The 72089-nt window shown below is 40.0% G+C and overlaps 1 protein-coding gene and 1 long non-coding RNA gene across 4 annotated transcripts; both read left to right on the top strand.

Annotated features, from left to right (window-relative positions):
* The first annotated feature begins 15170 nt into the window (after nt 1-15170).
* Nucleotides 15171-47030, top strand: LOC132043042 (uncharacterized). 3 transcript variants are annotated; one of them, XR_009411650.1, is made up of 15 exons: nt 15171-15412; nt 15740-15882; nt 15991-16154; nt 16242-16388; nt 16483-16534; nt 16959-17133; nt 17969-18051; nt 18273-18485; nt 26678-26794; nt 32635-32791; nt 45369-45476; nt 45713-45778; nt 45863-46074; nt 46171-46312; nt 46640-47030. XR_009411650.1 is itself a non-coding variant. In XM_059433530.1 (14 exons), exons 1-14 carry the CDS (start codon nt 15358-15360, stop codon nt 46724-46726), a joined length of 1698 nt encoding a protein of 565 aa, XP_059289513.1. In that variant the 5' UTR covers nt 15171-15357; the 3' UTR covers nt 46727-47030. The 3 variants fall into 3 exon arrangements, 2 of the variants coding, with proteins under 2 accessions (XP_059289513.1, XP_059289512.1); XM_059433530.1 differs by lacking the exon at nt 46171-46312 and having other exon boundaries at nt 16323-16388; XM_059433529.1 differs by lacking the exon at nt 46171-46312 and having other exon boundaries at nt 15172-15412.
* LOC132043043 (uncharacterized) lies at nt 32798-34840 on the top strand. The gene is made up of 2 exons (XR_009411651.1): nt 32798-33909; nt 33990-34840. It is a non-coding gene; the product is annotated as an uncharacterized LOC132043043 (long non-coding RNA).
* Nucleotides 47031-72089: the final 25059 nt, after the last annotated feature.

Below are 72089 nucleotides of genomic sequence, written 5' to 3'. Positions count from 1 at the left end.
TGTTTTGGGCACGAGGGGGTCTTGTCCCGTTCAGATGTCTAGTACTCTAGTAGAGGCTCATAGATACGTATGTGTGGGTAGTATGGTCTCACGATTTCCTCATTGTATATATATTATTTTGAAAGCCGAAGGGCTTATGTATATAAAGGTGAATATGTTTCAAAGTAAAAATGGTTTTCCCTATGATTAGAAGCATGAGAATAATGAATGAACGCTCAATGAGTATGGTGAGTAGTAGTACGAGTGGTGCTCGGTGGTCAGATTCGGGTACCCGTCATGGCCCCAGTCGGGTCGTGACAAAGAAAAGTCTATAAGTGGCATCAACATTATTGCTATCATCGTTTTCATTACATCTATCCTTAGAGGATCAACTTTCATATACAGGAGGTACTAGTATCGTGAAAGTATCGAGAATCATGAGCTTTGGTAATCTTAGAGATAGAGTCATTTAGAAGACATTATGGAACTCATGAAAGGATATGTATAGCAAAGGAACCATGCCTTAATGAAAGAAGGGTTAGCCTTACATACCTCTTTGTCTCCGCAACTACTTAACGTTCACCGTCGTAGCTTGAACAATCTACATTTAGAAGGATCTATACCATGGTTAAGCCTTAATGATACTCTTAAATTCAAACTAGAATAATTCATGATCTAATGAAAATTGGGCAGCATTTTGTCACGACCCAACCCCGTGGGCCGTGGGATCGGTGTCCTACTTGGACACCCGAGCATTTTACCTAACGGATCCGACGTACCGGATAGCTAATTCCTCGTACATACATAAATCCATACGTACATAACATACATTGCACGAACATACATATATACATACATAAACCTGTACAAAGGCCGTTAGGGCTATTATGTCAGACAGAGTTGCATATCACACATACCTACCCAGACAGTGACAACCCACACCTCACAGATATGTCTGCAGACCTCTAATATACAGAACAGAATCAGAAGACGGGACAGGGCCCCGCCGTACCCAAATAGTCATATATATACAGAACATATGAACAACAGAAAAATATATACCAAAAATATCAGCTCCGGATCAAAGGGAGCTCCCCAACAACGGACCAATATCCTACACCGGCGTGCGGGTGCGGGCGCGTGCGCGCATGGGCATGTAACACGGCCCCCGAGAAGCAAGGGGTCGGTGAAGATGTACCGAGTATGTAAAGCGGAAACATAACATACATAAATATAATAACCGAGAATCGAGATACGTAAAATCGTAACGGACGAATAATACGGAAGTAGAGCGGACGGGGAGAATCGGATTCATACGTCGACGTACGTAGCGTACGGACGGAATCTCGAGACGTAACCGGATCTCAAATGGTGGCGACGGAATCGAGGAATCGATCGGACGTACGTAAATGTGTCGACGGAGAATCGAGTTCAAATCGGATTTTCGGAAAGTGACGAACGCAGTCATAATCCATACCGGACATACGATCGTAACGTACGAGAATTATGCATGCGAGTCATAATCATATGCGACGGACATATCGAAATATCGGATCCCGATTACATACGAACGAGATCCCGCCCTTTAATAAGGGACGCGGTAACGAAACCCGGCCTCGTAGTACGGGACGCGGTGGACGAACGAGAATCGAGATCAAATGCCATCCCGGCCGCCATCCCCATAATATCACATAATCGAGATCATAATCATAATCGGATCCGATCGGATACGGACGGATCCCGGCCCGCACAATCCGAGGGACGCGGTGAACAATGCAGCAGGTGCACGAATCACGTAACTCCGGCCCGGCGCGCAAGGAAGGAAGCATTGAGACATCCACGAACGGACAAATGAGAAACCATACACACTACGAGACCGACATACGTACGTAATAAATCCGAGATAGCTCGGAAGATAAATCAAATCGAGTAATGGGCGGATCATATCGGAACGGGGAATATCCGAATCGTAACCGAGAGGTCGGATAATAGTCGGACTCGAGAGAGACGGTCATAATGCTTATTAGTTAACGGACGGAACATAATCAAGAGTTAGCTATGAAAAACGGACAAAAACGAGATCGTTTTGAACCATACGGGAGTATCGGGGTATCGTGGGCCCACCTCGGACCCAACCATAATAAAGGCGTAAATTATAGATAATAAACCTTAGGGAGTCGTCCAAAATCATTTTAGAGTGTTTCGACTCCATTTATGGAAGTTAGGCACATATAGGCAACTTTGGCGACAAAAGGTAAAGTAACGATTCAATCTTACTGAATGGTTTTGCGCGATTTTCAATCTCGAAGTGTGAGAAGCAGAAATATGATTGAGGCTCGTTTTCAAGCCTATTATACTCAGAACATGCCAAAGAAGGAAAGGCAAGGCTTTACATACCTGAGCTGGGCCTTACGCTCCTCAAATCTCAATTCCCGTTTCGTCCAAAAACTGCAAATGGTCATTCTTACCAATTACTATTCATGCAAACTAATATTTTAACTTGGGGTTATACTTGGCTACCGAAATTTCGGCAGCACTTCCCTATAAATATGACATCCCGAGACTTAGCTCAGCTCGTAATAACCAACAACCACACCAACAAACCAACAACAACAACAAGTATTACCAAAATACACTATATGGCATAATTGGCCATTTTTCCAACATAACACAATAATTTCAATTCTAACTTCACACTTTCAATCCAACTTTGACATTTTCATATTCATCAACCCAACAAGATCACTTCGGAAACATTCCATATCATTTTACGAAATATTCACAAAACATACAAAATATACAAGTTTTCCATCAAGGCCATAATGCCTCTAAACGTCCATAATTGCAACAAAACTACAAAATTACATGGCTTCCTTCCAACTTCATTAGCCACACACTAATTCACATTCTAAAATCTTACTTCCATTATTATATAAAGTTACATGAAAAATCACACAAATTTCTCATAACACATACAACCAACTTGATTCATTAACCTTTCTTTACATCATCAAAAGTCTCAACAACATAATTAACATACTAAATGAATTTAATTCATCTTCCCTCACTAACACAACACCACACGGCCACATGCCATCTTTCCAACTTCAACCAATTTTTGTTCGTCTTTCATTTCCAACACAATTTCCACCATAACCACAACTAGATTATAACATAAATTCAAGTCATCATAAACATAATATATATACATGCACACGGCCTCCTTCCTATAATACACCCACTTTGCAATTTTCCATATTTTCATAAGTTCTTCTCATTTCTACACACTACATCACAAACCAAACTTCATAACATAAGAGAATAAATTAATTCTTACCTTTTCTCAACTCTTCCACTTGCCACAAATGATAGTTTCTTGCCCAACTAATTACACCATCTTAGAGAGGAACTTGAGCTTAGTAATAATCCCACAAGGGTTGAATTTTGAATCAAAGGATTTGGCTCCAAGAATTTTTCTTTTTTTTTCTCTTCTTTTCCTCCTTAGCCGAATTGCTCTCTTTCTTTCTCCTCTCAATTTTTCTTGATTTTTCCTTTGTCTCTCTTGAAGTTTCTTGAACCTTATCTCCTTATATACATATTAATCACATGCAAAAATTAATTAAGTTGCATGGACTTGGCCTTCATGGCCGGTTGGGCCTATGACTTTGGGCCTCACTTCCTTATTTTTTTTTCAAGCCCAATTCATCATAATTCTTATCTTGTGATTCCCGAAACAAATTTTCAAAATTCCAATTTTGCCTTTAGGCCTTCGCCGGTGTTTTCACGCTCAAATTTCCATAACCGACATACACATACCAAGAAAATTTCAAACATAGCCTTCTTTCTCATAATTCACAATTATTTCGAATTTCCGATTATGCAAAAAGGCGGGATATAACATCCTCCCCCCCTTTAAAACATTCGTCCTCGAATGTTGATTCAACATCATGGTAGATCAAAATCAATCGGGGAGGTCTACTTGCCAATTGCGTACTTACACTTGATCAAAGAACTTATAACGGCTTTCATTTTCCGACTTCACCCACCTTTCTTCAATATCACCGCATTAAGGCTGTTCGTACCGTCTTAACTCGAATATACAGAATGGACGGAATCTTAACCAATCGAAGATCAAACGGACGTCGACGGAGTCATATCCGAGTCAGAAGCACGAAAGTGCGGCAGACAGAAGCATAATCCGACATTGTCTTAAGCGGTTTTAAAATCAGGGCCAGACGTATAGAAGTACATCAGACGGATCTATAATCAGAGTCAAACGTATTGAGATTTATCGGACAGATTTCGAAATCGAGTCGACATGTAGACACGTACACCGGACGTATTCACACCGAGGTCGGATACGTACGTATGTCGGACGAATCCGCAATCGGGACCGAGACATACGTAAATATATCGGACGGATTCGTATCGGAGTCGGATGTACGAAATTTATCGGACGATTTGAAATCGAACCGTACGTACCAAGGTATATCGGACGGAATTATGATCGGAGTTGGACATACGAGGTATATTAAACAAAACGAAATCAGATTCGGAAGCACAGGAGTATAGTAAACAGAGCTTTACCGAAAGCAGGGGTGCAGAAATATGGCGTACAGAATCGTGACCCTAGTCGAACTGCCTTTTTTAGAATCTCTAATCACTCCACATACTCAAATTCCACTTAAGTGACCCCAACTTCACATTTCGTCTCCATATCCATAATTGTGAAAAATTCTTAACATACTTCCCAGGGGGGTCACCCATCCTGTGTTTGCTCGGCTCTCGACGCTTAACTTCAAAACTTTTATGCACTCTGGGCGTTATCGATAATATCACCGCGTCAAATGCCCCACACGAACTTTGCCACGTAACTTAGGGCAGTTCAGCACCTCAATAAATTTTTCCAGAAATTTTCGTAGCGGGTCCCACCCCGGTTCCAACTATACGATTATGCAACAAATACACATATATAGGACAAATTTCAATAAATACTCACATACCTGTGGACGAGCTGCCTCCAGCCTGATCTAGTAAGCTATAGAGCGAGGGGCGTTCCTCCTCGTCACCCACCTCGTCTGAATCTGAGAGGTATAGGTGGTCCGGCGACTCCTGGTTCACCGATGACCAGGATAAAGGGCTGGAATATGGCGTAACGCTCGCTGAAGAAGCTGGCGGAACATAATGCTCCACCATGTGAGCGACCGGCACAATGTCGGGGAGCTCCTCTCCCGTGCCCCCGCTCCATCCTCGGACGGATCCGTGTCGTAGCCGCTCGGGGGATCCTCCTCACCGGGGGTCGCATCCGGAGGGATCGTCGCGGATCCTCCGACGGATGCGTATCATAACTACCCTCTCGCGGGGTCCCTTCCCCGGAGATCAAAAACTCGGGAGGAATCGTGGCCGGATCTTCCGACGGATCCGTCTCAATCGAATAACGGGGCTCCGCCTACTCGGCCCCGGTGGACATCCCTGGGGGGCCTTCTTGGCACCCCCATCTCCATCATCGACGCGGCCCTCTTCATCTTTATCCTACAATCACCGCAAGGAGAGGGTCGAAGTAATTTCCCAAAATACCGACGCGAATGCTCTTTTCGAGCCTCGTCGTAGACACGCAGCTTCGTTGGGAGGAATCATCCTAACGATTGTGGCTCTATTGCACGATCTAAGATTCCAAGAAAGGGTAACATAACATCCTAAATGCCTCCGTAGCCTCCTCGTTTATAGATGTGGGGCCCAACACACCGATAAACAAGACTCTACCGGACACGGCTCTGCAACATTCCGAGAACCGACCGCTCGATACCACTTTTGTCACCACCCAACCCCGTGGGCCGTGATCGGTGTCCTACTTGGACACCCGTACGTACCTACCTAACGGATCCGACGTGCCAAATAGCTAATTCCGTTTACATACATAAATCCATACGTACATAACATACATTGCACGAACATACATATATACATACATAAACCCGTACAAAGCCGTTAGGGCTATTATGTCGACGTAGTTGCATATCACACATACCTACCTGCACGGTGACAACCCACGCCCACGTATATGTACACGCACCTTAATATACGTAACAAAATCGAAGACGGGACGGGGCCCCGCCGTACCCAAATAGTCATATATATACGTAACATATGAACAACGAAAAAAAATATATACCAAAAATATCGCTCGGATCAAAGGAGCTCCTCAACGACGGACAATATCCTACACCGGCGGCGTACCGTGCGGCGCGCGTACATGTACACAGAGGGCATGTAACACAGCCCCCGGGAAGCAAGGGGGTCAGTACGAAGATGTACCGAGTATGTAAAGCGGAAACATAACTTACATAAATATAATAACCAGAATCAGATACGTAAAATCGTAACGGACGAATAATACGGAAGTAGAGCGGATAGAATCGGATTCATACAGGGTCGACGTACGTAGCGTACGACGGAATCTCGAGCGTAACCGGATCTCAAATGGGTGGCGTACGGAATCGAATCGATCGTACGTACGTAAATGTGTGGTGGAGAATCGAGTCCAAATCGATTTTCGTAAAGTGACGAGACGTAGTCATAATCCATACCGGACATACGAAGCGCGTAATGCATGTGACGAATTATGCATGCAGTCATAATCATATGCGTACGTACATATCGGAAATCGGATCCCAATTACATACGGACGAGATCCCGCCCTTTAATAAGGGACGCGGTAATGAACCCGCCCTCGTAGTACGGGACGCGGTGGACGTACGGAATCAGATCAAATGCCATCCTGGCCGCCATCCCCATAATATCACATAATCAGATCATAATCATAATCGGATCCGGATCAGATACAGACAGATCCCGGCCCGCACAATCCGAGGGACGCGGTGAACAATGCAGTGAGGTGCACGAATCACAGAACCTGGCCCGGGCGCAGTGAAGGAAGCATTGAGACATCCACGAACAGACAAATGAGAAACCATACACATACAGACCGACATACGTACGAATAAATGCGAGATAGCTCGGAAGATAAATCAAATCGAAATGGGATCATATCGAACGAATATCCGTAATCGTAACCGGAGGTCGGGATAATAGTCGGACTCGCAGAGAGACGGTCATAATGCTTATTAGTTAGCGGACGGAACATAATCAAGAGTTAGCTATGAAAAACGGACAAAAACGTATCGTTTGAACCATACCGGAGTATCGGGTATCGTGGGCCCACCTCGGACCCAACCATAATAAAGGCGTAAATTATAGATAATAAACCTTAGGGAGTCGTCCAAAATCATTTTAGAGTGTTTCGACTCCATTTATGGAAGTTAGGCACATATAGGCAACTTTGGCGACAAAAGGTAAAGTAACGATTCAATCTTCTTACCGAATGGTTTTGCGCGATTTTCAATCTCGAAGTGTGAGAAGCAGAAATGTGATTGAGGCTCGTTTTCAAGCCTATTATACTCGAACATGCCAAAGAAGGAAAGGCAAGGCTTTACATACCCGAGCCGTGCCTTACGCTCCTCAAATCTCAATTCCCGTTTCGTCCAAAACCGCAAATGGTCATTCTTACCAATTACTATTCATGCAAACTAATATTTTAACTTGGGGTTATACTTGGCTACCGAAATTTCGGCAGCACTTCCCCTATAAATATGACATCCCCGAGACTTAGCTCGGCTCAGAATAACCAACAACCACACCAACAAACCAACAACAACAACAAGTATTACCAAAATACACTATATGGCATAATTGGCCATTTTTCCAACATAACACAATAATTTCAATTCTAACTTCACACTTTCAATCCAACTTTGACATTTTCATATTCATCAACCCAACAAGATCACTTCGGAAACATTCCATATCATTTTACGAAATATTCACAAAACATACAAAATATACAAGTTTTCCATCAAGGCCATAATGCCTCTAAACGTCCATAATTGCAACAAAACTACAAAATTACATGGCTTCCTTCCAACTTCATTAGCCACACACTAATTCACATTCTAAAATCTTACTTCCATTATTATATAAAGTTACATGAAAAATCACACAAATTTCTCATAACACATACAACCAACTTGATTCATTAACCTTTCTTTACATCATCAAAAGTCTCAACAACATAATTAACATACTAAATGAATTTAATTCATCTTCCCTCACTAACACAACACCACACGGCCACATGCCATCTTTCCAACTTCAACCAATTTTTGTTCGTCTTTCATTTCCAACACAATTTCCACCATAACCACAACTAGATTATAACATAAATTCAAGTCATCATAAACATAATATATATACATGCACACGGCCTCCTTCCTATAATACACCCACTTTGCAATTTTCCATATTTTCATAAGTTCTTCTCATTTCTACACACTACATCACAAACCAAACTTCATAACATAAGAGAATAAATTAATTCTTACCTTTTCTCAACTCTTCCACTTGCCACAAATGATAGTTTCTTGCCCAACTAATTACACCATCTTAGAGAGGAACTTGAGCTTAGTAATAATCCCACAAGGGTTGAATTTTGAATCAAAGGATTTGGCTCCAAGAATTTTTCTTTTTTTTTTCTTCTTTTCCTCCTTAGCCGAATTGCTCTCTTTCTTTCTCCTCTCAATTTTTCTTAATTTTTCCTTTGTCTCTCTTGAAGTTTCTTGAACCTTATCTCCTTATATACATATTAATCACATGCAAAAATTAATTAAGTTGCATGGACTTGGCCTTCATGGCCCGGTTGGGCCTATGACTTTGGGCCTCACTTTCTTATTTTTTTCAAGCCCAATTCATCATAATTCTTATCTTGTGATTCCCGAAACAAATTTTCAAAATTCCAATTTTGCCTTTAGGCCTTCGCCGGTGTTTTCACGCTCAAATTTCCATAACCGACATACACATACCAAGAAAATTTCAAACATAGCCTTCTTTCTCATAATTCACAATTATTTCGAGTTTCCGATTATGCAAAAAGGCGGGATATAACACATTTCCCCTATTTCGTCAACTTCCGCCATATTACAAAACAACTCCCAAACATCCATAATACACCCACAATATCATAATCAAGTAATCACATTCCATTAAGCCTTCAAAATTCATCCTTATGTTCAACTTATACTAACAACCTCACACCCATTTTAGCACATTTTCATACAATGCTTCCTTATCACTATTACTACCTTCCATAACAAGATTATACCCATACCATACTAAGAATCATGACTCAAGTTAGCTTACTACTCAAAAACATCATAAAAGTTACATTGAGCCCTCATTTTCCACTTTCTTCTTCTACCCAAGTTCTTCAACAACCAAGCATCCATGATAACGTGAAATAAGCATGAAAACTAACCTTTCATATTATGGTAATGAGCTTCGGAGCAGCTATCAACTCAGGTGAAAACCCTAGCTTCAATACTCAAGAATTCCTTGTAGTCTACTAACCCTAGCAAGACTTCTAACACATGGGTACCTTGATTTTTGTCTTTTGATCTTTGTTTTCTCTTGGATTGGGGTGGAATATGCTTGGAGAAGGGTTTTGAGCTCTCATGACTTGTGGAAAACGAAAAATGAAAAAAAAAGAACCAAGGCCATCTATTTATACAAAAATATAAAAATCGGCCACGGACTTATACGGACCACTTATACGGTTCGGTATACTATTATACGGTCCGTATAAGTGGACCGTATAACACCACCATGGAAAAGTCCCTTTATATAAAGGTCGGGTTATACGGACCCCCCTTATATGGACTGTATAAAGTTATACGGACCGTATAAAGTTATACGGACCGTATAAGTGGTCGTATAACTCCCAGTTGTACGAAACTTTCTCTCGTTGATTCGTTTGACTTCCAATCCTCGTGGAACCTTCTTGGAACTTACATAATACTTCATTAACCATACAATAGGCCCTTTAGCAGACCCTCAAGATATTCTAAATAACATTAGCTCGATCATAGCGAAAACCTTTCCGAACACGACTTACATTTCACTTCCTTCAACAAACTACATTTCACATATTCATAAAACTCCAAAATCTTATAGTATGCACCTTAAGCTATCTAATATCTTCCTTAACCTCGTAAGGGTTTCATAATCACTTTAAGCTCATGTTAACCTACTCACAAGGCAACAAAATCAGAAATTTCCGAGGTGTAACACAAATAAAGTTAATCGTTCTGAAAACATACCTCACTTTTGTAACATAAAAATGAAAATCATACCAAAACCTTCTCAATTGATTAGAGCTTCGTGCTGATAACGTGTTGTAAATTGAGAGCAAATAAGACAATATAAAACAAGATATATATGAGACAAGAGATGTAGAGAGGAGGAGAAGACTTTCTTCTTATTTCAAGTATGTTCAAGTCTCTTCAAGGTTGGAGTAGCATCAGTGGAGGACAAGATGAGGGAAGCGAGGCTGAGATGGTTTGGGCATGTGAGGAGGAGAGGCACAGATGCCCCAGTGCGGAGGTGTGAGAGGTTAGCTATGGATGGTTTTGGAAGAGGTAGGGGTAGGCCGAAAAAATATTGGGAAAGGTGCTGAGACAGGACATGGCGCAGTTTCAGCTTACCGAGGATATGACCTTAGATAGGAGGTTATGGAGGACTCAGATTAGGGTAGAAGGCTAGTAGGTAGTCGCTGTTTCGATCTATAGTCTATTGTCCTTTGATTCTTGCTACTATATGTTGTTTCTTGTACTTCGATTATCTTATTTATCCGTGGTAGCTATCGCTTCCTTTTTTCGATCGCTCTATCTTGACTTATTCGCTTTCTTTAGTTTCATTTGCATTTTGCTTTGAACTGCTTGTACTTATCTAACCTTTCTCGTTATGTTTTCTCTTGAGCCGAGGGTCTTTCGGAAACAACCTCCCTATCTTCCTATCTTAAGGTCTGCGTACACTTTACCCTCCCCAAACCCCACATTGTGGGATTTCACTGGGTATGTTGTTGTTGTTGTTGTTCAAGTGTGTTTCTGGTCTGTTCTTGTAGGACTAGAAATACCCATTTATATAGGATAGAATCCCATCCGAATGTTACAATGTATTAACTAGTCTATTAAATACATTCATCAATAAACTAATAAGATGGACATCCAGTTTAATGGATACATTGAATTCATAACACTCCTCCTCTTTCAAAAAAAAAAAAACCATTTGTATATATGTATCCATTTATTAAGATGACTTTTGTAACATTTGGGATGTACATTGGAACTATATATGGGGCACCATTTGCCCGTGGAAAGATACACTTAGGCCTCGTTTGTTTGCACTTATTGGAGGTCTGAATCTGAATGGTTCAGACCTTAAGCCATTAAGTGCATTTGTTTACATTAAAATCTAAGCACTTATTGGGTCTGAATAGGTCTTAATCATTAAGATCTTGAACTAAGTCTTAATATCATTAAGAGGTATTTTTGTATAGAACTTTTGTATCACCAGCTCCAACCCCACCCCCACCCTCCACCTCAACCCCACCCCACCCACCCTCCACTCCAACCCCACCCATCCACCTTAACCCCACCCACCCCACCACCCACCCTCCACTCCAACCCCCACTCCCACCACCCCTACCCCACCACCAATCCCAGTCCCACCCCACACCACCCACACCAGCCCCTACCCCACACTACCCACCCCCACTCCCCACCACTAACCCCTACGCCACACTACCCACCCCCACTACCCCCACCACCAACCCTACCCCCACTCCCCACCAACCCCACCATCAACCCCTACCCCACACCACCCACCCCCACTCCCCACCTCCCAATACCAACCCCACCCCCACTCCCTACCAACCCCACCCCCACTACCTCACACCCCTCAACCCAACCACCCACCACCCACTCACCCCTCCACCCCCACTCACCACCCACCACGACTACAAAACATCTCCATCATTACTAGTGAATGTACATATTTCATTTTTTTAATCAAATAATATTTTATTAAATTTGTATTTATTTTCTACTATTTATGTTATATCCCGTATTTTTGTACATTGGGATATTTTAAGCTAATCGCGATAAGTTTAAGGACAAGACTATTTTGGGATATGAGATAGAGACTTTTAATCCCCGATTTTATTCAATACACGAATTGTTTATAAATTTTATTTGGTATAGAAATATTAATGGAGATTAGGGATTAATTAACCATGATTAGATTATTAAGTGGGGATTAGAGATTATTTTAATATTAAATTAAGTCATTAGTGGGATTAAGTGGGCCCCACTATAGCATGGCCAAATCTGATTGGTCCATGCTATAAGTGGGACATGTGTCACTCTATAAGGCAGCATATATAAGCCAAATTGATGACTAAGGCCAGCCATTCCACTCATTTCATCTTCAACACAAAATTGAATCCTAGAGAGAGAGAGAGGGAGTCACGGCCATGGCTGAGCTGAACTTGAGCTCTTAGTTGTTGATCCAAAAATAATTTTTCCAAGGTAGTTCAACCATTTGAAGGTTCTATAATAACGTGAAGTAGCCATTGGAGCAGCAAAAGTGTTTATTAATTGAAATTACCAATTTCAGCAAATTAAGGAGCCAAGTTGTTAAGGTAAGATTTAATCTTCTTCTATGTGATTTAGAGGTGGATTAGACTTGTATAATATTGGTAGATGTGTGTTGGATATGTGTTGGATATGAGAAATTATGTATGTTGATGTTGAAGAGTTGTTGAAACCGTTAGGGGGCTGCTTGATGTGAAAATGGTGAATTAACTTTAATTTGTATTGTGGTTGTTGTTGACATGGATTATGTGGTGAGAATGAAAGAATTAAAGGGTTAAAGTTGGAGTTGAATTTGTTTTGTGGGCTGTTGTAAGGATTTATTATGATATTAATGTAGTTTCGTGCATATGAACGAGTAATATTGTTGTCGTATGGTTGCTGGTATATTTCATGAATTTGGATGAAAAGAGTGTATTAAGTAATGTATAATAAATGTAGATGGTTTGTTTGGCATGTTCGTAGGCGTTCATGAGGTTATCGGGCATCCTTACGTTGTTAGTTAGGGGCTGTTTTGATATGTTGTTGTTGTGCTTGCTGAGCTTGGAAGGTTAAGTATGACTAAGGTTATACATTATGTTATTATTTTGGTTGGGCTGTTATAGGGTTGTTTAGATGAAAATATTATGACTATGGATCATTAAGAATAACTTGAATATGTCGTAGTCGTATGTGGATTATTATCGAATGTAGTAAATGTGGGCCGTTTGGAATGTTGTGCGCGGGTTGTTCGAGTGTTCTCGAGTCTTGTCTTGAATAGCCTCGATATAGTACTTGAACGTGTGGTTATTGATGTTGGCTTAGTTGTTATGTAGTTGGTTTGAATATAAGGGAAACGTCGTCTAATTTTCTAGAAAGGAGTCACTAACGTTAGAATACGTTTTGAACCTTCCCGTAGCTTAACCATAGTTCTTGACGTTTTAATATAGGTTGAGACGCTTCGGGCAGCGTATACGTGTTGTGTTGTGAATAAACGCTAAAGGTATGTAAAGCTATCCCTTCTTTCTTTTGGCATGTCTTAGATGTAAGTGATGTACGATATGAGCTTTGGGGTAATTCGATTCATAAGTTCCGAATGTGATTCATGATTCTTATTCACTTCTTGATGTTAGAACTTATAAGGTAATTGTGCTATTGCCCCTCGAATCTTCTATACGTCGGATAGTAATTGGTATGCAAAAGTTCCTATTCTTAAGGACTCTACAATGACTAATGTCCTCGACTTCCATAAGCTGTTTCGCATTATCTTGATACATGTCTATGATTCCTGAAGCTCCATTTGATATAGTTCATAGTGATATTCAAGGAGTACTGAACATGACTATCGCCTTGATACTCGAGTGTTAATTAGTTTACTTATCTATTGAGTCTCAAATGATGATTTAGATGCATATGGTTACTCACTACTCTGCTCGTGCATACTGTTATTACATCTTTCACCGAGTCCCGGTCCGGTTATGTATTCGTGCACAGTTTCACTACATTGTTCACCGAGTCCCTCACTAGAGGGCCGGGTACGGTATATATATATATATATATATATGATGATATGATGATGGCACCGAGTCCCATGATGGGCCGGGCATGATATACATGTATATGACAGCTGCACCGAGTCCATAATGGGCCGGATATGGTATATGATATAGTCATGCATGATTTTATTTCATAAGGCACAGGACGTTGATTCCTTGATTATCATACTTGTCTCCGGAATCTCTACTTCGCTTATGATCTTTCTTATTGTATTTCATACTTTATATACTCGCACATATCTCGTACGACCCCCTTTCTTCGGGGGTCGCGTTTCATGCCCGCAGTACGTACACTCGCTTTGGTGATCCGCCACTTAGGATTTTTATTCAAACCTATCTTGGAGTGCTCCATTGTCCCGAGCCTAGACTTTTGGTACGTATCCTTTTGATGTATATATTTGTTTATCCGTGGGTACGCGCGGGGCCCCGTCCCGTCATATGTTATGTTGTTACTCTTAGAGGTCCGTAGATATATGTGGGTTGTATATAGATGTTGTTCGGTTGTGTTAGCATGACTTATATTTTGGGACGTTCCCATTTGTAGTGGCAGCCTTGTCGGCTTGCGTATATATATATATATATATATATATATATATATATATATATATATATATATATATATATATATATATTGGGATGTTGTATGTAGTGGCGCCCTTGTCGGCTTGCGATATATAGTTGGGACGTTCCCACACGTTATGGCACCTTGTCGACTTGTGTCTTGTGTTATCTTTTGATGGTTGTGACTCTGAGACAAAGTTTCGGACATATACATGTGACAGTTCTGAGACGACGTTTCGTTTTTATAAGTTCCATAGTATGTTTAGTTTCGGATTGATTATAGTTAACAGGTGTGTATACGAGTGTCCAGCTCGGGCACTAGTCACGGCCTACGAGATTGGGTCGTGTCAATTTAGTTACTTTTTAATTTGAATTGTATATTTATTATGTTTAAATAACTACATTATGCACATTCAGATATTGAAAAACAAACAAATTTTAATCATTTAGTGTTCGTACCTGTAGACAATATCTTAATCATTCGTATGCGTTGGATTCACACGTCTTAATCTTAATTAAAACAAATGAGGCCTTAAAATAAGAAAAAGTCCTTCTCCTCCTGTTTACATCTTTGTCTGTATATCTTGTTTTATATTATTCTATTTTGCTCTCAATTTACAACAGTGGTATTATAAATTTGGACGGAAAGAGTAATTATGAAAATTCCCCATTTACAATGAAACCCGATTCCCGCTCGAAGTCGAAGGAAATAGGGAATCTAATGCCGGCGCTGAAATAAGGCCATGGACGACGTCGATCGCTTATTCCACTGCTTCAAATGCGGCATTTCTCCCCCTCGTAATCCCCTCTTCCCTTTTCTCATCAATTATTATTCTAAACTTTGCTTTTTTCCTTTCAACAATATCATTTCCATGCCAATGTTTTGATCTTTTCTACATTACTGGGCAAAGGGTTGTTTTGAACCGCCTAAATCTGTCTTTTACAATTTTTGGGACTAATACTGTATATTGCGTGTCAGAAATGTTTACAAGACTGTGGTTTATTTGTCAACGGGACCAATTTGAACTGCTTCGGTTGAGCAGCAAAATTTAGAAAGTAGAAAATATTGATGCCTTACGTTGCTGTTTGTCCGCATCTTCTCTATTTTGTGGTTGTTAATTTTAGAATCAGCAATAAGAGAAAGGAAAAAGGGAAAGCTGAGTGTGAAACAAAATGATACATTGGAAAAGCTATCAACAGCTTCAGATATTGTGTCGTCAACATCAAAGGGAAAGAAGGTCCAAAATGCAACAGATGTTGACTTCAATGTACATACTCCATTTCTTCCTTTTATCTGTTTTCTTTCCCATACGCTTTCTTAATTGACATAGTTTCTTAAATTGCTACAAACTGAAATTTGAAGATTCTTGTTGTAGGTCGGTTCATTAACAGCAAATATACAAAATAAGAAGAAGGGACCTCAGTTCTCTCCCCTTGTATTTTATGGTTCTCCACATGGAGTTCCTCCAAAAAGACCTGCTCGTTTGTTGCGCCTTTTGAATGAAATCCGTGTAGATTTTAACGAGCAAAATAAATTAAGGTAATTCAAATTCATTCTTTTACCTACTATTGATGGTTAAGTATTTTTTTTTTTAAATGTATACTTCCCTGTGTTGTGTTTAACTAGACAAGATATATGGGCCACATTTCCAAGGCAAGATGAAGCTATCAAGTATGCAAAAGAGCAAACTAATGCTCATGTTTTCAGTTACCAGGATCATATGAATGGTCAAAGAAGATTCCTTGTCTCCACATATAAAGAGTTCTGGAGAAGGTAAGTTTCCTCGGCTGTATCTGCATTAAAATATGTAAAAAGATTATATCTCCCCCGTGTCCTAAACTTTGTTTGTGTTCATGTTTTTGATTAGGTACGAAACTATGAATCCTAAATTTCGGCACCACTATGAAGTAATCCAGGAGGTAATCTTTTGTAGTTTTCCTGTCAAAACAATGAAGAAGTGCATATATATGAAATTATAATCAGGTGCTGCTGCTGATAAACATAACTAGGGATCACAGTAAAGAAGTGCATAGGAGGTAATCTTTTGTAGTTTTCCTGTCAAAACAATAAGGAGTTGCATAGTACTCCAGTAGGTAATCTTTTGTAATTTATCACCACTGTGGAATGGCTTAGTGAAAGTTCATTCCAGAATCTTTTGAACTTTCCTTGATTTTGTCACATGATGAATTACGTGCACTTGTATATCCAAAGATTACTTGGGATCATAGTATCCTAGCTTTATATATGTGTGTATGTGTAGAGAGGGAGAGAGACATGCTACCTTTATCTGATTAATATAAAAAGAGCAGCTACTGATGTCAAACTGTTATATCCTATTTTCAGGGATTGCCATGCCATCTCTACTTTGATCTGGAGTTCAACAAGAGAGAGAATGCGGATAAAAATGGAGATGAAATGGTTGACCTTCTGATACAGGTCGTCTTTGATGCGGTCAAGGAAAAGTACTGTCTTGAAGGAAACAATGATTGGGTTGTGGAGCTTGATTCCTCCAATGAAGGTAGGATGTTAATGGACGGTTCTATCTAGTATTTAAGCTGTGCGCAGAATGATATCGATATGATATGTAGGTATGCATGTTTATATTATTGTTTATTTATATGTATATTTTATTGGTGCGAAACATGTCCATCCACTCATTTCTGTGGAAATAAGCTAGAATATCTGGTATGAAAGCCTAGTAAAGTGTACCAAAAATTAAATCAGCTCATGTTTATGCAAGTGATATTAGGATTCCACTTGGCAATATGGCAAAGATAACTTCTTTGACTAAAGTGGAACGTCGGGATGGGTTGTGATGCACCTATATGTCACTGTAATATTTGTCCAGTTACTTGTCCCTTAGTCTGACTTGCTTGATTACCTGTATCATTATCTGGTGACAAACGAATACCTCGAAATGGGCTTTTACATGTTCATATCGAAGAATAATTCTCCTCAGTACACCTTACTCTTGTGAAACTTGGGAACTCTTTCCTTGCCTATTTGTCAACTTTATTTTCCTATGTGATATTCATAGGAAAATGTTCTCTTTTCGTGGAACACCTTTTCATTAGATTTCATGCTGATTTTCAATATCCCAGGATCTTCCTGTTGATGCACAAACATATTACTACAGCAAAATCTGCATTTAAAAGAGGAAGCAATTTTAGCCAAATATGATTATTTTGTGGATCAAATGGGGCACATGATTTGGTTAGGAACTGAATTAAATTGTAGTATATGGGAGAACTATCATAGGATCTGACGCAGAATACTTCTTTGCTATCAATAAGATTGTACTACGACTTCTCTACATTATTGTAATTAATATTAACATAAAGCTTTACTGGCAGAAAAATTTTCTCGTCATCTAATTATTCGATTTCCAAAGGCTGCTTTCAAGGACAACTCGCATGCAGGTGCATTTGTTACTGAGGTATCATACTCATCGGCTTCATCCCGCTAAGGCCCTGCATATTTTCAGTTTGTCATTTTGTGCAGGTCAAGTTTTTAGTTGTTCAACTTGTATCCCGCTATTTTTTGTTCATATCTTTTTCGGAAGAATACTACTACAAACGATTGGTTATTAAATTTTTTTCTTCTTATTCTTCTTTTTGAGTGTAGAATCAGTTATCAATTTTTGTGCCCTATTGTCAGATATGTTCAAGGATCAGTAGCTTAAGTGAAAGTGATGGAATATTTAGAAAGCTTTTTGTCTCAAAGGATTCAAGCTCAATCGATATTCCATTTCAACTGTTTGTGGATAAAGCTGTCTACTCTAGAAATCGCTGCTTTCGCCTAGCCTTGTCATCTAAAGCTGGGAAGAGTTCAGTGCTTCTGCCAAGTGGACGTTTTAAATGTAAGGACATGGTATGCAACTTTTTACTCTGATGGTGTTCATTACTAGGTTGATTATGTTAGTAGGTGGACAATTTGTTTTCTGCATGAATCATTTAGTCCAGGTGACTGGTAACTTGTACTGTTATATCAGTCTCAGATTTATCTAACAAAAAGATTTGTGGTAGTAAATGACGATGAGAAAAGATATATAGCATTTAAACTTAAATGCAACTCAAGTTAAGCCACATAACTACTAGGATCTTATTAAAATCTTATTTAATATTGTGCTTCATGTACATATCATCGCTCCACTTGCTTATTGCTTAGAAGCATTCCACTAACTTTTCTCTAAAGTTAATTTAATATAATTCATGAATCTCATTAAAAGCCATGTCGCTGAAACCTTGTAAACAAGCTAATATTTAAACTTCAGTGGCAATGGATAATTAGTAATAATCTTACTGTCTCTCCTGGAGCTTTAGTTGCTGAACATTTTCCAGTAAATCTGTCAAGTAAAACAAGCTCTGCTTCTACAAGAGCACACAGGTTATGAGGTCTTTGCCATTTTAACCAGTAGAGGTAGATATATTGAAGAATAATTTGGTTGAGGTAGGTTCATTGCATGGGAACTTATCAAGAACTGGTGTTTTTTGTCTTTTATTGCAAAAGATTCCCATGAAGATGTGTTTGTTAGCAGTTTAAATAAATGATTCTGAAGTGTTTGCTTATGTAATAACCTATACCTATAATATTTGTTGGAATAATAGAGATGGGTTCAGAGGGATATGACTCGAGCTACTTCAATGGAGATCTCCTATGGGTCATAATCATTTCGCATAGAACTTTTTACTGACATTCACTGTGTCTAAGCTGGCTGATTTCTTGAGTTTCCCTAGGGATTACTGCTACTTGTATTGACAATAAAGTCAATTTTCCATTGAACTCTTCAGTTTAGCTGTCTTTATACTGAGACTGAATGGATCTTTTATTTTTCTACCAAAGGATCTATATGATTGATTTGGTGAAGCCAAACCTTCACTTTATAGATGAAGCGGCAACCTGCAGAATGATCATTACATAATGAAGATTATGCATTATAAGCTATTAGCTCATCGGAAAAGAATACCTGAAAATCATTTCCAACTTTTACTTATCAGAAAAAGAAAAAACTGAAAGTCATTACCGTGAATCCTGGTCTCTTATGTACTAGAAATCTCTGGTGCTCAAATAAAATAGAAAATGAAAGAAAAACCTCAAATCAATCAAAGAACATAAATTTTTTTAACATGATGATGTAGTGTACTCAAACAGCACCACATGAATGATTACTTCTTTATATTCCTCCTTTTGTTTGGGGATATAGTCTCCTGCTATACTGTGATACGAATTAAGATGAATTCGTAGCTGAAATTAAGATTAACTAACTACAAGGAGAATTTAAAGACAAAAGATAAAAGTTCTCATTTCATAAAATGCAACAGTGACAGGGAATGAGCTTATATTGTGCTCTTCCTAGTTTAGGGACTAATGAGTAAATAAAGTAAATACTATAACAAAAATGAAAGGACTAAAGTGCAATGCTTGGTACTTGATAACTAACTGGGCCCCCCATATAACTAACTCCATCTGTACAAATTTCCAGAACACATCAGTACTCCCCTCTTAAAATGTTCCTTGTCCTCAAGGAACAAAAGAAGGAAATCGCACCTTCAATGCATGAAAATCTTCCCAAGTAGCTTGATCAACTGGTAACTTGTCCCATTCGACCAAAACTTGAGGAACAGCCTTGTTGCCCTTTTGAATCAATCTCCTCTCAAGAATTTTGACTGGTGCAGGACAGTATGGACTAGAGAGGTTGATAATAGGTGGATGAGAAATGTGAACAGGGATCGCATGACATGGTTTAAGCAATGAGACATGGAAGGTAGGATGGAGGAGTAATTCTGGTGGGAGGGAGAGTTTGTAGGCCACAGTCCCTATTTTTTGCAGAACCATATAGGGTCCATAGTATTTGGAAGATAGTTTGTTGAAATGCTGATGAGACATGGTAATTTGCCTATGAGGTTGGATTTTAAAAACACCCAGTCGCCTACTTGGAATTGCCTGTCAGATCTCTTTTTGTTAGCCTGAGAAATCATTCTTTGTTGAGCTCTGTTGAGGTGAAACTGGAGCAATTGAAATTTAAACTCTCTGGTGACTAAACTTCTATCTACCTCTGCAATTGCTGATTCACCAGCAATGTAAGGTAGGTGCAATGGAGGAGGTTGGCCATATAAAGCTTCAAATGGAGTAATCTGAATGGAAGAGTGGAATGATGTGTTGTACCACCATTCTGCAGAAGGAAGGAACTGCACCCAATCAGTCTGAGAATCAGAACAGTAACACCTTAAATAGGTTTCCAGGCACCTATTAACTACTTCAGTTTGGCCATCGGATTGTGGGTGGTAGGCAGTGGAGGTATTCAAGGTTACACCCTGAATGGAGAAGAGTTCTTGCCACAACTTGCTTGTGAAGATGGGATCTCTATCACTTACTATGTCCTCAGGCATTCCATGTAGTTTGAAGATATTATCCATAAATAATTTGGCAATATCAGTAGCTGAATAAGGATGTGACAAAGCCAAGAAATGAGCATACTTGGTTAATCTATCAACTACAACCCATATTACAGATTTGCCTTTAGATTTTGGCAATCCTTCAATGAAATCCATGCTAATGCTGCTCCAAGCTAAAGCTGGTATTTTCAAAGGCTGAATCAAGCCAGGGTATGCAGCAGTGTCACTTTTACTTCTTTGACACACCTCACAGTCCTTCACATAGGAAATAACAGTTTCCTTCATGCCCTTCCAATAGAATAGTGCTGACAGCCTTCTAAATGTATGATCCATTCCTGAGTGACCCCCAGATGGAGAATCATGCCAAAGTTGTAGTAATTCCTTCCTTAGGTTGTTATCAGGTCCTATCACCAATTTCCCATATCTCCTTAATTGTTGATTAATGAAGGTATACCCCTTTGTAACTTCCTCATGGTTCTGCAGCTTTCTTATGACTTTCATCAGCTCATTATCCAATGTCCAACTATCCATTATTGCTTGCAACAAATCAGTCCTCATAGGAGATAAGGCTAGGGCTGCTAGGTCCACTGCAGGCAGCCTAGATAAGGCATCAGCAGCTAAATTTTCCTTTCCCTTTTTATACTCAATCTCAAAGTCATATTGCATGAGTTTAGTGATCCACTTCAATTGTGAACCAGTGTGCAGTGTTTGAGCTAGTAAGTATTTGAGAGCCTGCTGGTCAGTCCTCACAATAAAGTGAGCTCCCACAAGATACTGACCCCATTTTGTCACTGCCAACACCAGAGCAAGCAACTCCTTATCATAAACAGACAAGGCTAGGTTCTTACCACTCAGTGCTTTGCTAAGGTAGGCAATTGGTCGACCCTGTTGCATCAAAACAGCCCCTATGCCTAGATCACAGGCATCGGTTTCTACTACAAAAAACTGAGAAAAATCAGGCAATGCCAACACTGGAGCGGTAGTTAAGGTATCCTTCAAACTTTGCCAAGCAGATGTGGCTTGATCTGTCCAAGTAAACCCATCCTTCTTAAGCAAGTCTGTGAGTGGTCTACTAATCTTACCATAACCCCTAATAAACCTTCTATAATACCCAGCAAGTCCCAAGAACCCTCTAAGTTGTTTGAGGTTCTTAGGCAGTGGCCAATCCCTAACAGCTTGAACCTTTTGTGGGTCAGTTTCAACTCCATTAGCTGAGATGAAATGCCCCAGATATTCCACCTTAACGGCAGCAAAAGTACACTTAGACCTCTTAACAAACAAATGATGTTGTTTAAGCAAGTCAAATGTGATTCTCAAGTGATCCAAGTGTTCATCAAGATTCCTGCTAAAAATAAGAATGTCATCAAAGAACACCATAATGAACTTTCTTAGGTGACTTTGGAATACATGATTCATCAGCCCTTGGAAACTGGATGGAGCATTAGTCAGCCCAAAAGGCATGACTAGGAACTCAAAGTGTCCAGAATGAGTTCTAAAAGCAGTTTTGTGCACATCTGAGGGAGCCATTCTTATCTGATGATAACCAGATCTAAGGTCCAATTTGGAGTAGATTTTGGACCCTCCTAACTCCCCTAACAATTCTTCAATCAATGGAATTGGGAATTTATCCTTGATAGTGAGTTGATTAAGAGCCCTGTAATCAACACACATCCTCCATGTCCCATCTTTTTTGCCCACCAATACCACTGGTGACGCAAAAGGGCTGCAACTGTGTTGTATCAATCCTTTATGAAGCAACTCCTGAACTAACTGCTCAATGACATCCTTCTGTTTAGGAGAATATCTGTAGGGTCTGCTATTAACTGCCTTGTGGCCCTCAATGAGTGGGATGTGATGATCAAAACTACCTCTAGAAGGGGGTAATTCCTTAGGCTCTTCAAATAATTCAGGATGCTCAAGCAACAATTCAGTGATCTCTTGTGGTATTTGAAACTGTTCAGAGGGAATATCAACTCCCTCACCTTCCTTAGGTACTACCTTGATCATGAATAATTGAGTGCCCTCCTCCTTGGGACAGTGGTTAGAGTCAACCTCCATCCACTGCGGTTGAGGTTGCAATCCTTGTAATGCAAACTGCTTCCCTTGATAGACAAACTTCATAGTCAGCTCCCTAAAATTGAAAGTGATGTCCCCTAGTTCACTCAGCCATTGGCATCCCAACACCATGTCACAATTTCCCAGTGGTAGGACTAACAAATCAGCCTTAAAAACAGACTTGTGTAGTACCCATTCTAAGCCTTTGCACATCCCAGAAATAGGAACAGCATTTCCATCAGCCAACTTAGCATCTATCAAACTGCAAGATTCCAATTTCCATCCCATTTTGCTTGCTAAGTTGATATCTAGGAAGTTATGAGTTGACCCTGTGTCTATCAAAATGTTGAGTGGTCTCTTGTGAGAGTAACCAGTCAGCCTTAAAGTTTTATATCCCTTCAATCCAGAAACAACATGGATAGAAATTTCACATGTTTCCACCACTTCTTCCACTTGTAACACTTCCTCTTCATTGTTCAACTTCCCTTCTATCTCCTCCTCCAATTCTAGAAGATATAGTTGGGCCTTAGCTTTACAAACATGGCCTTGGGTGTATTTTTCATCACAGAGATAACACAGTCCCTTAGCCCTTTTGTCATTAAGCTCTGCAGGACTGAGCCTCCTTCTCCTGAATTGACTGGCTGGAACAATGGTATTAACTTGGTTATTTGGTAGGTGAGAGTTGAGGTTGGTATTTGGTTTAAGGTGACTATAGGTAGAAGTAGGTGTTTGAGACTTAGTGATGTTTTGGTTAGAATAAGCAGTGCTCTTCATAGCCCTTGCCTGCTTAAGGAAGTTAGATTCTTGCAACCTAGCTATATGGTAGGCTTGCGGAAGTGAGTAGGGTCTATGCAATCTTACAGCATCTCCTAATTCAGGCTTTAGACCCTCCAAAAACACACTAATAGCATGATTTGGATCTAAATTAAGTCTAGTCATGGCTCTATCAAACTTCTCTTGAAATTCAACAACAGAACTAGTTTGCTTAATTCTTAACAACTCACCCATAGGGTCATCATACTCAGTACCAAACCTATCAGATGAAGCCATAATGTATTCTTCCCAACTAGGAGGGGGAAGATTCATTCTACTACGCATATAAGCTTGGTGCCACTGAATTGCTATATCATCAAAATGAATAGAAGCCACAGATACCTTTTGATGTGGTTGAACCTCATCTAATGAAAAGATTGCTCCACCTTATACCACCAATCTTGAAAACCCTTTCCATTAAACCGAGGAAATTCAATTTTAGAGTATCTAGTCATTGAATGAGAACCTAGTGATGGAGAGTGTATTTGTGGAGGATAAGGATTAGGTACGTATACATTTGGGGACTGAATAGGAAACTGATTATAAGGGTATTGGGGAGCTAAAGAAGGATATTGGAATTGTTTTGTGGTGAAGGGCGTAGTTGTATGCATTTGGTGTGGTACTGGGTTGTATAGTGGAATTTGAGTTGAAGGGTATGGAGCTGGGTTTTGGGTCAGTGTGAATGGAGTTGATTGTGGGTTAGAAGTGAACTGAGATGGGGGTTTTAGAAATGGTTTAGGGACTGTTTTTGGTATATTCGGTGCTGGTAGGATTGGGGTTTTTCCATCACTTTGTGTTGATGACCCACCAGAGTTCTGAACTCCTTGATCAAACGACCCAAACGAAGGTCCTTTAGTAGGTGAGTACAATTCCAGCTCGTCACCTTCATTAATCACCGGCAATTTGCTCTTCTCCGTTCTCCGGCCACCATCTATCGATTCTTTAAGTTCTCGATACGATCGTTCATGTATTGCTTCTAACTGGGTTTGTCTATCGGAAAACGTTGCCACCTCTGATGAAATTTTATCCAGCTTACTCAACAACTCGCCATGTCGGTCACCATGGTTGAGCTCAAATCCACGATGTGAGGATCGAGGCTCGATACCAACGATACGAATTAAGATGAATTCGTAGCTGAAATTAAGATTAACTAACTACAAGGAGAATTTAAAGACAAAAGATAAAAGTTCTCATTTCATAAAATGCAACAGTGACAGGGAATGAGCTTATATTGTGCTCTTCCTAGTTTAGGGACTAATGAGTAAATAAAGTAAATACTATAACAAAAATGAAAGGACTAAAGTGCAATGCTTGGTACTTGATAACTAACTGGGCCCCCCATATAACTAACTCCATCTGTACAAATTTCCAGAACACATCATACTGCATCAGGGTGGGACGAGAGCAGTATAAAGTTAGATGAAGGGTTATTATGTTTTATGAGATGCTGGAATGTTTTTACCCTCTTTCCTTCTTTAGAAGTGCTAAATTTTACTCTTCCATTTTATATGGTGATATTTGATAGGGTATGAGTTAAGATGTTGATTTAACTTTATTTGATAGGGTATGAGTTAAGATGTTGATTTAACTTGTATATGATGTTAATGGTAGTGGAAGGAGACATCAAAGTTTAAAATTTGAGTAGTTAAATGAATTTGAATTCTTAAGTAGGTGTGTAGCCATATACACCAAATATTTTTCATTTTATTTGGACTTTTTGAAGTTGGAGTTGTGTTTGGTTATACCTTTTGCTAAGAATATTTGGTTGTTTGAATGTAGTTTTCCTAAAAACATGAAATATGATTCATACCCCCAATTTCTAGAAACCAACAAAACCACCCAACTTGATTAATTTACCTGATAGATACAACCAAATCTGCTTTGAAAGAGCAATATCTCATAATGGATAATCACATAATGTCATAAATTGGATCCCATATATTTTTTCTAAGTACAAAAAAATTCCATCACTAATTAAAATGTCATGATTAATATATATTTCACTCTTTTTAAATCTATCTAATAAATAAAAACTCAATTAAAAAGATCCGATCCGACCCGACCCGCACCAAAACCCAAACCGGTGGCACACTAGATCAAATTGAAATGGGGTCGTTTTTATAATAGCAAAAAATTTAGGGTAAATTTGAAAAAAGAAAAATCAAAAAGTGAGATGGGAAAAAGTGAAAACAGGTTTCGAGGTGATTTCCAAATACAATTTCAAGCTGTATTTGGAATTTTCATGGCCAAACGCTGATTTTCAAATAAAGTGAAATTTTTTTTTTCCGGAAAAAAGTGAATAATTCTCATGGACAAACGACTCCTTATGTTGTGAAAGTTATATAGATTGATACTATTACAAGAATATTGCCGAACATGTTGGAATATCCCAAAATGAAAGAGTGTAATTTACATTGGAACTATAGGATCTTTTAAGAGAATCTATAGAGCATACGGTCTTGCTTAAACCAGGTATTTTTACACATAATATATACTTGTTCTAATAGCCAGCAGAAGCTGGCTTCTAAAAGTGGTAGTTCATGATCTGAGAACATAAGACCCAAAAATGATCAATATGTGCTGTGCTCTACAGCAAGCTACATTTCAATAAATGTCACTACAAAATAAATAAATATATATATATATATATATATATATTATCACTACAAAAATATTCTAGATAAGGAAATGGGAAGTATGTCCATGGTTGTTAAAAACCATCTATGAAAACCGTTTAGTATGCTTCACATGTGATATGTGCTTGTAGTTTAACCCCAGAGGCTTTTCAACTTATAACAGACTGAGGAAGAAGTGTTTATGGCATCCTTGATTTGCAACATGGATGCTGATTTTGAGAAGCTACTGATCTGCAAAATGGATCTAGATTGCGTGAAGGCCCTTCAATTTGATACAGAGGTAGCTCCTCTTTACTTACTATTTATAGCTCTGATATATGTAGCCGAGGGTCTATCGGAAACAGCCTCTCTACCTCCCAAGGTAGGAGTAAGGTCTGCGTACACTCTACCCTCCCCAGATCCCACCTGTGGGATTACACTGGGTATGTTGTTGTTGTTGTAGCTCTCAGATTTCCTCACTTCAAAATCTGTTTTTGGTGTTTAATGGACTTTTTTTTTTTGAAACAGGTAACATTTTGTATTATAGACCAGTACTGGGGAAGTACTGAAAACCCCTTTACAAGAGAAAAAGGAGAGAAGAAGGAGAAAAAAAATAAAATAAAAATAAAAATAAAAATAAATTAAACAAGAGTCACTGAAGCATAGCTGCAATCCTAAAATGAATCAAGAACATCTAGGATTGTCTCTGTACCTTCAGGGTATGCATTTGTACACCAAAAACAAAGTAGCCTAACGCAGGTGAGCTTGATTATCTGAATTGTACTACTTCTATTCTCAAAACATCTGGCATTCCTTTCTTTCCAGATTGTCCACCATATACATGCTGGGATGATCCTCCAATTTCTTCTACTCTTTGCCCCAATCCCAGCCTCCTCCCAGCTAAAAAGAGTCTCAACAATCTTGCTAGGCATTGTCCAAGAGACGCCCCTGCGATTGAGAAAAATCTTCCATAACTGGCTTGTGACCTTGCAATGTAGAAATAAGTGTCCTACAGTTTCAGCTTCAGTCCCACATAAGTAGCAGTTTGAGTCTATGGTGATGCCTCCCTTCATCAGGTTCTCATGTGTCAGCACAGCCTCCTTAGCTAGCAACCAAGTAAAGCAAGCAACCTTGTGTGGTATCTTTACTTTCCAGATGTGTTTCCAAGGCCAAATAAAGGTCTGTGGCGCTGTTGTGTTCATAATCTTGTACCCAGATTTCACCATATACTGCCCTTTGGTATGTCCAGTCCACCACAAACAGTCTTCTCCATCTTTCACCCCTTGAAAAGTTTCCAGAAGGCTAAAAAGTTCAGTCAACCTGGGAATTTCCCAGTCGTTCATCATTCTTCTGAAAATCAGCTCCCAACCTTGAGGTGACCACATCTCAGCCACTGTCTTATTCTGATGTTGAGCCAAAATAAACAGATCAGGAAAGGAGTCCTGCAAGCTCCTACTGCCCAACCACTTGTCTTTCCAAAAGAGTGTTTTATTACCATTCTGAACTTTAATGACAGAGTGTCTCTTTAAGAAAGGCCACCAGGCTCTGATGGACCTCCATAAGGTCACACCATATGGGTTATTTGCCTCCTTGGTGACCCAGCAATCCAGTTCCCCATACTTTATCTTGATAACATTTACCCAAAGAGATTGAGGCTCCTTAGAATACCTCCATAGCCACTTCAATTTTAATGCCTTACTATGATTCTTCAGATTTTTAATACCAAGACCACCCTGTTTTTTTGCTAATAATCAGTTCTGTCCACTTTACTAAGTGGAGATTTCTTTTGTCACTGTTCCCTTGCCAGAAAAAGGATCTTCTAATCCAGTCGTTGAACCACTCCAGAAGGGATAGGGAATAGAGATAACATGCAAGTTGGTAGAGAATCAAGCACTGCATTAATCAAAGTAAGCCTGCCTCCCAGAGACAAATACTGAGATTTCCATCTGGACAACTTCTTTTCACAGTTCTCCAAAATTGCATCTCATATCTCTTTGGATTTTGACTTTGCACCTCGTGGCATCCCAAGATAGACGGTAGGTAACTGACCCACTTCACCTCCCAAAATTGAGACCAACAACTCCAAATTAGGGACAGAGTTAATGGGATAAATATGGCTTTTCCTCCAATTGATATGAAGTCCCGAGATTCCTTCAAAGTAGACCAAAATGAGTCTCAGAAACTTAACCTGCTCCTCTTCTGCATCACAAAAAATTAAAGTGTCATCTGCATATTGAAGGTGAGACACCTCCAAACTCCTGTCGCCTCCTCTGGCTACCTCAAAACCTGAGATCCACCCATTTGATTTGGCTATTTTTATCATGTTATTTAGACCCTCCATGGCAAGAATGAATAGAAAAGGAGACAACGGATCTCCTTGTCTAATCCCTCTATGAGCATCAAAAAAACCTTCAGGAGCACCATTGATAAGAACGGAAAACTTGACAGTGGACAAACAGAACCTGATCCACCTGATCCATTTCTCCCCAAAACCCATTTATTTTAGAATTCTAAGAAGAAACTCCCAATTCACATGATCATATGCTTTCTCAATGTCCAGTTTGCACACAATGCCAGACTTGTTTTGTGAAATTCTTGAATCCACTGCTTCATTAGCAATTAACACAGCATCCATTATCTGTCTCCCTCTGATGAAGGCCATCTGTTGAGAGTCCACTAGTTTATCCATCACCTTTTTTAACCTTTCAGTCAAAACCTTTGATAAAAGCTTGTAGAAACTTCCTATCTGAATTATCGGTCTGAAATCTTTCAGCTCCTCTGCCCCTGCCTTTTTGGGGATCAAGGCAATATAAGTAGCATTGAAGCTTTTCTCAAACATTTCCTGATCATGGAAATTGTGAAAAGCCTCCATTATATCTTGCTTTAAAACATCCCAACACTTGATATAAAACCCCATTGTGTACCCATCAGGACCAGGTGCTTTATCTATAGCGCACTGCTTCAGGCAGCTATATACTTCCTGTTCCTCAAATCTGTTTTGAAGGGAATCCCTCTCTGCTTCTGTAATTGAGGGGTAATTAATCAAGTCTCCAGTAGGCCTCCAGATCTCTGTCTCTGTGTAGAGTTTTTTATAAAAAGAAATGATTTCCTCCTTGACTCTTTCTGGTTCCGCTATGCGATCCCCTTGTACCACCAGATGATCAATATTGTTGTTTCTCTTATGAGCATTGGCAGTGTTATGGAAAAATCTTGTGTTGTCGCCTTCTTTCAACCATAAAGCCCTGGATCTTTGTCTCCATGCAGTCTCTTCATTTTTTAATAGCTCTTCGTACTCCATTAAGTGTAGAGGCCCTCTTGATTGCCTCCTCCTCTGTCAGAGCTCTTCTATCAAGCACAGAGTCCAAATTTGCCAATTGATTAAGCAAGTTGACCCTTTTGATCTTCAAATTCCCCTGTTCATTCATGCTCCATTCCTTAAGTTTACCTTTTAGAGCTTTAAGTTTGCAAGCTAAAATGTAATCAGGTCTCCCAAAGAAAACAAAGGAATTCCACCAAGAGCTGATTCTGTCCACAAAACCTTCAGTATTCAGCCACCAATTCTCAAATTTGAAGTATGCTTTACTATGTTCCCAGGAACCACACAATAGGGCAGTTGGTACATGATCAGAGGTCAGTCTTTGGAGTGTGGTTTGCTTCATGTTACTGAATTGATTATTCCATTCAGCCGAGCACAAAATCCTGTCTATTCTGGATGCTGTATTATGAGTATCTCCGCTGAACCAAGTGAAAGTTCCTCCTTCTAAGTTCAAATCTAGAAGTTCCATGTCATCAATAAAATCTGAGAATTCTACCATAGCTGAGGATCTCCTCAGACAGTTCCTCTTCTCAGAGGCAAACCTGCAAACATTAAAATCACCACATACAGCCCATGGACCCTCCATCAGTCCTCTGACTGCTCCCAGTTCCTCCCAAACGTTCCTCCTTTCTTTCTTGCAGTTTGGAGCATAGACTCCTGATATGTGGCAGTTAAAATTCTGTAACAGTGCCTCAAATTTACGAGTTAAAAGTATATGCACCTATTTGAAGTACTTACCCCTTCCATACTCTGCAATCCCAGAGCATAAGAATCCCTCCTCTGGTACCACTAGCTTCTAAGGATGCATATTTCACCCATCTTCCACCCCAAATTTGTTTAATAAGATCCTGAAAATCCCCCTCTAATTTTGATTCCTGTAAACATATAATATCAGCTTTCCATTGATCTAGAAGGCTATTAATCGACCTTCTTTTCCCCAGATCATTCAATCCCCTAACATTCCATGACACAAGTTTGAGTCTCATGACTCAACCTGTGTTTGTCCTTTCCCCTTGTTTCTGCTCCCACTACTTTTGAATTTGACATCAAAAGTAATTAAATTCTTCAGTTCCTGCCTGCCTTTGGGCCTGGTTTTCTTGATTGCCGAGGTTGGTTCCATTTTCCTTGCTTGTCGGCACGCATCTATCTGCATAAGAAGCTCAGTAGCTTCTTTTTCATGCCTTTTGAAATCAATGCCAAAAATCTTGTTAAATTTGGTGATATGTTGTTGGACCCAAATTGTCGCCTCCCTTGCTTTATCAATAGAAGAGTCATCATGTTCTGTAAGAATGGGTAGGGCCTCATCTATATCCCATAAATCGCAATTAGACCCAGAAACAATAGATGCCACTTGTTGTAGACAACCCACCTCCTCCATGCGGTTTTCCTTGCAATTTCCCCCCTCCATCGTTGTCAATTGTAGAGTTGGTATGTCTTCCCTTTCTAAAACATCTGAGAGAATCAAGTTGTTTGCTTGCAGATTTTCCATTGAATCAGTAGTTGAGAGAGAATTGTGGGAGGAAGTCTTTGTGATAGAGTTTATCTCTATCTCCTCTGTAAATACATCTGATATAATTTCCTGGTGGGGCTGGGCTCCAAAATTATTAATAATAACATTTGCTCTGTCTTTTTCAGGCCCACAACCTGAGCACTTATTGATCCGGCCCAAAGGACTAAATAAAATATCTGTAGGGTTGGTCTGATTTTCACATGCTGCTACAGCCTTTTTTAAGGGCCCCACCTCTGCACATGCATTCCAGTCCACAGCTGTCATCGTACATATCTGTGTAATAACCTCGTACGAGTCTTTTATCCTCTGGGTATTCCCCTGCGTTAAAGAGCAGACCTGGAAGACTTCCTCCTTCTCTGAGACCTGCACTTCTGTCACTTTTCTCGCCGGAATCTTCTCAAAGCTTGGATTTCTCTCAACCCAAATCGGAATGGTGAAGATATACCCGTCCTTTGATATGTTGACTTCATTGGGTATTTTGCTACTCTCGCCATAAACTTCTTAAGACGGTTCTTGAGCTCAGTCTCCTCTTCTGTCTTCTTCCACCCTCCACACTTCTCGCCTATTTCATGAAAAGTGTCTTGTGACCATAGATGTAGTGGTAAGCCCACTGCCCTAATCCATGTCGACTTTTCCTTATGTTGAACTGATGAGCAGCGAACAAAACGATTCCACCATTCCAACCTGACCTTTATGTTTTTCCAAAGCCAGTCACCTTGCAGAATCAATTGTGCCATGTTCCTGTTGGGAAACTCAAAGAGAAAGAGATTCCCCGACATCTCGTAGAAGTTCACCCCAAAGGCTTTCTTCCATATGGATGTTGACCACCTACGAACATCTGAAAGCGTAGGCTGTTCAAGATTCCCAAAAGTCCCTGTTAAGCATCTTCCTAAAAGACCGGCTCTGTCTGTGCCATCCCTTGTGGGTTGGTATTGCCATTTACTTTCCTTAACTACCTTCGCATAGGGATAGTCTTTATCAACGATTCTGGGAGTTGGTTTGGAAGGCTGTTGAACTGAGCATTTAATGAAGCTTTCAATTTTAAAAGCTATGTCTCTCCATCCTGCATTAATGGCTAGCTCAGGGACTATAATTACTGATCTAGCCTCACCCTTATAGTGTTTAATGGACTTTATAGTAGCCTCTTCTGGGTTTTTATTTTTTCAAAGAACAGAAATAAGTTCAATAACTAATAATGGGGAGTTTATCCTCACACCAGTGGCAGTAGTCAGATTTAGAGTTGTAACTGCTGTCATCATTTAGGGAAGCTCCGGTTGTTTGCACTCTAAAGGGCTCAAAATCATTTCTTATGCAGAGTACCGGGAATTTCCAACTGCATTCTGCTGTTTCACTGAACTTTGACCTAAATGCTTGTACAAGCGATCCTTCAAGAACTTATTTGATGGGAAAATCACCGTTTCCATATCTGGATGTGTTTGTAGAGTCTGTTGCTTCAATTGGAACTATACCAGGTGACACCCAAAACTTTCAGCTTCTTCAAAGCAGACAAACATGGATGACTTCTGTTTCTCTTCTCCCTCCATCCTAATCCTTTTTTACTGTTAGCATGTGTGCTTTGTTGAATAAATTGGACTGTGCTTGCATGTGAAACATTTAGTTTCTTTTTATATCTTGTGTTTTACGTTTTGTATATATATAATTATTCGTTGCAATTATATCCATATTTCTTCATAGCAGGAAGTCAAATAAAAGCATTAGTATATTATTCAATTTAAGTGCCCATCCCTTCATGTTAAAGTTTTGCAAGAATATCCCGCAAATTGTGAATGAGCCTCCCTCCCGTATTTTTTCTTACTAGATAGGGAGAGAGCGTACAGGGGGTGTTTCCTAAGACCCCGCCATTGTTTTGTTTGGCTATTGATTTTGACTGTTATCAGAATACTAGTTGCTTTTCTCTTTTTTCTTTGTACTTTGACGGGTCATTTCGTTTGTGGACAAGTTATACAAAGATTATAACGTACGAGGATTATAATATGGTGAAATGTAGCCAGTTGATAATTGTATTTGCTTCGGAAATGTTTGGTTCATTGTATTAACATTTAGATATGATGTGTATCATCTAGAACATGTGTTTGGTTTTAAATTGGAAATGTTGTTTCCGACAAAGTGGCAGTAAATCTCAATGTGCTTAGTCCTCTCATGAAATAACTAGATTTGATGCGATATGAAGGGCTGCTTGGTTATCACACACAAGTTCCATCTGACGAATTCTCCAATTTTAGTTCTCTGAGCAACTATTTAATCCAAACTAGCTCACAAGTTGCTACAACCATTGCTCCATATTCGGCTTCTGCACTAGATCGAGCTACCACACTCTGTTTCTTACTTTCTTCCTGGACACCAAATTACCTCCTATTAATACACAATATCTGGATGTAGAACGTCTTTTAGAAGGCGATCCTGCCCAATCAACGTATGTAGATCCAACATTTTGCTCACGACCTCGATCCTCAAAAAGTAGTCCTTTGCTTGGGCTGACATTTTATATCGCAGAATGCAGACAATTGCATCCCAATGGCTATCACAGGGAGAAACTGATTTACAACATACACAGTAAAAGAAATGGCAGGTCTGTCACTATTCGATAATTCAGCTTACCAACCAACCACCTATATCTTTCGGGATCACTGAGTGGCTCCCCCTTTTCAGGCAGGAGTGTAGCATTCAGATCCATAAGAGTGGTCAATGGGTCTACAATCGATCATTCCTGTCTCCTTAAGAATATCTAAGGCATACTTTTATTGTGAAACATCAATGCCTGATCTAGACTGAGCAACCTCTATACCTAGAAAATACTTCAGTCTGCCGAGGTCTTTAGTCTGGAAATGTTGAAAGGGATGTTGCTTTAAATTTGATATGATCCTAGGAAGCTCATGGACGATTATGAAGGCTAAAACCCGCGTTAGAGCTTTGGATGTGCATTTCCGTGCCACACCCTTGGAAGAGGAAGATAGGGCCTTTGGAGGCCATTGAAGAGCAAGCCACAAGGGTGTGGACGATTGCTTGGAAGAGACATGGAGATTAAGGCCCATTAATTAAAGCCACACAAAGTGGCTAGAAGTGCAAACATGGCTAGAAGTGTAATTTGTGGCTAGGAGTGCAAACTCGAGGCTAGGATTGCAATGCAAGTGAAGAAGGGCCCATGTGAGGTTATTTCCGCAAAGGCCACTTTTGGGTCTTTGTTGTAATAGGGCCTAGTAGTTAATTGCCAAATGTGGCTAGTAGTTAATAATTGTGGCTATGCATGTAAAGGCAAAACTATATAAGCTTTCTTTAGCCTATTTTCATTCCTTAGCTTGAGATTTATGATGAAACTTTTATGAGTGTGTTTTCTCGTTGTATGGAGCTAGTTTAGCTAGGATTAGCTAGTATTAGGATTAGTGGGTGAATTCCCTTAACTCTTACCTTGAATCTCTCTTGGATAATCTAGGATTAGATTTCCCTGTATGAGTTTAAGTCTTTTCTTCCTTGGAATGAATTCATCTTAGATTGTTGATTAATAGGTGTAGGTTTCCTTTCCTATGTTGATTAGTCACAATTGTAGTTGATTAATTCCCTTTTTTCTTCTAAATCTCATCTCCTTTTCTTCTATTCTCATCTCTAAATTTCTGTCTATCTTAATTTCCGCATTTGTTGTTTGATTCGGTGTTTATCCCAAGCCGAATCGTATCATTTAGTAATACCATCCTGATAATTGTCGGTGATAACGATATCGTCAACATAAACCACCATAGCTTGTTGCCATCCTGGATGAGTAAGTGCTTCACCTCTACACTTGGGGATGGAAATTGAGGACAAAGATGATGCAACAGCTTAATAGGGTGATGACAAGCGATGATAACATAAAAAGGTATAATGAGGGTTAGTATTACGAGTGGATCGTATACTTTTTCAAAGTGCAATTGATTGACTAGGAGGAGACAAGTCCGCAGTACGAGCATGGTCCGGCGCAGGACATGAATCATCTAGGCTTGATGCTGGATGTGGACAATGATAGGTCAGGGGTGGTAGCACTGTGGTTGGAGATGTAGAAGTAACTCTAGATTCCTCAAAAGTTGGTATAGGCAAGACCGCAGAGATATCATAATGATTAGAAGAAGGTGTAAAGTAAGGTCGAGACTCAAAAAAATGTGACATCGGAAGATCAAGTGAGTAGAAACGATACCCTTTTTGAACCTGAGCATAACCAAGAAAGACACATTTGAGAGCGCCGGGGGCTAATTTATCTTTTCCAGGGGCTAAGTTATGGACAAAACATGCGCTCCCAAGGACATGAGGGGGAAGAGAGTATAGAGTTGAGTGGGGAAACAATACTGAATAAGGAATTTGATTCTGAATCGAAGATGAGGGTATCAGATTAATTAAATAGCAAGACGTGCGAATTGCATTGCCTCAAAGACGCAACAGAACATGGGATTGAATGAGAAGACTGCGAGCAGTCTCAATAAGATACCTATGCTTTCTCTCTGCTATCCCATTCTCCTGGTGTACGGACAAGTTGTCTGATGAATAATATCTTGGTGAGTCATAAATTGCTGAAACTGGAAGGATACATATTCTAAGGCATTATCACTACGAAATATACGAATGGAAACATCAAATTGATTTTGTATTTCAACATAAAAACTCTTGAATATAGAAAACAACTCAGAACGATCTTTCATTAAGAAAATCTAAGTACATCTTGAATAATCATCAACAAAACTAACAAAATAATGAAATCCTTAGGTTGAACCGACTCTACTAGGACCCCAAATTTCAGAATGAATTAATGAAAAAACAGATTCTGCACGACTCTCAGCAGTACATGGAAAGGTAGTGCGGGTGTGCTTCTCAAGTTGACATGACTCAAAATTTGATGTAGACATTCTATACAAACTAGGCACCATCTTCTGTAGCTTGAATAAACTTGGATGTCCGAAACATCTATGAATTAATTCTGGAGGATCTGTAACTGCACATGCTGTGGAGGAACTAGGAGAGGAAAGGTAGTAGAGGCCTTGTGATTCATGCCCGGTGTTTCTCCCAAATGCACACGCAAGCATACGTGGTCGTACAAGTAATATAGTGATTTTAGAAATCGGATGTCGAACCCATAGAGACTTATGATTAACTATTTGTTTAATTAACCGATCCTAATTATCTATAGAAGCGATGAAATTCGCAAGTCGTGTTTCTAAACTAATTAAAATAAACAGAAAACTAATAGTGAACTTCAACCTAGAAAGAGCAGATTTTTATGTATTCAATGCGATGAATGTTCCAGGGTTGCTGTGGGTTCACCAATCCTATTGAGGTCTTGAACTATTTCTCTTCAATTTAAATTATTGACGATTGCTAATTAACCAGATTATTAACTCTCGTAGCATTTTCCCGAACTACTACTCGCCTATTCAAAACAGTTCGCCGCCTATATTTTTATGGAATTGACCTGTTAAGAACACAATTCGTTTACGGTATTTAATTGAACGCGTCGCCTAGATATAATCCTATCCTAGCCACAAATCCTAGTCATAGTCTAGTGAAAATCAGATCACGCTCTCTTTACTTCTCTAATCTAACAACAACTTTTCCAAGCTTGTCTATTAGATAGTCGATAGAACTTAACTGTTGGCCAAACAATCAAGCAATGATGCTCCGAATTAAAGAACCAATCAAAATCAACAACTCGTATTAAGATAAGAAATAATCATCAAACGTCAATATTCATGGTTTACCACAACCCTAGAACGAGAAGTTTAGCTCCATATAGACATGGAGGAAATATAATAAATCATCCAAAAGAAAATATAAAATGAGTAGTAAGGAGAAGAAAAGGTAAAACAAGTAATCTCCGGCCTCCACGACGGCTCCTAGCTCTCTCTAGGTCCAAAGTTCTCCACCCTCTCAAAAACGACTTTATAATGTTATTATACCGTGTACAAATGGGCCCGGACCATAAACAGAAAAATTGGCTGAAAAATAAGCTTGGCGCCGGGCGGTGGCGCAGGGCGGTGGTGCAGGGCGCTAGGCCAAAATTCCAGAAGCTCAAATTCTCGGCCCTCCAACTCTGAACTTGTTTCCGAATGAATTTCTTGGACTTCTACTCAGACTTCAAAGTCGCAAAGTATCTATTTTAGCTCCAAATGCATTTATTGGCTCGGGAACACGTCACTTAGACTCTTTTTGATTCTTCTTCTCCGAAACGGAGCACTTTCAACTTACAGTACCTAGATTCCACAATAACAAACAGATTAGTTCCATAGCGCAAAATCAATATTGGTTAGGTGGTATCATTAAGGATTCGACCTCCTTCAGCCTTCAGGCTGGGTTAAGATTAACACTGATGGTAGTCACAATAATGAAGATAGCATTGGGGCAGGTGGTATCATTAGGGATGAGTCCGGGCAGATCATTATGGCTTTTGCTAAGTTTCTTGGCAAAGGTAGTAGCAAACAAGCAGAAGCAAAAGCGGCTAAGTTAGGTGTACCATGGTACATTTTCTACGGCTTTCAGAATATTATATTGGAATGCGACTCGCTTATCATCACAAATATGCTGAATAAAAAGTCTAACACTGCCTGGCAATTGGTTGACACCATCAATGATGCCATCCATCTTCTTTCCCACGCCAACCATTTTATTCAACATTGCTATAGAGAAGCTGATCAAGTTGCGGATGTGTTAGCTAAATGGAGTATTGAGGAACAAACTGAAAATTTCTATGAAGTTAAAGATCTCCTTAAACATGCGTCTGGAACTTACATTCTTGACAAGGCAAGCTTGGCTGCTATAGGCACAAACAGAAGAAACATATATATGTATAGTTGATTCTGATTTTTGAAAGCTCATTTTTTGCTTAGAGAGTATACCTCTCACTGTACATTCCTTTTACTTAGCTATTAGGACAATTGTATAGCTTAATGTAGTGGATAGTTATATCCACTGCTATTTTACCTCTTTTGGTTGTGAAATAAAGGAAGGCGCCACCTAACGGCGTAAATTAAATATAAAAAATATATTAGTTAGGTGTATTTAATGCATTTAGCTCTAAAACAAGATATAAATATGGGTAAAGTATGGCGGAAAGACGTATAAGTACACCTAACATCACCCTGTGCCGATCGTCTGTCCCATACTATGGTCCTGCATAACAAAAGAATCATCAAGAAATATTATGGCATAATTTACAGCACGAGTCAAACGACTGACAGATGCAAGATTAAAAGAATAACCAGAGACAAAATAAAATTTAGAGTAATAGAGGATAAGGGATTCGCCAACTCCTTTTGCTTTTGTTTGGATTTGTCATGACCCAAATTACAAATGTCGTGATGGGACCTACCCCACTCGGTAGGCGAACCAACAACATCCGATCAAACCAACTCATTAAGTTAATTAAGCGGAAAGTAAAGTGATAACACGAAATATCTAAAGTCAAGTCTTTTACTTTTAAAGTGCGAAAATAACAAAATACCACTGAAGACTGGTGTCATGTGTACAAGAGCCATCTAAGAATACTAGTACAAGTCTGAAGTAGTCAAATACACTGTCTGGAAAAATAAGGAAAGACAGAAATGCATAAATGATAGGAGAATGACGCTGCGGATTAGCCAGGCAGCTCATCCAACCATTTTCTCCGACCTTCTCTCTCCTCAAATTTCATCCAGACCCTCCGCCAACCTCCCTCGATCTCTGTCTTCCGCAAAGTACACCTTTCCTGAACTCTACCACTTCTGAAAACATATTACCTACACTCCGAAACAACCCAGAAATTCCGACCACCACCCAGAAAATTCTGACCCAGAAAATTCCGACCACCTTCTATCTTCTCCGGTGACCCTGTTTTCCAGAGAGTCTCCGGCAACATCCTCCTAAGGGCCTACTAGCCTTTGGGATCTCCTTTTCTGGTGAACTTCTTTCACCTGAACAGTCCCTTTCCTTTCCTTTTTCTTCCTTTCTTCCTCTTCTCTGATTTTCATGGAGAACAGAATTTATTTCAGACTAGGGGGGGAAGTCATATGACCTTACTAAGACCAAATCTTCTTCTAAAATTTGGTATGACTGAGTGGAGAGTGCTAGACTCTACATGAGAAGGATGAAGCAGAGTAGAGGGGCGCTTGTGTGGCTGTGCAGAAGGCTTAAAGAAGCATCTGATATTAAAGGCAAAACCTTTAAATCCTGTAATTGCGGAGACCTGTCTACCTCTATTTATTGCTCCTTAAAATTCAATAAATATGGTTGATTTGTGTCGGTTATTACAGTTAATGGTGATGCGAGATCTGTGATCACCCTTCCGGTTATTCATAAAAGGAAGACAAATTATGGATGCAACACTCATAGCTAGTGAATGTGTGGACTCCAGGCTCAGAGGTGAACATCCAGGGATCATGTGCAAGCTAGATATAGAGAAAGCTTATGACCGTGTCAATTGGGATTTCCTTCTCAATATTCTCAAACAAATGGGTTTTGGTGAGAGGTGGTTGAAGTGGATTGGTTTTTGCATTAAAACTGTCAGGTTCTCAATTCTGGTTAATGGAGAACCTGCTGGTTTTTTCCCTCAGAAAGAGGACTCAAACAGGGAGATCCTCTTTCTCCTTTTCTCTTCATATTAGCTATGGAAGGCTTTAACAGTATGATGAGGGTGGCTATTCAGAATAGTTGGTTAAGAGGTTTCAGGATAGGCAATCAAGCAGGTGAGGAGATACAGATTTGTCACTTGCTTTATGCAGATGACTGTGTTATTTTCTGTGAAGCTATGGCAGAACAACTTAGCTTTATCAGAATGGTTTTGGTGATCTTTGAGGCTGTTTCTGGTTTAGCTGTTAACTGGAGGAAGAGCAGCATTTTCCCTGTTAAAGAAGTCCCACAAATACAAAGTCTGGCCAACATTCTGGGATGTAAAATTGAGAGTTTTCCAACTTATCTGGGCATGCCTCTTGGCAACAAACATAAGAAGCTGGAAATTTGGGATGAGAAACTTGCTAACTGGAAAGCACAGTATCTATCTCTTGGAGGAAGGGTCACTCTAATTAACTCAGTTTTTGATTCATTGCCAACTTAATGTCATGTCTTTATTCCCCATTCCTTCTAAGGTGGAAGAAAGAATGGATAAATTGAGGAGAGATTTTCTATGGTTGGGCAACAAAGAGAACAAAGGTATGCATTTGGTGAAATGGGAAACTACCCAGCTAAGAAGACATTCTGGTGGACTTGGCATTAGAAATTTGGGGTTACAGAATGAATGCTTGTTGACAAAGTGGCTTTGGAGGTTTGTTTATGAGGATCATGCACTTTGGAAGGAAGTAATTATCAACAAATATGGGCAGAGTGTTCATTGGTGTTCTAAGATAGTGTCTAGCACCTAGGTGTCTCAGTATGGAGGACAATGAGAAACCTTTGGACTAAACTGGCCAGAAGTGTTCTCTACAGGGTGGGGAATGGTACCAAGATCCTTTTTTGGAAAGAGAACTGGATTGGACTTGAGCCTTTGATGAACTCATTTCCAGATTTGTTCTCTTTTTGCAGCAATTCAGAAGCATCAGTAGCTGACACTTGGTCCCCTCAATGTTGGAATCTTACATTCAGAAGAAACTTGAATGACTGGGAAGTGGGTAGAGTTGCTGAGTTACTACAAGTGCTGAGTGGATTTAAAGGCATTTCTACAGAACCAGACACAATAAGATGGAAGTATGATAGCGATGGAACAACCAGGGGGTATATCAGGTCCATGGAAACAGATTTGAAAGTATAAAGTCGCAGCTAAGGTTAAGTGTTTCACTTGGTTGGTGGCTAGAAGAGCATGTCTGACTCATGAAAAATTAAAAAGAAGAGGATTCCAGATTGCTTCTAGATGTTTCCTTTGCAAGGAGACTAAGGAAACCAACAACCACCTGTTTCTCCATTGCAAAGTTACAACACAGCTATTGTCACTATTCCTTTACATATCTCAAACTAAGTGGATAATCCCAGAACACACTGCAGACCTACACAGTTGCAAGATAAGGAGAGGAGGAAGCAAAAGCCAAAAGAAATGGTTGAAGATAGTACCACCTTGCATATGGTGGTCAATTTGGAGAGAAAGAGACAACAAATGTTTTGAGGATACTTGTAGTTCAATCCAGAAAATCACAGAGAATTGTATCAATATTTTTTACTTTTGGTGTAAAGAGGAAGGTTTAGAAGAAGCTGAACAGTTGTTAGATTTTTTAGGTTCTCTATAGTTATTTTAGTTTTCTCTTGTTATTTTGGGCCGACATTTTTGGAGGTCTCTAGCATGTCCTTAATGTTGAGGAATACAACATTACCGCCGTTCTCAAAAAAACAAATCTCCTGAATGTCAGCCTCGAACTCAAACAACCCCGCGTGCCCTACTCGTACTAGGGTCTGAGTCTGCTCCAAAAATAGTGCAGCAAGTGTAGTATGAGTATGGGAAACACGTTTACTTAGTAAATCTCATAAACCAACAACGCTGAAGTAGTGATGCGTTTTATTAGGAAAAGTCTTATTTTAACGTTAGCAGGTTTACCTTAACTTAGAACCGTTCAATTGACAGAGTAGAGAGTAAGTCCAGAACCAAGTAGAACTAGATAATCAGTTAATCATTAATCAGATAATAAGATGAGGAAAATACAATGCAATATGCAACCTGTATACACACGTACTTTCGCGGGGTGTCCGGGAGTAGTGACCCATGGGGGACTCGCGAGATATACTGACCAGAACTATTTCCCCTCGGACATACACAATCAGGCGGGACCATTTCCACTCGGTGTACACAATCTGCCGGAACCTTTTCCCCTCGGCATGGTAACATCACTCTAACCTGAATCTAATCCATGAAGATCACATCGAGCCATAACCTCGTGAACCATTTCCATGAATGAATATGGATGATGACATAAAGTATGAATATCAAGCGCAAATCAATTATAACCATATACCATTCAGAATTAAACAAAACCGCTCGATTATCACAAGTATACAAGATTTAATAGAGTGATGTATGTGCATATACAGTCAAATCAAGACAATTATTTATCAACTAATGCCCACATGCTTTGACATTCTTGGTTTACAATCATCACTAACGTATCTCAACACATTACCGATAACATGGCCCAAAACCCGTAACAGTATCCGTCACACCACGGATACGAGACCCCCTCTTTCGCCCTTAACCCTTATTATTATTTAGTTATCAGAAACATCCCCAAACAGAGTCTAGAAAAGTGTTAACTTACCTAGAAGCCGAGCAAACAAATCATGAAATCGCCTTCCCATTTTTGGAGTGCCTCGGAACGCTCCCAATCTATCAAATGTGCAATGTACATGAGTATACAAATCCGTAGACACCTATTTTGATATTGTAATAATTCGGTCCCAAAAGTCAAACATGAGCTCAAAGGTCAAAACTGAAAATTTAATGTAAAATCAATTTACCCATTACCCATAGGTCCTAAATTCAGAAAATTAGCCAATTCTAACCATGAATCGACACTCAAATCCCAAAAATATCATTTCTTAACTTGAGGACTCAAACCCCCTAATTTCCCACCAAATCCATGGATTAAAACGCTAAATAATGGAAGTAATAAAAAGGAATCATCAAAAGAGGGATTAGATTCTTACTCGCGAGCCAAATCGCGAAGTTTGCCTTTGAAATCACCTCAAACCGGGCTCTAGAACTCAAAATATAAAATTCTGAAATGTTTCTCGAATTTGGGAATAAAAACACTGCCCGAGGCCCCCTTCACTATTGCGAAGGCCAAACCCGACCCGACTCAGGCCCCCTTCTACGCGATCGCGATGCCCCCACACATATCTCTCCGTGATCGCGACATCCCCCACGTGATCGTAAAGAGAAAATTTTACATGCAGCAGCCAAAAGTCAACTATAGTTCAATCTCCATTATAGCACCTGAAACTCATCCGGAACCTCCCGGACACAAACCAAATATACAAATTGCTCACAAATCATGCTACGAACCTGCTGGAACGCTCAAAACACCGATCTGGAGTCGTCTTGACCTGATGTTGATCCTGGTCAACTCAATTCCTTAACTGTATTCTCAATCAAGTACCCAAAACTCTCCCGAGCCCTTCGGGCTTCGTCCAGACCACCCAACGAAGTCATAATTCACGTTCTGGACCTAATGAAACTGTCAAACCTCAGGTGTTGACTTTGGTCAAACCTCTTCCTTATTTTAGCTTAAGAACTTTAAATTTTAGATTTTCTTCTATGATACTCATCTGATTGCCTCAGGAATCGCACCACCCATCGCCGCAAGTCAAAAGCACCATTTTAAAACTACAGGGAGGGTCATTTAGAGAATAGTTCATCAACTGTAGGGATCATGAGACTGTCCAAAATCTGATCACGCACCGAATTAAGGTCATTAGGAAATTCAGCAAGTGTGAGGACTAGAAACATCGTCTATCGTTGCTCTTGTTTTTCAACCATCGCAGTGACTGACATCGACCTCTCAAATTCCTCCATGACTGCCTGTACCTATCTCGTGTAAGTAGATATCCAATTCCCGTTTTATTTAGGTTTTCATCCGAGATATCATATCAGAAAAACAAGATATGTCATTAGTATATAAAACGCGAGCCTTTTCCCAAACTGGATGACATGTCTGGAATGGACCAAACAATAGATCGCCACAGGAGACTCAATTGAGCATCAACCTTCTCCCATTGTGCTTTGGTCTTTTCATCAATCTCACTAGCCTTTTCCGTTCTTGAACACCTTGACCCTTGCCCCACGATTCAACCAAGGAAGCCCAAGGTAAATAGTTTGGACTTCCCATTGACAATATGGATGTAATCATAGGGCATGAATTTCTGATTCCCCTATTTTTGGAATTAAAGACATGAAATCCGAGAGACATGGCTGGATAGAAGAAAGTTCTATCCAAGTGTTAGCAAAAAATCTAACCAGAGGGTATGTATAAGAAAATACAATCAGATTTTCTTGATAAACCTCCTTGGAAACTAATCTAGTACACTGCAGACTCCAAGCAAACCCCTGAGGGTAAGAAGAAATTAGAGAAGTTTTTCGGAAAAATAAAGAAACTACTGAAATCAAACTGCTTGTCGGAAAACAGTGTTCTGATGGCCGGAATGAGAAGATATGCGGATGGTACCCTCGGACTTAGCTGGAGAACCTCACAGGAATTTTTTTTTTTGGTTGAAAGTTGGCTGGAATACCTCGCACGCGCCGGTGCCTGAACTCACGCTCTCGCCAAAACCCTAGTTTTTACCGGCGCGTGAAGCATTTGCTACCGAAAAACTGGACTGGGGCTTGATCGCGGGGTCTTGCCAAATCTGATGGTTTTGTTGGTTTTGACGCAACACTTATGGAAAGAGGGATGATGCAAGACAACTGGTACAAACGGTCATGTTCTACGTAGATCGTCGGATACACCGATCCATGCTGAAATCAGGATGATTGAAGGTGTTAAAAGGGAGGATGATTAAAGGTATTAAAAGGGGAGACAAGATAGCTCCAAAATAACATAGAAGTTACGAAAGACCTACAACAAAAGAAAGCTGACTCGAAGAACCTACAATCTCTTAAAATCCATACAAATTTTTAGCGAAAAGTTGAACACAATGGAAGGAAAAGATTCAAATAGCCAATAGCAACTAACCGGGATTAAAGCTTAGTCATGCTGGTAAGCTTACATTAAGTCCAACTTCTGCTGAGAGTTCTTTTTTTTTTTTTTTTTTTTTTTTTCTTGTTACATATTTGTATGCCATTAGAAAATATGGAGAATCTTTGGCGAGATCAGGAGCAATATGGAGAATGAGGATTCATATAGCCGACACCAACTAGCTTTGGTTCGAAGGCTAGTAGTTGTTGCTGTGAACTACCTGTCTGCCTTACTGGGCAATGACTTTGTCGTTTTGATGCCTGGGTGTCAATACTAGTGTTGTAGTTCTGGAGTTGTATTTGTCAATGCTTAAAAGCTGTAGTAGTCCAATTGTGTTTGAGTGCGAAACCAAGGATTACTGCTTACTTTCTCTCTATTACTTTCTTTGCAGGAAAAATCCGAAGTTGGTACTGGTTCTCGGAGTATGCATTGATGGTCTACAACATGTCTAGAAATAGATACTGTGAAAGAATTGGCAGACAACATAAAAGCAATAACGGTAATGCATCACAAAATTTACTTTGTGAGGAAAAAACTTTGGTAGTAGTCACATCTGTTTTAGCTGTCGTTCTCCACTCTTTTATTTCTCATCCAAGGGCATCTTACAGGACGTGTTTCCATCTTCACTATTTATCTTTTACAGATTAATTTAGATATTTGTGCATTGATATGCTTTTTATTTTATTTTAGTGTTCCACCTTTTGTTTTTGTTTTGCTTTTTGCATATGGTATCAGTTATATACGTAGTTGATCTGCAAAGGGCTGTTTATTATCAGAAGTGTCACGATCCTGATTGCAGAGGTAAATGATAGTCTTGTTTCATTCATCAGTTGAACCGCTTGGCTAAAAAAAATGATGACGTGTAGCCTTTATTGATTTTAAAAGGCTATCGATCTCCCTTGCGACCTGTCCCTGATAATGTTATACCTCATTCATCCATTCCCTTCAATCTGCCTGGACATAATTTGGACGAGGACCAGCCAACTGTAACCGGTGACAAAAGCATTTTCAGCAGCTGCAAGAAAGAATGGTGGCTTGAAGCCATAAGAGTTGCAGACAACATTGAGAACGTACAAAAAGCATTGGATCTTACTGAGGTTTTTTATCTTCACCTTCCAACTTGTTGAGTCTTTTTTAAAAAAAAAAATGTACTTAGATAAAGTATTCTTTTTTTTCTTTTCTTGGAACAATAGCTATCCCACACAGGTGAAATTTCATCATGGTTAGGATGTCTCATGTATCTCAGATCTCGGGGAAAATTGATATGATAGGATTTAAATAGCAGAACCTAAACTTTAGCTGATACTGAAGCTCAGTAGCTGAACACTGCAAAGGGTGAGGGATTTTCTCCCGTTCTGTTTAAGTTCCCTTGTTTTTGTGTTTTGTTTGTGTAAATAGCCAATAGTGCAGTTTAGTCGCCTGCGGATCGTTAGTTGTTTGCTTGTGTTAGAACGGAACTAAGATTTTTGCAAGTTAAGTTGCTAGTGGTCAATAAGGATGCAACTGTTGAGTTGATTGGCTGGTTAAAAAATGGTTCACTAGTGGGAATAAAACTGATGTACATTGTTACCGAACCAAGAATTATCTCTCCTTGCGTCTTTTCCTCTGACTACCTTGTTTGTTATTGTTAAGACTACCTTGTTTGTTATTGTTACTGGGCAGGACGGAACATGTGAAGAAGATGAGTGGTGGATGGCTGTTGAAAGGACTGCATACCAGACAGAGCTATCCTACTCTGGAAAAGCTTAGCCATTTCAGCTCTTTCAAATTGTTCGATCCTTACTTGTAAGCATGGAGGTTTCGAGGTCCAGCTAGTTGGCGTTAGTGGTTCCCCAACCACATCACAAATTGTGTTCCTGTTAATTGATGATTTCTCAATTTTGTCTACTTATCCTGCTAAAAGCAGTGCATGCTGGAAAGCTACATATGTTGCTACATTCCAACATTGTATTGCTCAACGAGGTTTGAATATTAGGACTTTTTTTAATCAATAAAGCTTTTCAAGTTACAGCCTGAAACAAAAATCAAGAAATATCACGACCTCCTTTATTAATTTGATTGATGTGCCTGACCTGTTTGACCAAGTTTCTAAAAACTGTTTATTTTGGAAAATATTTTTGTCAAAATAGCTTTTCATAAAAGTACTTTGGGAGAGAAGTTGTTTGTGTTTGGCTAGTTTATTTGAGAAGTACTTTTTAAACAAATTGTGTTCGGCCAATCTTTGCTTTTGAATGTCAAATTACTAAAACAAAACAATATTAAGGTTTAATTTGCAATTAATATTATTTAAATACAGATAGAATTTAAATATTTTTTTTGTGAGACTTTATTTAAGTTTTTTCTTTAGTAAAAGCAGCGGGGTCCTTGATGAACAATCAAAGTTTGGTTACATGAATACTTGATATTCGTAAAGCCAAGATTTGATTTATCATCTTCATTTTTTCAAGAATTTCATTGTCATTTCAATAAATCTCTCCATAAAGTAAACTATGTAATACTTCTTGAGTTTTAAAACTAGAATTAGCTTGGAATCATAAACCAAACACCCCACGCTGTGAATATTACAAGTATCTTTCTATAATGCATACATAAATGGAAACCCAAAAACATAATCAAACACAATTGAGATATATGACTCGATACTTTTAAACTTCAATTTATTGAAATGTGCTTTTGGTCCCTTTTTGTAGGAAATATGCTATATCTATATTATTTTTATAAGTATATTACCTTTAATAATGGAGTAACAGTACTGACGTAACATAATACATATGCAAATAAATAGTGGAACGATTAATAATATTTAAAATTAGTGAATATTCACAAGAAAACAGATCAAATATACATATTCTTATTAATTAAAGGTTAAATGTGCTTAGTTAAATATCACAAGGACTAAAGTTAAAATTTACCATAATTGAGGGACCAAAAATGTTGTTATTCCTTTATTGTCTATTGTTTGAAAGCAAGGAAGAAGAAGAGAAAGCGAAAGAAAGTGTATTTTCTTTTCTTTGTTTAGTTAATTTGACTTGTAGAATAAGTAGATTTTAGGGGGAACGTGCATTACTTTCTTTTTATCCGCACTGTCAATATTTCCTTTGTATACCTTTAACATATTCTGGACTTCTTTTTTAATTCTCTTAAATTGAATCATATGGGGAAGCCATAAAAGTGTCTTTATATGAGAAAATAATTAGTTATTCCTAAGTTGGTCCTACAGATTTCTGAATTTTTCCTAATTAAATGAACCTAAACAGTACTTGTGTCACGTAGCATAATCATTACAATTCAAATTGTTAATTGTTTTTTAGTTTCTCATCCAATCTAGAGTTTGTATTGGGAGTCGACTAAATTAGGATATGCGATAGGAAGTTCCACAGTAGGGGTAAAGCAAAGGTGACTCCATATCCTGCAAGGCCCAAACCCGACATCTCTAATTAAAAAATGGAAGCGTAAAACAATTAAGTGTTACCATTCACTCAAGTTCGTAAAGTTTACACAACTATAAGTCACCATTCACCGAGACATGCATTACATTTATGAAAAAATTCATTATGCTTGTTGCAACAGAAATCACAGTCATAAAAGTTCATCAACCCTTAAATAAGTATCTAATAAATATAGATTTTATAAGTTATACTCAGGATTTCAAAATGATATAACGACCTTTATATATAAATAAATATATGATTCTTTCAAATAAAATACATCATATCATCTGTCAATTTGAAAGGGAATTTACACATAATTTTATGCATGAAACCATAATATTATATGTCAGCTAATGTTACTCAATTTAGCAATGAAATAACAAAAATAATTAAAAGATTAACTAATATGTCATTCCTACATAAAGAAACATACATTTCAAGATTAGTTATCACAAAGTAATTAAGTCATTTACCTAACAATTTATAAAATTAGATTTCACAAAAATTGTATGTACGTATGTGTGTGTGTATAAAAGTAAAGTTAACAAAACAGAAATCAGTTTTGATTGTCACTTTCTTCTTAAATTACCGTTCTAAACTTACTTTTTCTTTTAAAGAAAAACCATCCTTTGAGAAGATTTTCATCGCCATATGCATCACTGGTTTGTTTCATGTTTTCTCTATGGTTTAACATTGATGGGCAGTTCCATTTATCTTCTGAAATTGGAATCAATGTTAGTCTAAATCTTGAGTCTCTTTTGTTTAATATTTTTGTAATAGTATTCCACCTATTACCCCTTACCTCGACCTCTATCCCAAACGTAGAGGTAAGGTCTGCGTACGTCTTATCCTCCCCAAACCCCACTTGTGGGATTGCACTGGGTATGTTGTTGTTGTAGTATTCCACCTATAACTTTTGGACTTCCCTTTGAGACTATTGTAAATATATATGTCACTTCTGCACATTGAGATCTAGAGTAATAAAGTGCAAATATTCATGAAGCGTGAAGCCTACCAAAACTATCTTGGATATGGAGGATGATCAATTTTTTATTTTTTTATTTTCCGTAAAGATAAACATTATATTACTTGGGCAATTATGGTGACAAGGCCCAAAGATAGTTTTTTAGGAATCTAGACCCTAAGTTATTAGGTGGTAGGTCCCTTTCTAGCATTATTGCTAATTAAGTGGAGATAAGTTAGCTGAGCGTTAAAACAAGCCCCCAAGTTTAAGAAAATACATTTTCGTTCAACGATTTAAAATAAATAAATAAATAAATAATAATAATAATAATAATAATAATAATAATAATAACTATTCCATGCTTTCAATCCAACCCCCAAGTTTTTATAAAATACACTTTTGTCTGAATACAATTATTAATAATTTCTCGAAAATAGCAAATTTTCAACTGCCCCAACTACTTCTTCTTCAGGACTGCTGCCATTAATTCCCTTCCCCTAGCTCTTTCCTGATCGCAAAATTGCTCAAATTCAGCCCTACCCTTTAGTCTTGCTCGGATTCATCACCCTCAGCTCCCTCTATTCGTCCTGCTTGGATACCTCGATTTTTATTCCGGTAATTTTCATTCAAATTATCGAAATTGGTCACCAATTTATGAGTTCAATTTCTTGTGCAGTAACCGCAATAGCTATAGTCGTCTATACTTGCAGGTAAGCAGTAAAATCCGTTGTTGCTATGCATTTGTGAGAATTTGATTTTGTGGTTTTGTAGATCTCTACAACTTTTTTTAATAACAATTAATTTTTTTCTAGTTATTTCCTGCTAAATCAACCTTACTGTACAAGATTTATTTGATTGACATTATTTGTAACAACTCGTTTAGTCATTTTGAGCTGTTTACCTTATCTCCAAAATTCCTTTCCCATAGTTTCATTCGGTATTTATGACTTGTGGGGATGGATGTGATGTTCCCGAGTTCATTCGGTATTTATGACTTGTGGGGATGGATGTGATGTTCCCGAGGCAATTGGGCGGATTTTGAATTGGTTTTAGTGAAATTGAAGTTTTCTAAGTTAAGAAAATGAAGATGTTTGACCAAAGTCAACATTAGGAGTAAATGCGTCATTTTTGAAGTTTTGTTGATGCCATCAGGTCCGGAACATGATTTTTGATTTAGTCGAGCCTTTGGTTCGGGTCCCGAGGCGTTCGAGTTTTTTTGGGTCTTTGGTTGGAAATATGGGTTTTTGATGGTTTGGAGTTGACCTTGGTCAACCCCGGGTCAATATGACCTCTTTTGGGTAATCCGAGTGTGCGAGTGAGTTCGTAGCATATTTTATGACTGAAATGCATTTTTGGTTTGTGTATGGGGGATTCTGAATGAGTTTCGGGTGTTGGATTGGGATTTCGGGAAAACCAGAAAAAACTAGTTCAACTGATTCTAGTTTCCTTCATCACGATCGCGATGAGGGTCACACGATTGCGATGAAGGGGAAGGGAGCGAGTTTCGATCGCGGTGGGCTAGGTCGCGATCGTGTAGCATAAATCTGGGCCGAGTCGGGTTAGGTGTATCATGATCGTGATGAGTAAATCATGCCTGGACATATTCTTATAACCCCATTTCGAATTTCAACTTCATAAACCCATTTTAGAAGCTATAGAGCTCGAATTAGAGAGATTTCAAGGAATATTTTCAAGGTTCTTCATTGGGGTTAGTTTTTAACCTTAATCTAAGTGATTATTAATGATTCCATCCATTAATTTATGGTTCTTTCCATGATTTTTAAGTAGTAAATTAAGGGTTTCCATGGAAATGGGTTTGTATTGAGATTTATGAAATTAAGGATTCATTTATGGTTAGAACTTCATGATTTTTGGGGATATGACTAATTAGACTACGGGTAAGGTGAATTTAATCAAAATTCTAGTTTTTCCCTTGAGGGCTCGGGGTTATCTTTTTGGGTTCCAGACTAAAGTATAGCAATATGAGTGTCATTGGAATTGTTTAACCTCTTAGAGTACTAATTTGACTATATTGAACCCGATTTATAATGAAATTATGGTTTTGATCTTTGGTTTGGGACGGGGTTTTGGTTGACTTTTAGACCTGAATTCTTTATATGGCAACATAGGTATCGATAGACTCGTATTCTTATGTAGATATCGCATTTGAAAAAATTGAGCTCGTTCAGAAGCTTAGAGGAAGGGAAAGACCGCGGACTGACTCTTCGGCTTCGGATTCAGGCAAGTTGAGACTTACTAGACCCTTTATCTAGTGTTATGTGTTGGTAGTGTAATTAAGGGGCGTAATGGGGAACTGGGGGTCCCCTACTTGTGCGGTGACGAACACTTGTGTGGGTATTCGTGTACTTGTATGGGTGACTATGAAAAAAATATGCGAAGTGACAGAGATTATATGTTTAGCCTTGGGGCATGAAGATGGTGGATAAATCCATTAGGTTGGTATAGTTGTTGCTTACTTGGGACATGATAGCCATAGTAGATTGAATACGGTTACGAACAATGATTTCCTAATTAGATTGCATGAATACATGTTAGAATTGACTTGGAAGGGGTTGGAATGGCTTATCTTAATTTCTTGGATTGATGGGAGAAGAGGAACTTCGTTCTAGGGCTTGAAGGAATGAAAAATAGAATTAGCTGACTGAACTGGTGTATTTATACTTAACTGCATCGGGAGAAATACGGTCCGTATTTTGAGATACGGTTCGTATTTATGGACTGTATTTTATCATGGCATAAAACAGAATGTCTAGACTGAATTTTTCACAAAATACGGTCACAAAATACGGATTGTATTTACATGCCGTATTTCATTTGATAGTTTTGTAACTTTTGAGTAAAATGGCCATAACTTTTTGTACAGATGTACGTTTGACCTCCATATTATACCGTTGGAAAGACATGTCAAAGAGATACAACTTTCATCAAGGAAGTTTTCCCAAATTCCCAATTAATAAAGGGGTTATATTCGCTTGAAGTAATACCTTCTGCAAACTCACTTGAAAACATACTCCGTAGAGTGGCTTCCAACTTTGCTTTGTCCAAACACTCTTCTTATGACTTGATTAGTTTTCAAAACACTTCCTATACTCCTCATAGTAGTTCCATTATACCCCCGTCTTACGAGTCGAACTCTAGCCCGAATGCACGAGGTGTTACACAAGGTAAGTTTAATATCTTGTTGGTTGTACTCAAGGTTAATTTCATATTGGTAAAGTTGTTTGGATGAAAAACTACAAGCTAGTACTTGAAATGATATGAGATGTTGTTGTCTTATGGTTGGACTATTTTGAGGCTATATTTGTTATGTCCCGTGTTTTCGCATGTTTGGAAATCATGGAAATAATTAAGACTTGTATGTTATAAGGAGATAAATTGATTTTAGTCATTATGCTTATGTCGTTTATGAAATTATTGGTGTAAAGACATCGGGGAAGGCCGAGGGCAAATTTGGAATTTTGGAAATTAGTTTCGGAAATTTCAAACCGAGTGTTCAACGAATTGGGCCAAGAAAAAAATTGGAAGAAAAATTGGGCCCAAGATCTAGGGGTGGCCGGCCAAAGGCTTGGCCCAAGCCCCATTTTAAGTGGTCATGTGATTATCACATGACCCTTGATCAAGATATATATCCATGTGGTCTTTAGAATTTTCAAGAAACATAGCATAAAACAAAAAAATTAGAAAGCACCTCAAGGACCTCTCGGCCGAACCCCATAGGAAAAAAAAAAAAAAACAATAATTTTCCTAGCCTTGTGTTGATTCTAAAAATCTTGTTCTTCTCATATTTGTAGTAAGTTCAAGACGCTCTCTAACGTGATACAATTAGTTCGGTGAAAGAGCGACGTTTGCGGCGAATTGGAATTTCAAGAAAAGGTAAAGATTTTGCCATTTTTGTGTTATGGAATTTGTATGAATATTAAAGGGATTGAGAATAGACGAGAATTCCGTAGTTTTGGAGTGTGTGTGCGCAACCGTGTGTGTGTGTGTGTGTGATGAGGTGGCCGTGAGCCATGGTTGTGGTGAAGGAGGTGAATTATGTTTTATTTAGCTTGCTAATCGCATCGTTGTGTCATTTATAACTCAAATGAATGTTTAATGAGTTGAATTGGCATTAAAGTTGGTTGTATGGCGATATGGGAAATTATGTGAATTTTTCATAATTTTTATATAATTGTAGAAATGAAATTCTAAATGTGAATTGTAGTCGTTGTTAATGAATTTGGATGAAAATAATGCGAGTTGGTGGTTTGTCGCCTTTGTTGAAGCTTTGGATAGAATATGGAATTCGACGGCATACTTGAATTCATGTGCATCGTTCGGAATATTATTGGGATGTATTTGAATAACTTCGAATAAGTAAATGAATATGGTAATGTTGATATTTGTTCGATATTGTGAAGTTCGGACGGAAGTTGTTAGATTATGTAGAAAGAAAGAATGTTGACGTTAGAGTGAATTTGTTATAACTTGTGATGTTTGAGATATTGTGAGTTGTTGTTGTTGTTGTATAGGAGCCGAGCTAAGTCTCGGGGTGGCATATATATAGGGGAGGTGCTGCCGAAATTCCGATAGACAAAAACAAAGTTAAATGAACTCTTAAGCCTTAAGATTCCTAATTGGTAACTTTGACCATTTGCAGATTTTGAGCGAAACGGGACTTGAGTTTTGGGCGAGCATAAGACGTATCTAAGGTATGTAAAGCTCCCCACTCCTTCATTTGGCATGTCTTAGTATGTTCGGTTAATATCGGAACCCCGGGGGCAATTCTGCTCCTCGAAATCCGATCTATAAAATGGCTACTATTCATTCAATTCAATTGAAGCCTAGTGACTCTATTTTGGCTAGAAAGCAATCAAACGTCCGAAACCTACGTAAGGGTGATCAGTTTACTTTGAAATCTTTATGTATGATCTTATAGACTCTAAACGTCCGTAAATTATGGTTGCCACCTCGACTTGACCCGAGGTGGGCCCGCTAACCCCGAGATGCCTTATTTGTCCTACCAGATCTCTCTTTGGATAAGCTTCGATAAAGAATCTTCGATTTTGTAATTGTCCCTTATGAAATAATGTTTTGAACCCTATGAAATACTAGGCTATGTTTTGGAGCCATACGTACCACTTTGGAAATATTTGGGAAATAAACTTCCGTACTAATTAATTATTTGACCATCTTGGTTAACGAATTAACTTATGAAGTAACCAAGTTTTGAAAGGCTATTTTGACATACAATTGCATTGTTTGCTCACGACTCCGCTCGTGCCTTATTATGACTTCGTTCGCCGGTTCCCGGCCGGCTTTGTAATCGTGCGCCTTACGATAAATTCGGCGATAGATGCTGTGTTACGGTTTCCGAGACCTCGCCATAGGGCCGGTTACCGCATATGGAGGTATGCTGTGATATGGCAGATGATATGATTTGTTTTGTTGACGCGGTATGTCGCGATATGTTATGTGTGATATGATATGTTTGGGGTTTGTACGGGATTTGAAACCTTCTGGAGTATGTCTTGTGTGTGGCACCGTTGTCGGTGGTAGCCACATTTCCTGAGCGTTATGCACGATTTTGTTTGTACTATTTGCATATGTTTTTGTTCAGGTTTGATATTTGATTCGGTATTTTCTCCTTGTACTCACATTTCACCTGCGGTTTGGATTTTTGTACTTTATGCTTTACATACTCGCACTCTTCCGTACTGACCCCCTTTCTTCGGGGGCTGCGTTCATGCCCGCAGGTACAGACGTTGGTGATCCTCCACCGTAGGCCACACTCTCTCGCTATATTGGGTTGCTCCTTTGATCCGAAGCGTACATTTTGGTATATATTTCTGTCATGTTTATCCTTATGTATATTTGGACTATTTGGGTACGGCGGGGCCCTGTCCCGTCATATGATTCTGTTTGTCTGTCTAGAGGTCTGTGGACATATTTTGTGGGTTGTGCCTACTTCCGTATGATTGTGTTTGTATCTGGTGTGTTGGGCGATCCCATTCGCCGCGGCGGCCGGTCCGCTTATGTATATGATCTTTTGTTGGCCCTGTGTGGCCTTTGTTGGTATTTTCTGTGTGCAGGGTTATTTTGGTTAGTCCATAAAACAAAGGAAACTCTGCCGAAATTTTTCTGGAAACTATCTAAATTGGAAATATAGCCTTATCGGCTTCTGTTATATATTTGATCGCGTTCGTTATGTTTGAGATAATGTTTGCTAGATATGTCTGGGTGCCCAGATCGGGCACTAGTCACGGCCTACGGGGTTGGGTCGTGACAATATTTATGACTTCTTATAGCTGGAGATTATGGAGAATAACTTGGTTATGTTGTGATTGTTGTTGTTATGCTTGTCTAAGTGTTGGTATTGACGATGGTATTACAAGCTAGGAGAAGAATTGGCTATGTAGCACCTACAAATTCTCTTTGTTGTTGTTAACTCTTGTTAGACTGTTAATGTGTTGTTGAAGATGGATATAAGGCTGGAAAATTATAAGAATATGTTTGTTAGCATGCTGTGTTATATCCCGTGTTTTTGCACGTTCGGGAAATTTGGACATAATTGTGATTTGTAAGAATAAGGTCATATGTTGAATGGGATTAAGGTATGTGTGTGTTGTTCATGAAAAATAGTGGTGTGGAAATACGGAGGAAGGCCAAGGGCAAAATTAGAATTTTGGAAATTTATTTCTTGAAGTATACAAAGTAGCCAAATTATTGGGCCAAAAAAAAAAAAGGAAAATGAGGCCCAAAAGAGAGAGGGGTGGCCGGCCATGTTGGCCCAAGCCCATGCATGTGGTGGTCACATGACCACTTAATATAAGAGATAATCATGCATGAATGACCATAGAAACTTCAAGAAAAATTGAGAAAAAAAAAGAAGAGCAATCGGCTAAGAGAGAGAAAGAAGAAGAAAAGAAAATAAAAAAATTCTTGGAGCTTCAATCTTGATCCAAAAGCTTTGTTCTTTGTGAATTCCTAGCAAGTTCAAGACACTCTTCAACGTGGTATAATTGGTTTGACGAGAGAACGACGTTTGCGGCAAGTTGAAATTTGAAAAATAAGGTAAGAATTCTACTCTTTTGTGTTATGAAATAAGTATGCATGTTAGAATGACTAGAATTGGATGAGAATTAAGGGAGTGTGTGTGTGTGTGCATGGCCGTGTGTATGTGTGGAAGTAGTGTATGGCCGTGAGCCATGGGGTTGGGAAAGGCAAGGATGTTATGTTTTCTTTTTATGTTATAGAAGATTTATGGATGTTAGAGTGAATGAAGTTGAATGGAAATCATGAAAATTATGATGAATATGGAAGTAGAAGTTTGGCCGTGGGTGTGTAGTGTGAGTTGGCCGTGTATATTTATTGATTGGTGAACAAATTTTATTTAGTATGTTGATTGTTGTGTTGTAGATTTGACGTTGATAATAGAAGCTTAATGGTCTTAGTGAAGTTGTAGTAGTTGGAGACTTATCTTAGAAATTAACATGAGGTGAATATTATGTTCTTACATGTATAGAAGACAATGATATTGGTATGGTGTTGTTGGAAAAATATATTGTAAGGCTATTATTGTTTTATTGGAATTGGAAGGTTTTGAAGGAAGTAGTATATTAATTGAGTTAGCATAATGTAGTTTGGATTGAATATGGAAATTGTTAGTATGGTTGTTGACTCTATGTTGATAGTTTGGCCGGGTTAAATTCCTTGATTTGTTGTTGAGTAAAATTGGCCGAGTTGGATTCTCGGGGATGGTGTATTTTCGGGGAAGTGCTGCCCAAATTTACGTAAACAAGAAAGGGCCAAGAATGAATCTCTAAATACTTATAACTTACAATTGGTAATTGTGACCATTTGCGGATTCGGACGAAACGGGATTTAAGTTTAAGCGAGCGTAAGACATCCGTAAGGTATGTAAAGCTATTCCTTTCCTTCTCTTGGCATGTCCTAGGTGTACTAGGTCCGGATTTGAGTCTTGGGGGTTATTACTTTTCATAGAAACCTAAGTCGAATTTGAGCACTATTCATTCAATATGATTGAATTGAGATCCTTATATCTTACTAGATTAATGTTCAAACATCTATGACTTGCTTAAACGTAATCGAATCACCTTGAAACTTTCATAAACGACTCGATAAAGCTTAGTGTATGTAATTTGCGTACGCCACCTCCATTGACCCGAGGCGGGCCCACTATTCCCGGATCCTCTCCTATCGTTTTATTTGACTTATTTCTGTACCACAATTGAAAAAAAGCTTTTGGCTATTGTCCTAACTATCAAGCGAGATTTTATTATTTAAGACTTTTCAAAACCACTCCGAAGGGAGTGCGATAATGTATTATTTAAGACTCTTTGAAAACCACTCCGAAGGGGGTGCGAGATTTTACTATTTCGTCTCACTTACGACTTATGTTTACATTCCACAACGTTATTATTATTATTATTATTATTATTATTATTATTATTATTATTATTATTATTATTATTATTATTATTATTATTATTATTATTATTACTATTATTATTATTATGCCCGAAGGGGCTAGGATTAGTATTATGTCACGAGTGGCATGCCCGAAGGGCCGGGGGTAGCCGTATGTCACGAGTGGCATGCCCGAAGGGCTAGGGGTATTATGTCGGGGCCGGCATGTCCGAAGGGCCGGGATAGACGTATGTTGGACCGGCATGCCCGAAGGGGCCATTATTTTATTTCGGGACCGGCATGCCCGGGGGGCCAGATAGACGGATGTCGGGACCGCACACCCGAAGGGGGATTATTATCATTAATATCATTGTTGTTATCATTAATATTATTAGGCCGGAAGCGGCCGTCCGAAGGGACTATTTTATTAAACATTGAATCCATACTGGTATCCTAAACTTGCTTACTGTTGTACTTTTCTGATTCATGCTTCGGTGACGCTTTACATATTCGGTACATATTAAAATGCGACCCTCTTTCTTCGGGGGCTGCGTTTCATGCCCGCAGGTTCAGGGACGCAACCAGGGGACCCAGCTTCTTAGAGAGAGTTAGCACTGGGAGTCAGACAGCTCCATTTGCTCCGGAGGCTGTTCCTGTTTTGGTATAGTTTTATATATTACGCAGGTCATACTCTGTAGAAGTCTGCGAACAGGGTGGGAGTTATGGTTACTGTTTGGCGTTGCCGGCCATTATTTTGTTGTACAGAAATGGCAGAGGCCCTTTTGGCTCGCCTTGTTTTATGTCGTATGTATATATATAACATGTTTTGAGATGCTTTGAGCCACGGGTCGATTTTGGTATTTCATTTACGATTTTCAATTCTTGTTTAAAAAAAAAAAAAAAATTTTGAGTTGACGTTTAAGGGTTCGCTCGACTCGAGGAGAGTCGGGTGCCGTCACGCCACGATGAAGATTGGGGTGTGACAAAGTGGTATCGAGCGGAGTCGGTCCTCGGCATGTTCGCAGATCGTGTCTAGTAGAGTCTTGTTTATCGGTGTGTTGTGCACCACATCTATAAACAGGAAGCTACGAGACATTAATAGGGTGTCATTCTTTCTTTCATGGTAAAGATCGTGCAGATAGAGCTGTGTCGTAAGTAAGGTCCCTAATCTAATAATTTATGATTTCAGTAATGCCGCCTAAGAAGGGTAAAGCGACGGCAGCCCAGAAGGGCAAAGCAGTTGGGGATGAGGTAGTTAGCCAAGCCCCCAGGTCTACTAGAGCTCGGGCATACGCTGGAATACGCATCCGGCCCCGAGTCCTCCCACCTCCCCATCTCCGGACGAGCTAAGAGGGCACCCGATCCGGCCCCCAAAGCTCCGGCCACCGGCATCCGTATCTCTCGTCTCTCGGTCGGATGCCCGGCGTCGAGATTAGAGAAATGAAAGATGCTATACGTTTGTTAACTCAAGTACTTGCCACCCGAAATGCCGGACAACAGAATAGGAGTCACGAATATCCAGATAGGGCTGCCAGTGCTAGGGCACGAGATTTTCTTACATTAAATCCTCCAGAATTTAAGGGCACGGACCCTAATGCTGATCCTCAGGAGTTCATAGATGGTATGCAGCGTACTTTAAACGTGATGCGAGCATCGGCCACGAATACGGTGAGTTAGCCTCTTGCATAGGGCGCAGGCATAGCAATAAATTGGTACCGCCTTGGAGATTATCGAGGGGTAGTGATGCCCTTCCGCCGACTTGGCGGGAATTCTCGAATGCCTTTTTGCGCCACTATATGCCACCCGAATTGAAGCGGGCAAGGGTTGACAAGTTTCTTAACCTGCGACAGGGTCTGTTAGAGAATATAGTGTGGAGTTCGATTCCTTAGCTAGATATGCCCCTACTATTGTGCAGGAAATGGAAGATAGAGTTCACCGATATGTAATAGGATTGGAGTCGGAGTTGCAGGAGATGTGTATGCCAGTGGCAATGCAGCCGGGTATAGATATAGCTCGTATCCAAGCTTATGCTCGGGGGGCAGAGGATCGTAAGCGCCAACGAGAGGCTACTTCGGAGCAGGGGTGGTCGACCCCGAAGAGGCCAGGACGGAAGGTCGGAGTAAGGGTTCCACTAGCGAGAGCGAGGGCCCCAGTATAGTGCACCTTCACAATTTCGTGGACCTCAGCGGGGTAGAGAGACTTTCCCTCGGCAAGGACAGAGTTCTTCCTATGCGTCAGGTTCTCAGCAGCGAGGCGGGTCGGGGCAAGAGGTGATGGCCCCTCCTCGATGTGCGACTTGCGGAAGGCGTCATGTAGGACAATGCCGACGGGGTGTGTGTTATACTTGTGGTGATCCGACGCATTATGCTAGAGATTGTCCACAAGGAGCGGGCCATACTGTCCCTGGAAACTCGGTAGCAGCGTCGTCACCTTCGGTAAGAGCCCCCGAGACAGGACCTCAGACTTCTTCCGGCCGAGGTAGAGGCGGAGGTAGAGCACCTAATTCCAGTACGGGGCCACATCGTATCTATGCACTGGGTGGGAGACCAGGTCCCGAGGCACCGCAGGATGCACCATCAGGTAATTTAAATTCCGTAGTTGATTGTCTTAATTAATAAATGATTTATATGTGCCGCCCACCTAGAGAACCTTCCCCAAAATACTTGTAAGCCTTATAAGGTTCATCTAACATTCGAGGACGAATGTTTTAAAGGGGGGGAGGATGTTATATCCCGTGTTTTTGCACGTTCGGGAAATTTGGACATAATTGTGATTTGTAAGAATAAGGTCATATGTTGAATGGGATTAAGGTATGTGTGTGTTGTTCATGAAAAATAGTGGTGTGGAAATACGGAGGAAGGCCAAGGGCAAAATTAGAATTTTGGAAATTTATTTCTTGAAGTATACAAAGTAGCCAAATTATTGGGCCAAAAAAAAAAAAAGGAAAAATGAGGCCCAAAAGAGAGAGGGGTGGCCGGCCATGTTGGCCCAAGCCCATGCATGTGGTGGTCACATGACCACTTAATATAAGAGATAATCATGCATGAATGACCATAGAAACTTCAAGAAAAATTGAGAAAAAAAAAGAAGAGCAATCGGCTAAGAGGAGAAAGAAAAGAAAAGAAAAGAAAAAAATTCTTGGAGCTTCAATCTTGATCCAAAAGCTTTGTTCTTTGTGAATTCCTAGCAAGTTCAAGACACTCTTCAACGTGGTATAATTGGTTTGACGAGAGAACGACGTTTGCGGCAAGTTGAAATTTGAAAAATAAGGTAAGAATTCTACTCTTTTGTGTTATGAAATAAGTATGCATGTTAGAATGACTAGAATTGGATGAGAATTAAGGGAGTGTGGTGTATGTGCATGGCCGTGAGCCATGGGGTTGGGAAAGGCAAGGATGTTATGTTTTCTTTTTATGTTATAGAAGATTTATGGATGTTAGAGTGAATGAAGTTGAATGGAAATCATGAAAATTATGATGAATATGGAAGTAGAAGTTTGGCCGTGGGTGTGTAGTGTGAGTTGGCCGTGTATATTTATTGATTGGTGAACAAATTTTATTTAGTATGTTGATTGTTGTGTTGTAGATTTGACGTTGATAATAGAAGCTTAATGGTCTTAGTGAAGTTGTAGTAGTTGGAGACTTATCTTAGAAATTAACATGAGGTGAATATTATGTTCTTACATGTATAGAAGACAATGATATTGGTATGGTGTTGTTGGAAAAATATATTGTAAGGCTATTATTGTTTTATTGGAATTGGAAGGTTTTGAAGGAAGTAGTATATTAATTGAGTTAGCATAATGTAGTTTGGATTGAATATGGAAATTGTTAGTATGGTTGTTGACTCTATGTTGATAGTTTGGCCGGGTTAAATTCCCGGATTTGTTGTTGAGTAAAATTGGCCGAGTTGGATTCTCGGGGATGGTGTATTTTCAGGGGAAGTGCTGCCCAAATTTCTGTAAATAAGAAAGGGCCAAGAATGAATCTCTAAATACTTATAACTTACAATTGGTAATTGTGACCATTTGCAGATTCTGGACGAAACGGGATTTAAGTTTAAGCGAGCGTAAGACATCCGTAAGGTATGTAAAGCTATTCCTTTCCTTCTCTTGGCATGTCCTAGGTGTACTAGGTCTGGATTTGAGTCTTGGGGGTTATTCTGTTCATAGAAACCTAAGTCTGAATTTGAGCACTATTCATTCAGTATGATTGAATTGAGATCCTTATATCTTACTAGATTAATGTTCAAACATCTATGACTTGCTTAAACGTAATCGAATCACCTTGAAACTTTCATAAACGACTCGATAAAGCTTAGTGTATGTAATTTGCGTACGCCACCTCCATTGACCCGAGGCGGGCCCACTATTCCGGATCCTCTCCTATCGTTTTATTTGACTTATTTCTGTACCACAATTGAAAAAAAAAGCTTTTGGCTATTGTCCTAACTATCAAGCGAGATTTTATTATTTAAGACTTTTCAAAACCACTCCGAAGGGAGTGCGATAATGTATTATTTAAGACTCTTTAAAAACCACTCCGAGGGGGTGCGAGATTTTACTATTTCGTCTCACTTACGACTTATGTTTACATTCCACAACGTTATTATTATTATTATTATTATTATTATTATTATTATTATTATTATTATTATTATTATTATTATTATTATTATTATTATTACTATTATTATTATTATGCCCGAAGGGGCTAGGATTAGTATTATGTCACGAGTGGCATGCCCGAAGGGCCGGGGTAGCCGTATGTCACGAGTGGCATGCCCGAAGGGCTAGGGGTATTATGTCGGGGCCAGCATGTCCGAAGGGGCCAGGATAGACGTATGCTGGACCGGCATGCCCGAAGGGGCCATTATTTTATTTCGGGACTGGCATGCCCGAAGGGGCCAGGATAGACGGATGTCGGGACCGGCACACCCGAAGGGGATTATTATCATTAATATCATTGTTGTTAACATTAATATTATTAGGCCGGAAGCGGCCGTCCGAAGGGACTATTTTATTAAACATTGAATCCATACTGGTATCCTAAACTTGCTTACTGTTGTACTTTTCTGATTCATGCTTCAGTGACGCTTTACATATTCAGTACATATTCCGTACTGACCCTCTTTCTTCGGGGGCTGCGTTTCATGCCCGTAGGTTCCGGGACGCAACCAGGGGACCCAGCTTCTTAGAGAGAGTTAGCACTGGGAGTCGAGACCTCCATTTGCTCCGAGGTCGTTCATTTTGGTATAGTTTTATATATTACGCAGTCATACTCTGTAGAAGTCTGCGAACAGGGTGGGAGTTATGGTTACTGTTTGGCGTTGCCGGCCATTATTTTGTTGTATAGAAATGGCAGAGGCCCTTTTGGCTCGCCTTGTTTTATGTCGTATGTATATATATATAACATGTTTTGAGATGCTTTGAGCCACGGGTCGATTTTGGTATTTCATTTACGATTTCCAATTCTTGTTTAAAAAAAAAAAAAAAGTTTTGAGTTGACGTTTAAGGGTTCGCTCGACTCTGAGGTGAGTCGGGTGCCCGTCACGCCCTGATGAAGATTGGGGTGTGACATGCTGGTTATGTTGTATGTTAAAGTTAAGACCAAGAAGGGTATAAGGCCTTGAATGGGTTCCAATCCGAGCTTGTAGCTCGTCGTGTTGAATAATAGTGTCACACCCTTAATTCGATATATGTGATGGGCATATATATATATATATATATATATCGAGCGAACCCGGTGACTCTTGTGACACTTACAATCACACTGGTCTGGGCCCTTAAGTCGTACAATGAAAACATAACAAAAACCTTACCAAACATACTTTTGATCTTTCTGAACTCAAATAAAATCTATAATCATAGAAACTGTAACATAATACATAACGATACACCGACTTTTGGAGACACTTATACAACCGACATATCTTGTACACATGACAACGTTCACGCAAAGTCTCTAACACAAAACATGATACCATAACATAATACTCGACTCGGCAGCACTTGAAGCAATGGAGCTCGCCAATCCCACATTTGGAACATCTTCTACTAATATCTTCACTCATCTGGGTGTACCTTGCGGGCATGAAATGCGGCCCCGAAGAAAGGGGTCGATGCATAGAATATGTATTAGTATGTAAAGCATGGAATAGTAAGCGGGATTATACTGAAATAAAAAGTACAGAAAATCATAAGACTTGATTTTGAAAACATATATCATGCATGTTAATATCATAACGTCTTCATGTATGCATATAACGTGTCCCGGCCCTCTGCGAGGGACTCGGTAGTAAAATCATCATATAACATATAGCGTGTCCCGCCCTACGGCAGGGACTCGGTAAGTAAAATCATATCATCATCATGTATGCATGCACGTACATATATATATATATATATATATATATATATATATATATATACCGTACCCGGCCCTCTAGTGAGGGACTCGGTGAATAGCGTGTCCCGGCCCCGCTAGCAAGGGACTCGGTATGCCATCTTGGCCGCCATCCCCACATCATCACATCACATAGCGTGTCCCGGCCCTCTAGTGAGGGACTCGGTAGTAATCATATGTATATACCGTACCCGACCCTCTAGTGAGGGACTCGGTGAACAATGCAGAGGAATGTGCACGAATACGTACCCGGCCGGGACTCGGTGAAAGATACATCAGGCCGGCACGAGCAGAGTAGTGACAAACCATATGCATATAAAACATCATCATAGACTCAATGAAGTAGTCTAAACGGAACGTCATTTGCAAATCGGACCATAGTTATATCAAATATCTTTCGGACGTTATTCGGAAATATAGCATATATCATAAACGTATTAACAAAACCATAGGGATCATAGTTATATGCCAAACCAATCCGAGTCCGCCTCGGAAGGTTACGAACATTATTCACTTTCGAACTTTCTACGAACAAATCGAAGCGATCCGAGCCTTTCTACGGAAGTTACGGACGTTCGTAGTTTTGGAATCGTTTAGAAAACAAACTTTTTTTGAAAACAAACTTTTATGCAATCTTTGAAATCCATTCATGCGAAAAAAATAAAGACCATAATTTGACTACATTAATAATATGAATATCAAGAGACAAATATGGATCATAAACATGCTCGGACCGCAAGAGTGGAATTACCTCGGGGTACGTGTCATAACTTACTTTTCACTAAGACATGCCAAAGAAAGAAGAGTTGAGCCTTACATACCTTAGCCGCTTCCTAAGCTAATCCGAACTTACATCTCGACTTCTCACGATCTACAATAATGTCATTAGGTATCAACCATTAGCCATAACACTTAATTCCAAATTAACACTGTTACGTCCCGCGTTTTTGCATAATTTAGAAATCATGAGAATAATTAAGACTTGTGTGTTACAAGGCAAGAATTTGATTTTTGTTAATATGCTTATGTCGTTTATGAAATTATTGGTGTAAGGACATCGGGGAAGGCCGAGGGCAAATTTGGAATTTTGGAAATTAGTTTCGGAAATTACAAAACGAGTGTTTAACGAATTGGGCCAAGAAAAATTGGAAGAAAAATTGAAGCCCAAATTGAGGGGTGGCCGGCCATAGGCCTTGGCCCAAGCCCCATTTTAAAATGGTCATGTGAATTACATGTGACCATTGATTAAGATATATATCATTGTGTGCCTTAGAACTTTCAAGAAACAAAATCAAAACAAACCTTGGGAGCAAACCCCCCCTTCGGCCGAACCCCTTTCCCCAACAACAAATAATTTTTTCTAGCTTAGTGTTCAACTCAAAAATCTCGTTCTTCTCATATTTGTAGTAAGTTCAAGACGCTCTCCGACGTGATACAATTTGTTTGGCGGAAAAAATCACGTTTGCGGCAAGTCGGAATTTCAAGAAAAGGTAAGGATTTTGCCACTTTTGTGTTATGGAACTTGCATGAGTGTTATAGTGATTGGAATAAGATGAGAATTGTGTAGTAGTGATGTATGTGTGTGCAGCCGTGAGTGTGTGTGTGTGGGGTAAGGTGGCCGTGAGCCATGGCATGGTGAAGGAGACGAGTTTGGCGGTTGCTTAGTTTGTTAATTGCGTCGTTGTGGCATTTATAACTCAAATGAATGTTTATTGAGGTGAATTGGCATTGAAGTTGCTTGTATGTAATTATGGGAATTTATGTGAATTTTATGTGATTTTTATATAATGATGGAATGAAAGTTTTAAACGTTAATTATGATTGTTGTTGATGAGTTTGTAGGAAAGACAATGTGATTTGGAAGTTTTGTTGTGGTTGTGGAAGAGTTGGATGGAATATGGAATTGGTAGAAACACATGAATTCATGAATAATGTATGGAACGTTATTGGAATATGTTTGAATACTATTGAATTAATTAATGAATCTAGAAAATGTTGATATTAGTTTGATAATGTGAAGTTTGGATGGGAATTGTTGAACTATGTAGAAAGGAGGCCTTTTGTGCCATAATGTAGTTTATGATGGTTGTTGATGTTGTTGGGTTGTTGTTGTTGATATTTTGAGCCGAGATGATTCTCGGGGATGTTATATATATAGGGGAAGTGCTGCCGAAATTTCGGTAGACCAACATGACCTTAAGTTGAATACTTAGAATCTATAACTTACCTTTGGTAATCTTGACCATTTGTAGATTCTGGGCGAAACGGGAATCGAGCTTAAGCGAGCGTAAGACGCGCATAAGGTATGTAAAGCTCACCTATTCTTTATATGGCATGTCCTAGACCCACTGGGCCGAAAACGTGACTTTGGGGATAATCCTGCTCCTAGAGATTCGAGTTTGATTTTAGTTACTATTCATTCAGCGCAATTGAATCAAAATGCTTATCTTTGGATATAAAAATGGGTAAACCTTCGTACCTTTCGTAAATGAGTCCAAATTGCTCTGAAACTATCACGGATAACCCTGTGGAACCTAATGTTGGTAAATTATGTCCGCCGCCTCAACTTAACCCGAGGTGGGCCCGCAGGTCCTGAGAAATTCCCTTATTTGGTTTATTTGTCTTATTTCCGTATGATATGAAAAGGAAACATTTACTATGACTCTAAGGTTCGTTTGAAACATCCTATGATATTAATTTGAACGTTTTTCACTAAGTATGACACTAGATTTTCCAAGAACGACCTACGATGTATTTTTCGAAAAATTGATAACTTAAGAGCCGCGACTTTTAAATATGAATCCCGATTGACGTGATACTTATTTTGAGTTAGCTAATGTTAATATAGATATATGTACATGAAACTATGTGTTGAGTTAAAATTTATTTTTAATGTGCACTACGATTTCTGCACTACTCTGCTCGTGCCGATGATTATGATTTCGTTCGCCGGTACCCGGGCCGGCTTTGTAGTCGTGCGCCTTATGATCAATTTGGCAGTATGTTGTGTTTCGATTTCCGAGACCTCGCCATAGGGCCGGTTACCGTATGTGGAGTTATGCTGTGATATGGTTAATGATATGATTTGTTTTGCTGACGCGAGACGTTGCGATATGATATGTGTGTGATATGATATGTGTGGGGTTTATACGGAGATTTGAAACCTTCTGGAGTATGTTGTGTTGTGGCACCAGTGTCGGGTGGTAGCCACGTTCCTGAGCGTTACGCACGATTTTGATTTGCATTATTTGTATATGTTTCCGCACAGGTTTGATACTTGATTTGGTATTTCTTCTTTGTACTCATATCTCACCTGCAGTTTGGATTTATGTACTCTATGCTTTACATACTCGCACCTCTTTCGTCACGACCCCCTTTCTTCGGGGGGGGTCGTTTCATGCCCGCGAGTACGGATATACGTCCGGAGACCCGCCGGTGTAGGCTACACACTCTGCTGTCTTGGATTGCTCCTTTCTATCCGGAGCTTGTTTATTGGTACATATGCTTTTGATATGTATACGCTTTTGTACATTAGGACTATTTGGGTACGACGGGGCCCTGTCCCGTCATATGTTTCTGTTCGGAGTCTGTAGAGGCCTGTAGTCATCTATGTGGGTCGAGGGTCCTACGTATGTTTGTTTGTTGTGATTTGTACCTTTATGCGGTCCCGTTTGGTCTGGGGGCCATAGCGGCCCATATGTCTGCATATGTGTATATATATGTGTTCGGCGATGTATATTCCGCCGCCCTTCTGATCTTGGTATGATATCTTATATCCGTTTAAATTAATGAATATAGTATCGGAGCTATGATGAATTATAATGACTTGATATGAATATCCGTTTGGGTGTCCAAATAGGGCGCCAGGCACGGCCCACGGGGCTGGGTCGTGACAAAAGTGGTATCAGAGCGGTTTGTCCTCGGAATGTCTACAGGCCGTGTCTCGTAGAGTCTCGTTTATCGGTGTGTTGTGCACCACATCTATAAGCGGGAGGCTACAGGACATTTAGGGTGTTACTTTTCTTTGAATCTTAGATCGTGCGATAGAACTGTGCTATTAGGGTGACTCCTTTCTGACCGATTGCTATATTTTTCAGTGATGCCTCCGAAGAAGGCAACGGCCGCCCCCGAAAGGGCAAGGAGAGGGCGGGAGAGTCTAGTCGGGCACCGAGAGTTACACGGGCTCGTGCTCGGACTACACCGGTGTTGTGCTCGGTCGGAGGGGTCGGCCACTCCCACCACCGGGGGCGGCGGAGCGAGTCCCTCGGCGGTCCCGGGCCCGCGCCTCCAGCTCCCCAGCCCGGGGCGGAGGATAGGACGTTGAGGGAGGCGGTGCAGTTACTGACGACTTTGGTAGCGGGACAGGCTCGTGGACGCGGGCCGAGGGGTGATGATGATGACAGACGTGACAGTCTGAGGGTCCGCGACTTTCGACATGCGGTCCCCCAGAGTTTTCGGGTCCAAGCCCGAGGAGGACCCCATGACTTTCTCCCGGCGGATGCGGCGCTCGTTGAGGTTGGTCGGGGCTTCGGAGACCGAGGTACGTCGAGCTAGCTGCACATAGACTACGGGATGTCGCTCTTAATTGGTACGAGTCTTGGGGACTATCCAGGGGTGAGGGTGCTCCCCCAGCCACATGGGACGATTTCACAGCTGCTTTCCTTCGTCGCTTTTTGCCCCCGGAGTTGAGGAGGGCGAGAGTTGATAGATTTCTGCATATACGACAGAGGGGTCGGAGTGTTCGTGAGTATAATATGGAGTTTAATTCTCTGGCTCGGTATGCACCTACCTTAGTGGCGGATATGGCCGATCGGATGCACCGATATGCATCGGGGTTGGACCGCTATTTAGTTGACTGCTGCATGGCGATGGCGTCCCAGACTGATATGGATATCGCCCGGTTACAGGCTTATGCCCAGGGGGTAGAGGACCGACATCGAGCGGTCGGTCTATCGAGAGATCGTGACGAGGAGGCCGCCCGAGGGACGGTTGCGGGGGATATTCGGGATTATAGAGGCGGACGGTCCCGATCACGGCGGTCGACGGATATCCTCCTCCGTCGGGTCGGGGCACACGATCCACCGGTAGGCGATTTGATGGTGCGGGCCATACGGAGCCGGCCGAGTTCCAGTACGGGGTTCACGGACCGACCCAAGAGGTTCCGGCCCGGTCCGGACCACCCATGCCCCGTTGTTCTTATTGTGGGAGATCACATCCCGGGGAGTGCTGCCGAGCCACCGGAGCTGTTTTCTTGCGGCCGTCGGGGCCATATTATGCGTGATTGTCCGATGGCGGGTGGTTCGGTAGTGCGGCTCGGCCGACGGGATCGGCCGCGGGTTCATCCTCTACTCCTTCGCCACACGCCCTCGGGACGAGGTGCGCCGCCACCGGCGGCCGCGGACGAGGCCGTGGCGGGGTTTCGTTCTAGCGGTCCTTCGAACCGCATATATGCATTGGCTACCCGCCAGGACCAGGAGGCTTCGCCGAATGTTGTTACAGGTACACTGCTGGTTTTCTCTCGATCTGTGTATGCTTTAATTGATCCTGGTTCTACCTTATCATATATCTCCCCGCTTGTTGCTAATAAAATTGGAATAATTTCTGAACCTATTGAGCCATTTGAAGTAGCGACACCGGTTGGTGATTCTATTATAGCCAGGCAGGTATATAAAAATTGTTCTGTGATTATATGTGATCGTTGCACCAAAGCTGATTTGGTAGAATTAAATATGATCGAATTTGATGTCATTATGGGTATGGACTGGTTAGCTTCCTGTTATGCCAATGTTGATTGCCAGAAAAAGGTAGTTCGTTTCCAGTTCCCAGGGGAACCGGTCATAGAATGGGCAGGCAATACAGCGTCGCCAAAGGGTAAGTTTATTTCGTACCTTAAGGCCAGGAAGATGATTCAGAAAGGCTATATTTATCATTTGGTCCGTGTGCACGATACTAAAGCAGAGACGCCCTCTCTCCAGTCAGTTCCGGTTGTAAATGAATTCCCTGATGTATTCCCAGACGACCTTCCAGGTCTTCCCCCTGAACGGGAGATAGATTTCACTATAGATGGGTTGTTGCACGCGGCCTATATCTATTCCTCCATACGGAATGGCACGCGAGCTGAAAGAATTGAAAGAGCGGCTAAAGGATTTATTGGACAAAGGCTTTATCGGACCCGGTACATCGCCACAGGGGAGCGCCGGTATTATTTGTAAGGAAGAAAGATGGTTCGTCGCGAATGTGTATCGACTACGGCGGTGAATAAGGTGACTATTAAGAATAAATATCCCCTCCCCCGATTGATGATTTATTTGACCGAATTTCTTAGGAGTGCTAAACATTTTTCGAAGATAGATCTGCGCTCTGGTTATCATCAGGTACGGGTGCGGGAATATGATATTCCGAAGACTGCTTTCAGAACCCGGTACGGGCATTATGAATTCAGGGTAATGTCTTTTGGGCTAACAAATGCTCCCGCGGTATTCATGGACTTAATGAATCGGATATTTCGGCCATTCCTCGATATGTTCGTGATTGTGTTTATTGACGATATTTTGGTCTATTCACGATCGGCGGAGAGGAGCATTCGGATCACTTGAGGACGATCCTAGGCACACTCCGGCAGAAATTATATGCCAAATTTTCTAAATGCGAATTCTGGTTAACCTCTGTGGCATTCTTGGGGCATATTGTCGGAGCAGATGGTATTCGGGTCGATACACAGAAGATTGAAGCTGTACAGAATTGGCCCAGGCCTACCACACCGACAGAGGTACGCAGTTTTCTGGGGCTAGCCGGATATTATAGAAGATTTGTGGAGAATTTTGCTTCTATTGCGGCACCACTGACGAAGCTAACTCGAGAAAGCGACAAAATTCCGGTGGACCGATGCTGCGAGGCGGCTTTCGGACAACGAAGGAGAAATTAATCACGGCTCCGGTCCTAGCTCTTGGAAGGATCGGACGGGTATGTTGTTTACTGTGATGCTTCTGGTATTGGGATAGGTTGTGTTTTAATGCAACACGGTCGAGTCATAGCCTATGCTTCTTGGCAACTCAGACCGCACGAGAGAAATTATCCCACTCATGACCTGGAGTTAGCCGCGGTAATTCATGCCTTGAAAATATGGCGGCATTATTTATATGGGGTTCATGTTGACATTTACACTGATCATAAAAGCCTCCAATATATTTTTAAGCAAAAGGAACTGAATCTGCGACAACGGAGATGGCTCGAACTGCTAAAAGACTATGACGTTGATATTCTGTATCATCCGGGCAAAGCTAACGTTGTAGCGGACGCACTTAGCCGTAAGTCCATGGGCAGTTTGACTGATGTGCAGCCTGACAAGAAAGAATTGATTCGTGAAATTCATCAGTTAGCCAGCCTTGGAGTTCGTCTAGCAGATTCTGGAAGTACTGGGGTTTCTGTTCGAGAAATTGCTAAATCATCCATTGTGGAAGAAGTAAAACAGCGCCAATTCGAAGATCCCATTCTGGTCCAATATAGAGATGTGGCACTCAGTAAAGAAAAGACCCAGTTCGAGATTTCTCCGGACGGGGTATTATTATATGAAGGCAGAGTATGTGTACCCGATGTTGCTGGTCTGCGGCGGTAAATTTTGGGTGAAGCACATAATGCACGGTATTCTATTCATCCTGGCTCCACTAAAATGTATCATGATCTTAAATGTTTATATTGGTGGGACGGCATGAAAAGAGACATTGCGGAATTTGTCGGCCAGTGTCCAAATTGCCAGCAAGTTAAGATTGAGCATCAAAAGCCCGGCGGGTTATTACAAGAAATGCAAATTCCAGCCTGGAAGTGGGAAATGATTAATATGGATTTCGTCACAGGGTTACCGCGCACTCACATAGCGGTATGAT

Source organism: Lycium ferocissimum, unplaced genomic scaffold, assembly GCF_029784015.1.
Source record: "Lycium ferocissimum isolate CSIRO_LF1 unplaced genomic scaffold, AGI_CSIRO_Lferr_CH_V1 ctg2039, whole genome shotgun sequence".
Classification (NCBI taxonomy): domain Eukaryota; kingdom Viridiplantae; phylum Streptophyta; class Magnoliopsida; order Solanales; family Solanaceae; genus Lycium; species Lycium ferocissimum.
The sequence above is the reverse complement of the archived record's forward strand: the minus strand, read 5'-3'. Positions and strand labels throughout refer to the sequence as shown.

Coding starts and splice junctions, on each gene's coding strand:
- LOC132043042 (XM_059433529.1), top strand. CDS start 15,358: ATGGACGACGTCGATCGCTTATTCCACTGCTTCAAATGCGGCATTTCT. Junction 16,535..16,958: donor ACTATGAAGTAATCCAGGAG/GTAATCTTTTGT, acceptor TCCTATTTTCAG/GGATTGCCATGCCATCTCTA. Junction 26,795..32,634: donor CCCTTCAATTTGATACAGAG/GTAGCTCCTCTT, acceptor TTTCTTATGCAG/AGTACCGGGAATTTCCAACT.